Source organism: Protopterus annectens, chromosome 8.part0, assembly GCF_019279795.1.
Source record: "Protopterus annectens isolate FY-2018-M chromosome 8.part0, PAN1.0, whole genome shotgun sequence".
In the NCBI taxonomy this organism is placed as follows: domain Eukaryota; kingdom Metazoa; phylum Chordata; order Ceratodontiformes; family Protopteridae; genus Protopterus; species Protopterus annectens.
Genome location: NC_056741.1, coordinates 1,555,490,498 through 1,555,562,586, shown reverse-complemented (window position 1 = coordinate 1,555,562,586; position 72,089 = coordinate 1,555,490,498).

Sequence of the window (72,089 nt, the reverse complement as noted above, 5' to 3'; positions counted from 1 at the left end):
GCCACGGCACAGATCTCTTGGTTTCCAGTGTTGCTCGAGACTTTATTGGGAGTTTTCAACTTTCAGCAAGTTATATTTTTTCATTTTTTATGTATCCTTGGTCTAGTTTTAATAATAGATATTACTAGCTAGTAGATGGTTGTTTTCTGTGTTCATACCCCTTTCCTCAGTAAAATCTTTCTTTGCCTTCGGCCCTTTGGCCTTAGGATCCCTCTCTTTAGTTGTTAGTCCCTGTTCCCTGTTGGGACTATTGTTATTGGATTCCTTAATCCTGTTTATATTGATATAGTTGTCAGTTTTCCCTTTTGGGCTGTGTGTGTTTTGTGTGAGTTAGTTAAAATTTCTAAAATAGCTCATAGTGTGTTCCATTTAGTGGAAATGTCTGAAGAAAAAGACAAACATCCAAAGTCTGGGTTTAAAAAATGTCCAGACTACGGACAGAAAATGTCAGTCACAGATGCCTATGCGCAGTGTGTTTACTGTTTGAGTGAGGTGCACCTGCAAGAGTCATGAGGTATCTGTCACTCCTTTTCCACCAGAGTGCTAGCAGAAAGGAAGAGGAAGTTAATTGATAGGGGTATTATCAAACACCCCTTTTCTGAGGCATTGTCTGACCAGGATGGAGCCAGTAAATCATCCAAATCTTCATCTGAATCTAGGTCTAAAAAAAGGAAAAAGGTCAGAAAGTGTGGTGACTTCGGCTCCACTGCCTTCGGAGCTGACAGTCTGTTCTTTTCGGAACCAGGACACTGCTCTGGAAGCGGTTGCCGAAAAACTTCCATCCATATTGCTCCAGTCAGCTCCATCTGTTCACTCTTCCAGGTTCTCTGTCAGCCTTTCTGATCTGGATATGGACCGGCTGGTTCAGAAACTCTTAAAGGCACCGGGCCTAGCTAAATTGCTGTCAGCTCAGATCCAAACGTCGGAGTCGAAGACCACTACTCTTGAATTGTCTGCTCCTGCTCCGAGCCATACCGGACCTTCGGAGCCAGATGAGGCCGACCTGATGATTGTGGATCCCTTGGAGCCCACACCTGTTCCGGTGTCGTCGGCTCCATCTGCTCGGATGTTCTCGGCACTGACCGGGGACTCTAGGAGCCAACACTCTCTGGTCGGGTCCAGGGAGGATAGCCGCACCAACTTGTCTGTGCTGACTCTTCCTCTCAGGGCCTCGGCTTGGGTGAGCTCGGCTCCTACCTCGGGCTTGGAGCCCATGGCTTCAGTCCGGGAGGTGATTGCGGCTCCCAGAAGTTCCCCCTGAAGAGGTTCCCAGGAAGAGATTATGCAATAGGAGGCATTTGGACTTCCCCCAGGAGTCTCTCACATCGGACATCGACTTGGATGAATCAGAAGGGTCCCCTAGATCCCCCTTTGAGGACATCTCCTTTGTGGAGATTCTTGAAATTCTTAGGCAGAGGGGTGATTGGCAGTCCAAGAGCCCTACTGAGGATGAGTCGGTTCTCCTGAAGGCATTCGGGTCTCAACCTTCCACCTCTTGGGTATCTCCGCCCTACGATGAGCTTATGGATCTGGTCTCTCGTAGGGCATGGGAGTCACCAGAATCTATGGAACCTGTTCCTAGGAGGCCTAATAAGTTTATTTCAGTCCTCGTGGATAAGTCCTTTTTGACCAAGGGAGTCCCTGTTGATGCCATGGTGGTGGTGGCAGCCACAAAAAAGGAAATGTCTGAGACGACTTCCTCATCTATCCATCCTCTTAACAGAGAATCTAGGATCATGGATAGATATGGGAAATGCATGCTCAGTTCAGCGACTTTCTCACTCAGCTCACTGAACTACTTGACACATTTTACCAGACTGCAGAGAGATCTCCTTAAGGAGTTGGGAGATACTCTTCAGGGTGCTGTAGCTTTAAGTGTATCTGACAAGATTGCCACTCAGCTCTGTACCCTCAATTCAATAGTCAACTCATCCATGCGTCTCATATCTTACGCAGCTGATGGTTCGAGTAGAGCCGCAGGTACAGGAATCACTCTTCGTAGGCATACCTGAATGCGGCTCTGTTCCTTTGCGGAACCCTTCAAGTCTTCCTTTACTAATACCCCATTTGATGGCTCATCTTTGTTTGGACCAAAGGTGAAGGAGACTTTGACCAGGTGTGAACAAGAAGGAAAGACTCTTTCTGCCGTCGGAGTCCGTTTTTCCACCCCCACTCGACCCTTTCCCAAAGGTCAGAGGGGAGGAAAGATGTGGTTCAGAAAAGCCCAAGGAGCATTTCAAGACACACGTGGAGAGCCCCCCTCCAGAGGCAGAGGAGGGGGTTTCAATGGATGACGTCACCCTCGCGGCAGAGGGGGTCCGCAACACCAGGGCGACAGAGATCACTTCTCTGGTCAATTCTACCATCGCTCCTGAAGGGAGGCCCACCTGTCCTACTCTGGAGGCAGTCGGGGGGGGGGGTCGCTTATCATTGTACCCAAAAGTCTGGCTAAATATAACAAATGACAGTTGGCTACAAAGTATCATTTCCAGAGGGTATTTCATGCCTTTCTCCAGCCAGTCTCTTCCCGTCAAAAAAATCCCAGATGTTCCACCCAGTCACATGGGACAAGCAGCAATAGAGGTATGCTGATTGCTAGGAAAAAGAGTCATCCAGCCAGTCCCAGCAAACCAGACAGGATTTGGAACTTACTCAAGATTCTTTTTGGTTCCAAAGAAAACAGGGGACTGGAGACCCATTTTGGATCTCAGCAGACAACCAATTTGTGAGAAAAGAGAAGTTCCGAATGGTCAAGCTACAGTCCATACTCCTGTTTATAGAGAAGGACAATTGGAGGTGCTCGATCGATCACAAGGTTGCATACTACCACATAAAGATGGCCAGACCATCCAGAGATCACCTGCGTTTCTGGCTGGGGGCCAATCATTATCAATTCTAAGCTCTGCCCTTTGTTCTCACTACAGCCCCCTGAGTGTTCACCAAGTGCATGGCAGTAGTCACAGCTCACCTGAGGCATCTAGGATTCCCGGTGTTTCTGTATTTGGACGATTGGCTCCTTACCTCCACCACCAGGCAACAATTTCTTCAAGTGAGAGAGGCTACTCTGACACTCTGCGATCGGCTAGGCATTACAGTCAACTTTGAAAAGTCTGCCTTGTTGCCATCGCAGCATATCGTTTTTATAGGGACAGAACTAGACACATAAACCACCACTCTTCGCCTTCCACCAGAAAGAATTTCTATTCCTCACCAACACATCATGTCCCTGATATCAAAGAACAGAGCGCCAGCTGCAGAGGTATTGAAAGTTCTAGGATTGATGACGGCAGCTATTTTAGCAATCCCATTAGCAAGGATGCATATCAGAATCCTTCAATGGCTTCTATTCACGCAATGGTCTTACCAAGAACTTCCAATTTGTCACATGATCCTGATAACAAATTCCTGCAAGAAGGATCTTCAGTGGTGGTTGACGTCTCTTCATGTCACAATAGGCTGTCCTTTCATGCTCCCCCCTCCAGTTGCCACTGTGACCACGGACACTTCCCTGATAAGGTGGGGGGGGGGGGCTTTTTCAGGGAAAGACTGCCCAAGACACATGGACAGATCAGGAATCACATCTGCATATCAATTCCACGTCCCTCCCTCCTTCCCTCTCCTGGCTGGCAGTTAACCTGGAGGCTGTCTTCATCCTGGTTTTTCAGTGTGTCTTCATTCATAGGCAGAATAATTTTTGTACTTCTATATGGTACACAGCAAACAAGATCTGAGGTAATTCCAGCAGTGCGTTGTGGGATAAGGGGTTAGGTCTCGAGCTACTGGAGAACTTTGAGCTTGCTAGTCAGCCGTGTTGGAGCCGAGGATCGGCTCCAAACCCATCAGTGAAGAATGAAGGCGAGATGGAACAACTCACATGGAACGTTATGCTGAGTACATAACTTCTTTTTTTCTGAAACTCCATACCCTGCCACTTATACCAAAGCATATATTCCTTGATAATTCTACCTGGGTCTACATGTCCATCCATGATTTACTGTGAACTTGAAGCACCTCCTTCATTTTTTTAATTAGTATAACCAGTTAATGCCCCTGACTTTCAAAACACTGCCCCAAACAATGGGGAACCCCATTAGCCCTGACCTACCATGCACTTGAGGAAGTTGAACTCAATCTGAGATGTCCATGGACACATTTACCTTACAAACAATATACTTTCAAATGTGTATGCAACTTAACCCACTTTAACCAGGTGACTTTTACCAATATTCTAAATACCATTAACTGGTCTTTCCTTAAATACCTACCACTTGATGAAGCAGTCGAAAAATTCAGCTCTACATTTTAAGCACTTTAAACAGACTTGCTCCTGCTAGAAAAAATGAGTTAAAATAACTACTCCCCCTGCCCCTGGCTTTGTAACTATACCAAATCCCTTATGCAAAAAATGAAATAAAACTTGGGCATGCTATTCAAAATAAAAAACTCAAACTAATCTACAACATTTTAAAGAACTAAGTAACCTTGTGAAAAAAACAGGTAAACTTAGATAAACACAATTTTACTCAAAACCAGAAGGCCAGCACAAAAGCAGTCCAAAAAGTTTCTGGCATACAGTCAAAATTCTACACCCTGCAAAACAGTCTTCCTCTCAACCTATTACTAACAGTACATCCTCAGACACCGACAGCATCTCAGTTTAACTCATTTCATTGACAGCATAGCTTCTATTACCAACAATTTCTCACAATCACCTACAGCTACATCTGTACCTCAACCAGTACTCACTTCCTTCATTAAATCCCTGCTAAACAAACTCAAACCATGCTGCTCTTCTGCCGATAATCTCCCCAACGAGTACCTAAAAATGGCAGCAGACTCTGTTGCCTATCCATTTTCAATTCTCATTAATAGATTTATCAGAGAAGACTATGTCACCACCCTCTGGAAAAATGTCTATATCCTCCCTCTTCACAAGGGTGGCACCTGCACTGAAATATCCAAACTACAGGTCTATCGCAATTCTCTCCCCACTTTCAAAAATTCTAGAAAAATGCATCCACTTACAGTTATTTCAATACCTATTAGACAATAATCTTTCTCCCATACAACATGGATTTATACCTGCTCACAGTACTACCAATGTTCTTCTGTCCTTCACAGACAAAGTAAATAAAGCACGTGATAATGGCCACCTTGTATCATCTCTATTCCTAGACCTGTCCAAGGCTTTTGATACTATTCCCCACCGTAAACTACTATCCCAACTTTCACTACTTGGCTTCACTAGAACTACCCTATAATGGTTCAACAATTACCTCTCCAACAGATACCAGTCAGTTAAATGGAACTCCAATCTCTCTCCCTAGTTACCAGTACGCACTAGGGTTCCTCAAGGCTCCATTTTAGACTCTCTCCTTTTCAACATATTTGTTACCACATTCATACCACCGCAAAACAAGCTACCTTGATCCAGTGCACTGACAATGCTACTTTAATCTGCTGCTCAATGAGTTTTACTCATCTTCAAAGTATAACTCAGGAAGCATTTAATTCCATTGAGTCATGTCTTACCATGAACCAATTGCTACTCAACCCAAAGAAAATGCAGCTCATGCTATTACTGCCTAGGCCATCTTCCCTTAATAACAATACCTTCGAAATTGCCTCCCTTAAAAACACCATAACCAATGTCTCTCACACCAAGCTGCTAAGTGTTACAATTGACAGCAATCTCAGGTTCGATCTGCATATCAATAACTGCATAAAGAAGACTAATCAAAAGCTGGGCATGTTGTATAGGGTAAAAAAATTCCTCAGAAATCCCACCAAAGAAATTCTCTCCATCTCTTGTCTCTTACCATCACTTTTTTATGCCTCCCCAATCTTAACTAATCTTCAGTCAATGCTGTAATAAAATAGCTAGGTTTGCCACTGGTTAGCACCTAAGTACTCACCACTGCCCCTTTCTCAAAGCCCTACACTGACTTGAACTCCCCCACCTGCAAAATTTTCATCAGCTCACATTAACACACACAATACTGTATAACACCTCCTTTTTGTAAGCTACCTCAACCTTGCTGCAATATTACTGTCCATCCCGTGACTTGTGCTCTGCCAATAGGCATCTACTATCCATTTATAAACTTCACAGATCATCTGGAGTTAGTCTCTATTTACGCTGTGTAGCAAAATCCCAGAATTAAATTCCTGAAACAGTCAGACTTACTACTCTTCTTCAAATCCCAACTGAAGGAATATCTATCCATCAACTGGTTGTGCTAATGTCCTATGCCAACCTTGTTATCTATTCAACTCTCATAGCTGGAATCGTATCTTAGCCTTTTGTCTCCTATCATTCATATCAGTAACCCTTGCCTACCACCTTCTGCCTTCTTTTCCTCTCTTAACACTACTCTTTCACCTTCATACAACTTTATCTGTATTATATAGATGACAGTATGTGCTAGACCTAGAAAGATTTTGTAATACATTTTTAATTTTGTTAAATACAGTATGAATTTTTGCTGCAAACACTGATGATTTTTTATCTTTTTGTGTTGTATTATATCTGAATTTTACATGTAAAATTATAACATTTGTAATGTAATTCTGGAGCTTTTCTCCCCGGACCACCGATGAAAAAGGACACTTGGCCCAGTTGGAATTTCATGGTAAACAAATATCAAATAAATAAAATCTAACATAGTATACTTCAGAAGGTCCACCTCAACAACCTTGCTGACCTTCCTCATGGCATTATAGTGTAGGAAGCCCATAGGAAAAATATGCAATTGTACCATCTTTAAAGTAAGAGGTGTACAAACTGGATACTGTCCCCATATTTACTTCTGGCCATAAGATTCACTCTGTTCTTGTCAAAATCCTGACTATGCCAAATCCTTTGCATGCTTCCCATGAAGGCAAGTGGACCACATCCCTTCAATCCTAGCCCCTCCCTGCCCAGCTCTTATTGTACTGGGGACACTAATAAAGGTGACCAGTGGTGTCCCACATGGCTCACTTCCAGGATCTCTGTTGCTCAGCATTTACTTTTTTTCATCTTCAGACCATGAACCAAGTCCAAGACCTCTGGCTAAACGTGTTTCCAGATAACTGCAATTTGGGAGTAATTTCAGGTCCCTCTGATGGCCAAACCCTTCAACAATAACTTGGTGCTTATATATACTTGTTACACTAAAAATGGGCTCAAAGTAAATACAAAAAAAGTGCAGTTTGTCATATTTGGTAGACAACCCTTTCACCCCCAGCATACGTGCATAGATAATAGCTCCATTCCCAATTACCTTTCTCCCTCCCATACTGCTTTGCATTATATCCATTCATTCTCACATCCCTGCCGTACAGCTTCTATATATTCTAAATTCTGTCTTCTACCTATTTTAACTACATCCTCAAGCCTTTTAAACCCCTCTATTCCTCACATTCCAGAGAAGATACCAGGACAACCTAATACTTTCATCCTTCATAGAAAATAATTTCTTACAAACCAACTACTAGCTTTCAGACTCCACCACCACTAAATATCCTACTGCCCTGCAACTTCTTGTTTCCTTCTTGATCCCTACTTCCCCCACTACCTGCCATCAATAAAAATATTCATCCCTTTACTCAATCATACCACTGTTCAGCTTATCCTCTATTCTTCTCCTATTGCTGGGCCATCATTCATCCTGCAATGATTCTATAATAGCGCTCAACATCTCTCCAACTCTGTCCCATCCACCTATTCATACTTTTTTCCTACTCTCTCCACAGATCGCAACAAACATATTTAATGACACCTCTCACCTCTACTCCAAATATATAGACCAATTAAATCAATTTCAGTTCAAACCAAAACATCATTAAGTGAAAATTTCTTTCCAGAAATCAAGTATCAATAAAACCCCAATATACTAAGGAGGAGACGTTAATCCTAGCCCAGGACCCACCTTTCACAATGCACATCGAGACAATTCTCTTCAATATACTACTCTAACCGCACAATGGTCAATCCCCAGCCCTGGTAATCTAACGTTTGCTGCCATGAATGTTAGAACCATAAGAAATAAAACTGCTGCACTGCATGCCTAGATTACCCAACTTAAGCCTGATATTCTCACTATAACTGAAACTTGGCTTAAACCTTGCATAAACCACTCTGAAAGTACACCTCCCAGCTATATCACCCGTAATGACCATATGAAGGGGAAATGTGATGGTATTGCTTTAATATTTCCCAACAACTACGACATTTCGCCTTACAACAAACCAATAAAAATTAAATTCAGCAGAGCTTCTTATTATTTTCCTGAAAATAAGCAATTATAAACAAATATGTATTACTGTCCTTTACATCCTTCCTGGTGACAATACAGCTATACTGGAAGATATCCTGCACTGGATATCTATAACAATTCTACAAGAAAAATACTACTAGGTGATGTGAATGTCAGTTGGTTAGACATAAACGCGAACTCCCCTACATCTATCATGAATTTGTATAGTTTAACATAACTAATTAATAGCCCCACACATTATAGCAAGACATCAGTCCTAGTATCGGACCCTAGCAAATATACCACCACATGTACAATGTCAGTCTCTGTCAGTGACCAATTCCCAGTCTATACATCCAGATATCTAACACAAACATTTAAGCAGCATCTTTATAAAACAACATGCAACCTTTCCAAATTTAACCCAGAAACATTCATTACAATCTTTATCTATTAACTGGAGCCTCTAAAAATCCTTACCTTAGATAATGCTGTAAATTAATTCAATACAACTTTCTTGAATATCCTAAGTAGCCTTGCATCTCCTAAAAGGAAGAGACTAAAAGCATAATGCAGTTTGGCTATCCAAAAGACTAAAATGGTAATGCAGGACAGAGAAAAAGCATGAAAAGAATGGCAAAAATATAAAACACCACAATATCTTGAAAACTTCAGAATGCTTCGAAATCATACTTAAAAACAAATAAATGAAGACAAAAAAGTACACTATACAAACTTTAAGAATAATAGTAAACACAGCCCTAAACAATTCTGGGCAGCCATTAAAGAAAGCTTGCATCCCAGCCAAAAATTCAACCCTAAGCCCTCTCCTACTAACTCTCACAACCGCAAAACAATTCAACTCTTATTTCATAGATAGTACAGCATCTCTATTCAAGGATTTCCCAACATCTGTTCCTAAACATGCCTAGCAGCCACGTATTACCACATCCACTTTCACCTTCAAACCTGTGCCCACATCCTGTATAAATCTACTGTTAAACTCAAACCATGCTGTACTTCTAATGACCTTCCAGGTGAATACCTAAAAGTAGCAGCTGATAGCAGTGTCTATCCTGTTTCAGTCCTTATAAATAAGTCAGTCCAGGAGTCCCATGTTCCCTCTCTCTGGAAAAAGCCAGACATTATCCCTCTGCACAAAGGAGGAAATTAACAGAAATTGTTAACTTTACATCTATAGCAGTCTTATTCCCCCTCTCCAAAATACTTAAAAAATGTATTTAAAAACAATTGCTAAATTATCTCCTGCAAGAAAAACTCCTATCCCCCACACAAGATGGCTTCCATCCTTTCCACAGTACCAACAATGCACTTATAACCTATATAGATACTGTCAATAAAGCTAGAGATCTTGACTTGTCTAAAGCCTTCAACACACACAGCAAATGTACTTCAAACATCCTCGTTATGTCTCTCTCAGCCCACCATTCTATGGTTCAAAAGATACCTATCCAGTAGGTATCAGTCAGTAATATAACACTCCACCCTGTCTCCATACCTCCCAGTTACCACCAGTGTAGCACAAGGTTCTGTCCTTGGTTCCCTCCTCTAACATTCTCACCAACTTCCTCCTCACATCCACTCAACAGGCCTACCTAATACAGTATACAAATAACTCCACACTCCTTTGCAAATCTGACAACATGGCACACCTCGAAAAAATACTCAGGAAGCTTTAAGAGCCGCTGAAACATGGCTTTGTAACACACAACTCATGCTCAACCAAAAAAAAAAAAAGAAAAAAGAAAAAACTACTACTTTTTTCCCCACATTCCTGTCATATAAAAAAAATAAAGTCATCTGAGAATTTTTTAGGGTTGTGTTTACTATTGAAGTCACTTCTAATAGCAAATTATTAGGAATGATATTGGATGATCTTAAATTCAACCTGCATATACAAAATTGCAAAAGAAAAACTCATAAAAAAACTAGGGATGCTTTACAGAGCCAACAACTTCACTTCAACTAAAACTACATTTTATCAGTACTTATCTCCTCCCTATACTTCTTTATGGCACTGCCATCCTTATTAATCTATAGGTATCACAAAAATTAAAACTTGACTAATGCTATAACAATGTTGGTAAATGTTCAGCAAATACCCCTTTCAGAACTCACCAATGTATAGCAATGAAAAGCCGAAAACTGGTTAGCACTGCCACATCAACTAACGTATACACAACTTCTTATCACCTATAAAATTATCCAGCATTCATCTGCATGTCTAGCACTATAAAACCTTCTACACAACTATGTTCCTAGTCGGTCATTGTGATGCAGTGACCAAAAACTCCTGTCTGTCTACAAACCTAGCAAATCTGCTGGGCATTGTCTGTACTTGTACAAGGCTGTTAAGGCTTGGAACTCCTTACCTGTATCCATCAGGTCTGTACCCTCTCCATCCTATCTTTTGAAACCACTCTGAAAGAGTTCCTAGCTAAAATCTGGCTCTGCTCTTGCTCAAAACCAGGGTAAACTATATCACTAAATGTGAAAGAGTGTCTTTTCAATCCTTATACTTTCTTACTCTCCCTTCTTCCTTACTTCTATCAAAGTCTCTTCCCTGACTTTCTCTCTAAATATACCATAAGCCTGTTTTTCCCTCGCTTCATATTGTAATTCTTGTTTGTATTAGACTAACTTACCTTTAATTTCCCTACAAACTGTCTAGATGTTCTCTATATATTAAATGATTTTCATATAATTTGTATCAATACTGTCAATAAAGCTAGAGATAATGGCAAACTATTCTCTTCCTTATTTCTAGACTTGACTAAGGCTTTCAACACAGTTTGTCACAGAAAAGTTCTACGTCAAATGTCCTCACCAAGTCTCTCTCAGCCCACCCTTCTGTTGTTCAAAAGCTGCCTGTTCAATAGGTGTCAGTCAGTAAAATGGCAGTCCATGCTCTCTGCTTACCTCCCAGTCACCACCAGTGTACCACAAGGCTCTGTCCTTGGTCCCCTCCTCTTTAACATTTTCGCCAACACCCTCTATACTTCCACAAAACAAGCCAAACTAATACAATACGCAGATGGCTCCACTCTCATTTGCACATCTGACAACATGGTACACCTCCAAAAAATTACTCAGGAAGGTTTAACAGCCACTGAAACATGGCTTTGCAACTCACAACTCATGCTTAGCCCAAAAAAGACCAAACTATTGCTTTTTACCCCAAATTCCTCTCTCATGGAAAAAAAATTAAAGTCCTCTCTGTTGATAATGCAACCACTGAAGTCACTTTTCTTACCAAATTATTAAGGATGATAGCTGATGATCATCTTAAATTTGACCTCCATGTACAAAATTGCATAAGAAAAAGTCATCAAAAACTAGGGATGACAAAAACTTTCTCACTGATGCAACTAAAACTACACTTGCCACTACTTATCTCCTCCCCACACTTCGGTTCCCATCCTTACTAACCTCTAGGCATCACAAAAATCAAAACTTGAACAATGCTATAACACAGGTGCTTAATTTGCAGCAAATACCCCTTTCATAACCCACCACTGTTTAGCACGGAAAAGCCTAAGTGAGTTAGATCTAGCCCTTCAACTAGCATATACTCAGTTTCTTACCACATACATAATTATCGAGAATCCCTTTTCTTGTTCAAAACTAAATACCATTCTGTGCAGCTGTGTTCCCAGTCAGTCATGATCCAGTAACCAAAAACTCATGTCTGTCCACAGACCTATCAAATCTACTGGGCATTGTCTATTCTTGTGCCTATGCCTGTACCAGTTCAGGCTGATACTGTCATTCCTCTTGTACTATTCCCCTTTTTTAACCCTTATTGTATTCTGTATTATTCATTACTAACTAAGACCAAAACCGGTCTTATATTCACCACCTAGTATCTCAACTAACACTTCCTATCCCCTCCTTTCTCTCACTTTCTTCCCTCTTAACCTACTTTATCATAAGCTAGCAAATAGCATAGGAAACTCATATGGCATAACCAATATTCAAATTGTGTAATAGGCACTCCTAGGCATACTAAGATCTGAAGTTGGTGTCTTCATTTGCTCTTCAAGCTGTGGGACACTGATCCAGAATAGATCCGACTCAGCCGCATTTTCCAGCTTCGGATCCAAGCTCCAAGCTCCTCGCCTACCCATAATGCCCCTGTCTCACGCTTCTGCTAAGATCTCGTTTGCCATGCTCATAGCTAGCATCGTTGTCCTCTACTCCAGGCTTTTTTGGGTAAGTGATTTGACTTTATGATTCTGTCCTTCACCTCTTCTATCTTCTTTTCTAATCCTCAAGATCCTCTACCTTCTCCCGCTCAGGCGTCTGTCTATAGTACAAAAAAACCCAAAACTTATTCCTGTTTCTCCCTCTCTGTCTTTCTGTTAGACTTTGTGTGTGTGTGTGTGTGTGTGTGTGTGTGTGTGTGTGTGTGTGTGTGTGTGTGTGTGTGTGTCTGTGTGTGTGTGTGAGTGCTGGTGGGTTTTCTCTTCGCTCCTATGGCAGAGACATCCAAGCCAGGGTTCAGGAAGTGCACAGAGTGTGGTCATAAGCTTTCCTCCAAGGATGGCCACACTCTCTGCATAGTTTGCTTAGGGGTCCCGCACCTCAATTCCTCATGTTCTATCTGCGCGGTGTTCAATCCCCATCCATTGATTGACAGGAGGAATAAACTGATCCTGAAGGGCCTCCTTCTTCCACCTACTACAGAGGCCCAAGCTTCTTCTTATGCTGCTTCTGCTACTCTCTCTACCCCGGCATCCGGGACTCAAACCTCCCGGCAAGAGGACGGGGGATGGAGAGGAGCATAAACACCAGGATAGGTGGAGGAAGCAGTCCCCTGACGGCTCCTCCTTGGCTGAGCCACCAGCGAAATATCGCCCAGATCCTAGCTTGAGTTCTCCCGACTCCATTCTCCTTGCTTCTCCCTGGACCCAGAGGTGCTTTGGAGCCATTCCCCAGTGTCGGCTTCACCTCATCACCTGTCTAGGCTCGTGTCGGTGGCCTCATCCACCAGATTCACCCACATCCTCTCCGAAGCTGAGGTGGACAGGATGATGCAGAGATTCATGCACAAGCAGATACAGATGGGATTCTTGCCTGCCCCTCCCCCTCCAGGACTGGGGGCATGCAGTCTGCCTTCATCCCGATCATTCCTTCTACGATCTGACCCCCAGTTTCAGAGTCTGCATCGAGGAATCAGCTCCAAAGGTACCTGGTACTTTGATAACCATTGCACTGAGTGGGTTGGCTCTGACGAGCTCAGAGCCATCTGGCTCTCGGAGCTGTAGCCTTGGCACCAGATCCGAGGGCCCCCGTTGACTCAGAGGATTATGGACCCAATTGTGGTCCCAGCCCCAGGGGTTTGTTCTCCTTCTGCCTTCGATGTGGAGAGGGTCTTCTCAGTTCCATCGAGACCCTTGATGCTCTCATTCTTTGAGTCCTTCCTGGCTCTCTCTGTGTCTGGCCTGGATTCTGCTTTCCTGCCCCCTCAGAGACAGCCTGCTGCCTGTTCACCCCAGGGAGCTGCCCCACAGGAGCAATCTGAAGTTTTCGAGTCTTCTCCAGAGATCCCCTCCCCCGAGGAGGTTCCTTGAAAACATATGTGCAAAAGGAGGCACTTAGACTTCCTGCCGGAGTCTCTCACTGAGAACAATGACTTGGGGGAGGGTTTCCTCCCGTCACCCCGTGATGTCTCCTTTGGAGGCATCATGGGCATTCCTTGCCAGCATGGGGGTGGTCTGCCCAAAAACCCAACCCTGACTAGTCGGTGTTCGACGCAGGACCCTCTAAATCATGGGTATCTCCTCCTGCAGATCCCCTGGTGTGGAAGGAATTTGACATGGTGGAGCCCATCTCCAAATGCCCTGACACAATCCTCAGTGCCCCGTCTAACAAAACACAATGGTCAAAGGGATCCCCCATCGATGCCATCGTGATGGTAGAGGTGGCCACCAAGAAGGAGCTTGCACAGGAGAGGTCCACAGTCCATCCACCGGACCAAGAGTCTAGGACCATGGACCATTTTGGGAAGCGGGCTTATGCTTCAGCTACATTCTCAGTACATGCGCTGAACTATATGGCACATGTTATCAGGCTGCAGCATTATCTGGTCAAGGAGGATGCTGAGTCTGCTCCAAGGTCCATGTCGGCGGAGGATAAGAAGATGTTTTCCTCACAGATGGCCACACGTATCTCTATCTCTATCTCCAACACCTCTGTTCAGCTCCTATCCCATGCTACCGAAGCCACTGCAAGAGCTGCCAGAGCAGGCGTTGTCATTAGGCGTCACATCTGGCTCTGACTTTTTGCCTTTTCAGCACCCTTTAAGGTGTCTTTTATGAATACCCCATACAATGGTTCCACACTCTTTGGAAAGACTGTACGTGACAAAACTGGTCCAGAGCGAGAGGGACGGGAAGTCTCTGTCTGCCATCAGAATACGCTTCTCAACTCCTCAACAAACCTTTTCCAGGAATCAGCCAGAGGTGAAGAAGATGTTGTTCCGGAAGTCTCATTTACTCCCAGGATGCTCACAACTCGCCTTCCCCCAAAGGCAGAGGGAGATTTGATAGACGCCGCCCTCATGGTAAAGGGGCTCTGAGGAATGAGGGGTCTTGGGATTCCTTCCCAGACAGACCCTCACAGAAGCCCTGAAGGGTTGCCCAGCTGCTCGTCTCTGGAGGCAGTCAGGAGATGCCTTTCACTACACCCAACAGCCTGGGAGTCCATCACAGATGATCGCTGGGTGTTGCAAATCATATCCACAGGATATTCAATCCCGTTCATTCAAAAGCCACTTTCTCCCAAACACCTCCTGGACATTCCACCTGCACAAAGGGAGGAGGCAGCAGGGAAAATTTCCAAGCTACCGGAAAATCGAGTCATCCAGCCCGTCCCCCCAGACCAGTCTAGATTAGGCATCTAAACAAACAAACTGGTAATCACGAATAAAACTAATCACAAAAGAAAGGCGGCAAGCCTCCAGAGACCAAAAAGCACCAAAAATAAGTAAATGGATAAACTCCTTCTTGTCTTAACGTAGGTTTATTTAAAAAACAAAACACAACCAACGTTTTCGCCACTGCCAAAACAGTAGCTTCTTCAGAGATGCAGTACAAAAAAGGCGCCACAATTTTTAAATGTTTGCTGTTATACGCCCACTAAGTGCGTCACACTACTCCTTAAAAAGGCAGTATTAACATTTAAATGATCAAATAGCATCTTCATCACTTTATATTACTACAGTCAACAATGTAGTTTTTTTTAAAAGTCAATTACATAAATATCTTAAAAAGTGTATATATAAAGTGTAAGACCAAGGCAATGTCATATTTGCCAATAGGTCTTATACTCTACAAACCAGAAAAAATATATGTACAATACCTCAACCTGTCCAATTATTAAAATGTCAAAAAAGAAGAACATGTTGCATATTAATACTTAAGTTAATGTGAGCAAGAAAAATGTTACATATATTAACAATTAAGAATTACTAAATAAAATACCCTAAGTGGAACTGATCCACACTAAAATACATGTAAGGGTCCAAACCATAATGTATAATATTAATCCTATTATTTCAAATGTGTTCTACCTCTTGTAACTTCTCAATTTTAAAATGCACGCTATATTACAGTTTTCATTCAACCCTGGAGGGCTAAAGGAATCAAGAGTTAATTGCCATTCCAGTTCTCTGCTTTCTAACAATAATGGAACAGGACCTCCTCTAACTGAAGGCAAGACTTGGTCGATGGCCAAAAAGTGAAAGTTATGGCCGGGACACTTAAGAATATGCTTAGCCAATGCATTATCAGGCTTGTTTTTCTTTATAGCATATTGATGCTCATAAAGTCTGTCCCGTAACCTTCGATCAGTCTTACCTACATAAAATGCCATGCAACAGTTGCAATTTGCTAAACAAATGATTGATTTCGACTCACAATTGAGTTTATGTTGGATATAAAATTTCCTGTTTCCAATGGTGAAGGAGTTGGCAACTTTTACACATTTAGACCAATTACAAGCACCGCACTGAAACATACCTTTGTATCTAGAAGTAAAATCAAAGTCAATATTTCTTTCTAGTAACATTTTAAGGTTACCTCCCCTTCTATATACAATATTTGGGGCAACGCCCAATTTATCCAAAAGTTGTCCATTGTTTGTAATGAAATGCCAGTTTTTAAAAAGGATAAGTCGAATGTCAGTAGAATTGATATTAAAAGAAGTAATAAAGCTAGTCCTAAATTTATCATTCACAGTAGTTTGATTATCTATTATAGTTGTACCTGTAACATTAGGATTATTACCCCCAGGTGTATTACTAACATTAGTATACACCAAAAGTGTACTTGATGATAAAATAGGCCGGTACGTTCCATTAGAACGTTTCAGTTCTACTTCATTAATTAACTCTGTAATGAGTTGTACTGGGTATTTTCTGTTAGTGAACATTTCCTTTAAATTTTGACATTCTTTTTTAAAAGAAATTTCACAACTGCACATTCTAGCTGCCCTAATAAGCTGCCCTTTAATAATAGATCTTTTCTGTTTAAAGGGGTGGGAGCTATCGAAGTGCAGAAAAGAGTTACAATATGTATGTTTCCTAAAAATAGAAGAGCAGTACTCGCCTATATTTAAATCCTTGTTCATAGGTTCATAGGTTTATACTAGGCTATCTGCCCTAAGGCATTTATAAGCCTAGCCCAAATTATTGTGGCTTACGCCACCCCTTATATGAAAAAATACTGTGCCCATTAGTTTGTTGTGCCTCTGTCCAGCAGTGACCCAGAGATGATTCCCGGGGTAAACCTACGATCTCCCATCCACAGGTCTAGATTTCTCTTGAACAGAGTCAGCGAGGTGCTCTGCCTCACATGGACCGGGATTTTATTCCACAGCATAGGGAGTCTCTGAGTGATAAATCTATCCCTCCAGCACGTCCTATTTATATCCGTGCTAAGGTTTAAGTCGCTTGCTCTAGTGGTTTTGGTGGATTTGGATTTTTTGAGGTGGAGCATGTCCATTAATTCCGGGTTGAACATGGCCTTGTATGTCAGGCACATGTCACCTCTGAGCAGACGGTATGCGACTGAATAGAGCTGGAGTTTCTTCAATCTGGCAGCATATGACAGATTTTGGAGTCCCTTTATCCTTTTGGTGAGGAACTTTTGGGGTCTCTCCAATTGCTGCAGATGTCGGGTGAGATACATCCCGAATGGGGCATTGTACTCGATCATTGGTCTGATAAGTAAAGAGTACAGGGAACAATGACCTCACTAGATCTGGATGTGAATCCCTTCATGATCAGGTGGGCAATGTAGAAGGTCTTTCTAACCACTTTAGCAATGTGAGTGTCAAAAGAAAGGCCACTGTCAACCTGGGTCCCCAGGTCCCTGATAACCTCTTCTGTGCTTAGTGGATTGCCACCTATATGGTAGCTTGGGGTTACCTTGTTTTTCCCGAAGGGTATGACTATACATTTTTTGGCGTTTAACTTCAGGCCATGGCTCTGGCACCAGCTATCTGTTTCAGTGAGTCCCTTCTGAAGGATATCCGTGTCCGATGCACTTTCCACTATGGCCCAGTTTGCAGTCATCTGCAAACTTTGTCAGCCAAAGTCCTCCCATGTTGGCCTGTACTTCTGAGAAGTAGATGCCAAACAATAGGGGCCAAGGACCGAGCCCTGTGGGACACCACTTGTGACCGGCTTGGAGTCTGACACAGCGCCAGCAACTCTAACCCTGTGGGTTCTGTCCTTAAGCCAGTTTGCAACCCATCTTGTGACATATGGGTTTACATTTAAGCTGGTAAGTTTTTCTACAATACCGAGTGGGGTATTGTGTCGAAAGCCTTTGCAAGGTCAAGGTAGGCTGTATGGACTGCCTTTCCCTCATCAATGGCCTTGGTGACTATTTCAAGAAGTCGACCAAGTTCAAAAGGCATGATCTTCCCTTGACAAAGCCAAACTGGGTCGGGTCCAATGTCTGCAAGTCCCCTATATCTTTGTTTATGAGCTCCATTATGATCCTCTCCATAGCTTTGCAGACTAGACTTGTTAAGCTTATGGGGCGGTAATTACCAGGGTCCGTGAGGCGCCACCTTTGTGGAGTGGGACCACAGTTGCCGTCACGCCACTCCTTGGGCACGTATCCTGTGGTAAGGCTGAGATTAAACAGCTGCCTTATGTGCGGGTTTAATTCCTCATTTAGCTCGTGTAGCACACAGCCGGGACACCATCCGGTCCCATTGATGCTGTGTTTTTAGCTTTAGAGAGAGCAGCTTTCACCTGCGCATTTGAGATGTCCGGGAGGCTACACTCGGCTGGGATAGTTATCTCTCCTTTAGGGGAGAGGGGTGAAGTTTGCACTGAACCTGTCTGCCAGTATGTTGGCAATGTCTGTGGGTTCAGTGATTTTTGTATCATTTTGGACTAATTCTGAGCATATCTGTGAGTTTCCACCCAGGTTCCTAACATAGCTGAAAAAGGCCTTATGATTGTCCTTTGAATCCATGGCAATTTTTCTCTCAAAATTGGCCTTAGTTGATTTTATGAGTGCTCGTATTTTTTTACTAATAATGATCAGGGGTGACTTCCCTTTTATGGATTTTGTTCTATCATGTAATAGCTTTCTCCTCTTATTGTAAAGTTTGTTAATGGCTGGGGTCCACCAGACTGGACGTTTGCCCTTTGTGGAAAGAGTCTTGGTTTTATTTGGGATTGCCTGATCCATGCAGTCCTGGAGGTGATCATAGAAGGCATTTGTAAGGGCTTCCGCAGCTTGGGTTGTGGTTTCCTCTGACTCAGGGGCCTTGAAGGATACCACACCAGTCTTGAGTAGTGTGAAGTTTGCTTTAGAGAAGTTCTTCACTATGGTCTTTTTGTTTTGGGTGGCGGCGGGATGTGGATTTCCAGTGAGATTAGTTTATGATCAGATCTCACCAATGAGGGATATACTTCCGGTGTGGAGCATTTTGTCCCCATGTTTGTGACAATGAGATCTAGTATATTTTCTCCTCTCGTGGGAACAGTGACTAGCTGTTCCATGGCATTTGAATTTATGAACTCCAGGAACCGTTGGGCTAGAAAGTTAGGGCTTGAGTAATGTTCCCAGTCTATATTCGGGTAGTTGAAGTCACCCAATATGATGGTGTTTGGAGATACATTTATACCCTCCAGTGTCTTCAGGAAGGCTGTGTGGGGTTCCTGAGTTTGAGAGGGTGGCCTGTAGCATGCTACAATTTGTAGAGCAGTTTTGCCTATGGTTAGTTGCACCTGGATGGTTTCCGAAGCTTCATGCGTTGCCACCAACCTGGAGGTGTGAGTATCCTTTATGAATATGGATACACCCCCTCCTTTTGTGGAGTGGTCCGGGTTTTGGGGCGGAACGCATGATATGAGGTAAAACCTAATAGTGCCGGGTGCTCTCAGGAGCCTTGAACCAGGTTTCAGTTACAGCACAGACATCGATGTTCTCCATACTGAGAAGGACCTCGAGTGCGTGCATTTTGAGATTTAGACTTCTGGCATTGAGCAGCATTACCCTCAATTTCTTCCCATTTTTGTTTTCTAGGGTGGTAGGTTTAGAATTTGAGCCTTGCCTAAAAAGGCACTATGGGGGTGGCAAGAGCCTTAGCCAATATCCGGAATCCCAGGGGTGACAGGTGCAAGCCGTCCCTTGCGAAGCAGCGTGGCTTGTCAAGCATGTCATCCCAGGCAGACAGACACTGGATCCCCTTTGAATGACACCAGACATTAAGCCAATTGTTAAAGCTGATCATCTTGTCTCTATATTGTGGCATCATTCTTGGTGAAGGAAGGATACTGCTCAGGGTTAGGGTCATACCTGCCTGGGCAACATAATCAGAGAGCTCCTCTATGTCTCTTTTCATGCAGTCCAGGGAGGTACGTCTCAGGTCGTTCACACCAGCATGGACAATGACTGTGTCATATTTGTACTTGCTGTGGAGTGACCCGAGTGCTTGTGTTATGTGGCGGATTCTAGCGCCCGATAGGCAGCTTACTGTGACCCTCTCCTTGTTCAGCCTGGTGAGTGGGACGTCAGTGTGTCTGACTATGGAGTCACCTATGACAAGTATGTTTGGTGTTGTATTTGGCCTTAAGGGCTGTGACTGCTTTGCACACTGCTTTTGTGGTTTATGTGTTGCTTGTGGGGTGTCTTGAGGTAGCAGTTGTTTGGGTGTCTGCTTTGGAGGCCTCTGCTGTTTAGGTAAATTTTTACTCAGAGCCTCGAGTATGTCTTTGTGTGTTTATGTGTTTGATTCAGTGGAGTGGTAGCATTATGTGAGGCTGGTTTTGTGGTGTGTGTAGTTGCCTTCTCCTCCTGTCTGGTCTTGCCAGTCCTGAGTTGAGAGAGCTCAGCCTCCAGTTTGGCTAAATAGCTGCATCTCTCGCAAGTATTTGTGTTATGTGGGAGGAGGAGAGGGTTGTCTGTGTACATGAGGCAGTTATAACATTGCCTCAAGATTCCCAGATTCACCAGCTGGACCGGAGAGGAGATTGACAACTGACCTTTGGACATGCTAGAATAATATTGGGAAATCCTTAATTGAAAACAAGGGCCAGTGGGGAGTGAGGGTGTAGTGCTTTTAATTTTTAGTGCTGACTTATATAATTGCTTTAGTGAGCAAGTGCCAGGTAACTTGAGTGCAATGTGTTACAAGTAACTAAATGCAAAACGACAAACAGTAACTTTCTTTCAAGTGAAACAAGGAAATAAGTACAGTAAGCAATGCAGATATCACTAGTGATCCACAGAAGCGCTGAGAAGTTGCGTATTAGGTGAATTAGCTTCCAGGAAATAACAAGCAAACAAACAACAAGCATATAAACAAAGCTAGATTCAGTAGGCCTGGATCTAGTCTATGCTAGAGCAAACAAGGTGAACCAATTTCAGTAAGATACAGTTCAAATATTCAGGCACTATAAACCTTTAACCAGAAAATTCCCAGCTCAGAAGGGCAGAGTCCAGCCTCTTCTCCCACAAGAGTGCAGACCACGAACCTTCTTAATGTAAAATAACTGGCCTGAAGCCCAAGTGCCTAAACCAGAACTAATACACTTGGACACTGGGCTCTCAATCAGCAGTTCCCAACTTAGAAGGATGAAAGCTACCTGTCCTGCCACCACAGTGCTTGCCACAAACCTTCCTAATGTAAAACAACTGGTCTGAAGCCCAAGTGCTTAATCCAAAAGACTTGAATGATAGCTACACTTTAATCAAGTTACAACCAAGCAGTAATAAATACCATTGAATACTTTAGAGAATGTCTGGATTAGTGCTCAAGTTACACAAACAAAGCTAGATCCAGCAGGCCCGAATCCAGTCTATGCCACAGCAAAGAAGGCGCACCAACAGTTCAGATATGCATGCACTATAAGCCTTCAACCAGAAATTCCCAGCTCAGAAGGGCAGAGTCCAGCCTCTCCTCCCACAAGAGTGCAGACCACGAACCCTCTTAATGTAAAATAACTGGTTTGAAAGCCCAAGTGCTTAAACCAGAATTAATACACTTTTAGAATAACAGACACTGAGCCCTCAATCAGCAGTTCTCAACCTAGAAGGATGTAAGCTACCTGTTCTGCCACAACAGTGCAGACCACAAACCCTCTCAGTGCAAAACAACTAACTGGTCCGAAGCCCAAGTGTTTAAACCAAAAGGCTTAGAATGAGTTACACCAAGCAGTAATAAATACAATTGAGTATTTTAAGATGATGCAAAAGTAAAAAGAAGTAGGTAAAAACACAAGGACAGTAAAAGCAGATGAAAATTTTTTTTTTTTTTTTTTTTTTTCTGAACAAGTGCTGAGATCAAAGAAACAGATTTGAGTGCTGAAACTAGAAAACTGGCTAGTTACAAGAAAAAAAAAACAAGCTAGAAGGCTTCCCTCAAACACAGAAGGGCTTGGGGGCTCAGAAGCCTACAAATAGTCTGTACCACTTAACAAGAAAGGCAGGAAATAAGCTTAATTTTTTTTTTTCTATTTCCCAGATGCTCTCTTTGTACACAGTAGGAGTGCCTGAAATCAGAATATGATCTCACTGCACTCAGTTGAGTGAGCAAATGAGATGGGCCCAGAGGCAGGCTGAGGCGGGCAGTTTCAATGCCACTAAGATTAACACCAAAACAAAAACAGGCGGTGGGTGGGAATAACTGAAGAGCAGAATAACCAGTTAAAAATTCCTTCAACACTCCTTCATACACAGTTTAAATCAATTTAAATACTGTATTTTTTAAAAAAAAGTGCATAAAAAGGTACTTAAATTCTCTTATACGTCCAGTTGAATATAACCAAGTTCTTAGCTTGCCAAGCTGAAGTTTTAAAGCAGGAATTATTTCACATGCACCAGTTTAAATATGCAAGGACAGGAAATCAATGAATGTGGCTACCCCCACACCTGTAATTACTAGCAAATAACAAAATTCAGCCAACACTAGCTTTTAGTTCAAGTTACTGAAGAGCAGAATAACCAGTTAAAAATTCCTTCAACACTCCTTCATACACAGTTTAAATCAATTTAAATACTGTATTTTTAAAAAAAAGTGCATAAAAGGTACTTAAATTCTCTTATACGTCCAGTTGAATATAACCAAGTTCTTAGCTTGCCAAGCTGAAGTTTTAAAGCAGGAATTATTTCACATGCACCAGTTTAAATATGCAAGGACAGGAAATCAATGAATGTGGCTACCCCCACACCTGTAATTACTAGCAAATAACAAAATTCAGCCAACACTAGCTTTTAGTTCAAGTTACTGAAGAGCAGAATAACCAGTTAAAATTCCTTCAACACTCCTTCATACACAGTTTAAATCAATTTAAATACTGTATTTTTAAAAAAAAAAAGTGCATAAAAGGTACTTAAATTCTCTTATACGTCCAGTTGAATATAACCAAGTTCTTAGCTTGCCAAGCTGAAGTTTTAAAGCAGGAATTATTTCACATGCACCAGTTTAAATATGCAAGAACAGGAAATCAATGAATGTGGCTACCCCCACACCTGTAATTACTAGCAAATAACAAAATTCAGCCAACACTAGCTTTTAGTTCAAGTTACTGAAGAGCAGAATAACCAGTTAAAAATTCCTTCAACACTCCTTCATACACAGTTTAAATCAATTTAAATACTGTATTTTTAAAAAAAGTGCATAAAAGGTACTTAAATTCTCTTATACGTCCAGTTGAATATAACCAAGTTCTTAGCTTGCCAAGCTGAAGTTTTAAAGCAGGAATTATTTCACATGCACCAGTTTAAATATGCAAGGACAGGAAATCAATGAATGTGGCTACCCCCACACCTGTAATTACTAGCAAATAACAAAATTCAGCCAACACTAGCTTTTAGTTCAAGTTACTGAAGAGCAGACTAACCAGTTAAAAATTCCTTCAACACTCCTTCATACACAGTTTAAATCAATTTAAATACTGTATTTTTAAAAAAAAAGTGCATAAAAAGGTACTTAAATTCTCTTATACGTCCAGTTGAATATAACCAAGTTCTTAGCTTGCCAAGCTGAAGTTTTAAAGCAGGAATTATTTCACATGCACCAGTTTAAATATGCAAGGACAGGAAATCAATGAATGTGGCTACCCCACACCTGTAATTACTAGCAAATAACAAAATTCAGCCAACACTAGCTTTTAGTTCAAGTTACTGAAGAGCAGAATAACCAGTTAAAATTCCTTCAACACTCCTTCATACACAGTTTAAATCAATTTAAATACTGTATTTTTAAAAAAAAGGTGCAGAAAGAGGTACTTAAATTCTCTTATACGTCCAGTTGAATATAACCAAGTTCTTAGCTTGCCAAGCTGAAGTTTTAAAGCAGGAATTATTTCACATGCACCAGTTTAAATATGCAAGGACAGGAAATCAATGAATGTGGCTACCCCCACACCTGTAATTACTAGCAAATAACAAAATTCAGCCAACACTAGCTTTTAGTTCAAGTTACTGAAGAGCAGAATAACCAGTTAAAAATTCCTTCAACACTCCTTCATACACAGTTTAAATCAATTTAAATACTGTATTTTTTAAAAACAAAAGTGCATAAAAAGGTACTTAAATTCTCTTATACGTCCAGTTGAATATAACCAAGTTCTTAGCTTGCCAAGTAGTCGATTTCTGTTTCATTAAATTTATAAGTAAATTTAAAAAAAGATGTTGTCCCATTCAAATAGTCCACTAAACTAGATGCTTCAAATGCATTACCTTGAAATAAAATAAATATATTGTATAAGAATCTGGTATACAATTCCAAGTGAGGCTTAAAGGCTGGGTTGTTGAGTAAGTAATGTCTCTCCCAGTATGCTACAAAGAGATTAGCTACGCTTGCCCCACATGGTGACCCCATAGCTATCCCTTGTTTTTGTAAATAGAAGTCACCATTAAAGGTAAAAAAATTAGAAGTTAAAATGATATCAAGCAGTTCTGACACTACATAAATGTCCCTTTCACTTGCTTTAAGCTCTATTAACATTAAGGTTAACCATTCTATAGCCTCACTATGTGGAATTGAAGTGTACAAGTCGATGACGTCTATCGTCAAAAAGTTAACTGACCCTTCAAACGGTGTGTTATTGATATACGAGATTCTTAGACAATATCTTTATTTTATTTCAAGGTAATGCATTTGAAGCATCTAGTTTAGTGGACTATTTGAATTGGACAACAACTTTTTTTTAAATTTACTTATAAATTTAATGAAACAGAAATCGATTACTTGGATGTAAAATTGTACAAGGATTTAAACATAGGTGAGTACCACTCATCTATTTTTAGGAAACATACATATTGTAATTCTTTTCTGCACTTCGATAGCTCCCATCCCTTTAAACAGAAAAGATCTATTATTAAGGGGCAGCTTATTAGAGCAGCTAGAATGTGCAGTTGTGAAACTTCTTTTAAAAAAAATGTCAAAATTTAAAGGATATGTTCACTAATAGAAAATACCCAGTTCAACTCATTATAGAGTTAATTAACGAAGTAGAACTGAAACGGTCTAATGGAACGTATTGGCCCATTTTACCATCGCGTACATTTTTGATGTCTATTAATGTTAGTAACACACCTGGGGTAATAACCCTAATGTTACAGGTACAACTATAATAGATAATCAAACTACTGTGAAGGATAAATTTAGGACTAGCTTTATTACTTCTTTTAATATCAATTCTACTGACATTCGACTTATCCTTTTAAAAAACTGGCATTTCATTACAAACAATGGACAACTTTTGGATAAATTGGGCGTTGCCCCAAATATCGTATATAGAAGGGGAGGTAACCTTAAAATGTTACTAGAAAGAAATATTGACTTTGATTTTACTTCTAGATACAAAGGTATGTTTCAGTGCAGTGCTTGTAATTGGTTTAAATGTGTAAAAGTTGCCAACTCCTTCACCATTGGAAACAGGAAATTTTATATCCAACATAAGTTCAATTGTGAGTCGAAATCAATTATTTATTTAGCAAATTGCAACTGTTGCATGGCATTTTATGTAGGTAAGACTGATCGAAGGTTACGGGACAGACTTTATGAGCATCAATATGCTATAAAGAAAAACAAGCCTGATAATGCATTGGCTAAGCATATTCTTAAGTGTCCCGGCCATAACTTTCACTTTTTGGCCATCGACCAAGTCTTGCCTTCAGTTAGAGGAGGTCCTGTTCCATTATTGTTAGAAAGCAGAGAACTGGAATGGGAATTAACTCTTGATTCCTTTAGCCCTCCAGGGTTGAACGAAAACTGTAATATAGCGTGCATTTTAAAATTGAGAAGTTACAAGAGGTAGAACACATTTGAAATAATAGGATTAATATTATACATTATGGTTTGGACCCTTACATGTATTTTAGTGTGGATCAGTTCCACTTAGGGTATTTTATTTAGTAATTCTTAATTGTTAATATATGTAGCGTTTTTTCTTGCTCACATTAACTTAAGTATTAATATGCAGCATGTTCTTCTTTTTTGACATTTTAATAATTGGACAGGTTGAGGTATTGTACATAGATTTTTTCTGGATTGTAGAGTATAAGACCTATTGGCAAATATGACATTGCCTTGGTCTTACACTTTATATATACGCTTTTTAAGATATTTATGTAATTGACTTTTAAAAAAAAACTACAATGTTGACTGTAGTAATATAAAGTGATGAAGACGCTATTTGATCGTTTAAATGTTAATACTGCCTTTTTAAGGAGTAGTGTGACGCACTTAGTGGGCGTATAACAGCAAACATTTAAAAATTGTGGCGCCTTTTTTGTACTGCATCTCTGAAGAAGCTACTGTTTTGGCAGTGGCGAAAACGTTGGTTGTGTTTTGTTTTTTAATAAACCTACGTTAAGACAAGAAGGAGTTTATCCATTTACTTATTTTTGGTGCTTTTTGGTCTCTGGAGGCTTGCCGCCTTTCTTTTGTGATTAGATTAGGCATCTATTCCAGATTCTTTTTAGTGCCAAAGAAGACTGGGGACTTAAGACCTATCCTGGATCTTTCAACCCTAAATCTGTCCATTGCCAAGGTGAAATTCTGGATGGGTACTCTCCAATCTGTCCTGCCTTTCCTGCAGGAGAATGACCGGTTGTGCTCGGTGGACCTCCAGGATGTGTATTACCACATCAAAATGGACAGGCGCTATCGGAGGTTCCTCTGCTTCTGGCTGGGGGACAATCATTACCACTTCAGAGCACTACAATTTGGTCACACCACAGCCTCAAGGGTGTTCACCAGAGTGATAGTGGTGGTAGCAGCTCACCTGTGGTTGCAGGGCTTCCAGGTCTTCCCTTACCTGGATGACTGGCTCCTTTCCGCTCCCTCCAGGAATCAACTCTGCCAAATCAGGGATCTCCTTCTCCAGACCATTCATCAGTTTTGTATCACCATAAATCTCAACAAGTCCCAGATGAACCCGGTTCAAGTTCTGGATTTTATTGGTGCTCGGTTAGACACCATACAGACGAATGTTTACCTACCTCCAGACAGACTTCAACCCCTCAAACATCATGTCTTGTGTATCCTTTAAGCTTAGTCGCCCTCAGCAGAATCTGTTTTGTGGGCACTGGGGTCCATGGTGGCCACAATCACCCTTATGCCCACGACCCGGTTGCACATGAGAGTGCTCCAATGGGCTCTTGCGGTCCAGTAGTCATTACTAGATATGCCGTTGTTCCATCCTGTCCACTTTTCTCGAGCATGCAGGAATTCTCTTCTCTGGTGGATTTGATCCCCGGATCTTCATCGGGGGTTGTCTGTTTATTCTTCCTGCCTCACTGACCATGGTGACCACGGATGCCTCTCTACTCGGATGGGGAGGGTCACTGCTTGGAGGACAGTCCAAGGCATGTGGTCGCCTCTGAAGAACCCAGTTGCATATCAACATCCTGGAGATGAAGGCAGTGCTCTTGGCATTGCAAGCACTTCATACTCATCTTCCTCTAGGGACAATTGCCATCCAGACAGACAACATATTTGTGGTCTAGTACATCAACAAGTAGGGGGGAACCAAGTCTTACCTCCTGTGTCATGAAACCAAGAGAGTGTGGGAATGGGCAATCTCCACCAGCCATTTTCTGGTGGCGACACACATTCCGGGAAGATCCAACATTCTAGTGGAGAGGCTCAGCAGGTCTGTCCTGATGTCTTACGAATGGTCTCTGAATCCTTCAGTAGCGAAATAGATCTTTCTAAAGTAGGGTCAGCCTTGCTGCGATCTCTTTGCCTCTGCTTCCAACACAAAGTGCAGCGAGTTTTTCGTTCTGAGCCCTCCACCGGGGGAAGTCGCCAAAGATGCTGTGGTTCATGCTTGGTCCTCTGTATGCTTATCCTCCACTTCCCCTGATTTCGAAATTAATTCAGAAAACTCAACGGCTGGGGAGCTCAGATATCCTCATTGCCTCATTCTGGCCTCACAAAGTATGGTTCCCTTCTGTGTGGTCTCATGCAGTGTGTCCTCCCTGGACATTAGATCTGGCTCTGGATCTGATTTCTTATCCCTGAGGGATTCCACACCCAGATCTGGCCAGTCTGAAGCTTACCGCTTGGCTGCTCCAGTTCCCATGATAGTTAGGACTCCCGGGTTATCTTCTCCGGGTAAGAAGATGCTAGTTGTGGCTCATAAATCTAACATTAGGAAGGTTTTCTCTAGTAAGTGGAATGCTTTTCTATTTGTGCATCTCAGCTTGACTTAGATCCTTTTACTGCTCCAGTTCCGGCTCTCTTAGAGTTTCTGGCAAGTATTTTTCAACAAGGTGCCAGTTTTTCTATGGTTAAGGTCTAACTGGCAGCTATATCTAACTTTCCTAGCTTCTTTTAAGCTTTGTAAAGCCTTTTTGAAAGGTACCTTTCTACTTAGGCCTCTGATCAAGCACCCAGTGCCACCTTGTGGTCTTACACTGGTCCTTCAAGCTTTAGTCTCTTCCCCCTTTGAACCTGCAGCTTTGGTGGATCTGCAGTTCTTGTCTTGGAAGACGGCCTTCTTGACTACCATTACGTCAGCCAAAAGAGTATCAGAGCTCCAAGCCTTATCGATTAAGCCTCCTTATTTGGTCTTCCATAAAGACAGGGTATCCTTGTGCACTAATCCATCTTTCCTTCCAAAAGTAGTTTCGGAATCAAACATTAATCAAGTAATCAATCTACTTGTTTTCTTTCTGAGTTTTCAGAATAAGGGGAGAGTACAAGTTGCACTTGTTGGACATCCATAGGCAGTTACATTTTTACTTGCATAGAAAATATTATTTCGTAAGTCTGATCAACTTTTTGTTTCCTACTCAAAGCAATTTGTAGGGAAACCAATATCGAAGGTCACCATTGCTCGGATCTCTCAGTGTATAGTTCTGGCATATTCAGCTAAAGGTTTGTCTCCAGCAGGTCATGTCAAGGTGCATTCTTCTAGATCTATGGCTACTTCAGCTGCTTTCTAGTCCAGAGTTTCATTGGATGACATTTACTCTGCGGCTACTTGGACATCTTCGCATACTTTCATATCTCACTACAAGTTGGATCTTCTGTCCAGAAGCAGCGCATCTTTTGGCTCTGCCGTGCTTCAGAATATCCTTCCATGAGGGCCTCCCAGGTGTTTGGTAGCTAGGGACTCTACCCCACAGGTTGAAGAGCAAATGAAGACAACAACTTCAGATAAAGAAGATGTGAAGTTGTTCTATCTCACTGTTCATTCTTTACTGATGGGTTGGAGCCGATCCTCGGCTCCAACTCAGCCAACTGCAAAAGCTCAAGGTCTTCAACCAGCTCGAGGCCAACTCTCTATCCCATGACGCACCCTGATTTTCCCTCGGATCTCGTTTGTCGCTGCAACTTGATCAGATGTTCACCAGCTCTTGCCAGTGTATACTTTTCTTCGTCAATATATTATAGCTTAGTTTCTGGCAAAAATTAACATTAATAGTAGATGTGATAGTGTTCAATCTCGCCGTTTGTTCTTACACATGGGTTCGGAGCCGATCCTCGGCTCCGTGCCGGCCTCTTGCAAGCTCTGCATCGAGAAGAAGCTCGAGACAATCTAATACCCACAATCCCCCTCTGCCTTTACCTCAGATCTAGTTTGCCGCTGCTGCATACGCATCGTTGGGAGCTAGCTCGAGGGTTTCTAAGATAAGATATAACTTTTCTTGTTGTATTTTATTAAGAATTCTATTCTAGTTGATATTATCTGTATTAACAAGTGTGATTGTGTTGTGGTTCCGTAATTCTTTGGTACCGTTAACCTTATTTTTCGGTATTTTTGTATCGGGGCCTACACCCTTCACATCTCTTCCATATTGAGACAAATTTTTCTCGGATTTGACTGTGTTTTACTGGAGTTGTATATTTTTCTACTATGTCGGAGAAGGCAAAGTCTGGTTTCAAGCGTTGTCAGTGTGGCCAAAAAATGTCGGTCACTGACAACCATAGTTCCTGCGTCTACTGCCTTGGCCCTCTCCACTTACAAGAGGATTGCTCCATCTGTCACTCTTTTAGTGGGAGGGTCATGACAGATAGGCGCAGGAAACTGATGGACAGAGGTCTATTGAAACCGGCTTTCCAAGAGGCTTTGGATGCTTCTGACCAGGCATCGAAGTCCTCTAAGGAATCGAAGACATCGGAGCCTAAGTCATCGGCTCCGAGCTCTTCTTCAAAGGTTAGATCACCGGTTCCACAGACTTCGGGCCGAGTGTTCAACTGGTGTCGGTTCCTGAGCCTCGAGTCTTGGAACCGTGATGGAGCTCCCTCCTTCGCCATATTGAGGTCGGCTCCGTCGGTTCCTTCGACCCGTTCTTCCTCCAAACTTTCGGATGTCGATGTGGATCGCGTGGTGCAGAAGTTGTTGGAGCATTCGCCCTCTCTAAACTTATTTCGTTTCCACCCAGTTGGTGTCGAAACTTGAAGGCCTTCCTGTATCTCCATCCATTCCTCCTCCGAGACCGATTCAGTCTTTGGAGCCGGAAGAGGCTGATCTGCTGATTGTGTAGCCGTCGGGTCCAGAACCGTCCTTTTCTCGGTCTGTTCCCTCACCTCGACTCCGTCGGACCCGGTACCGGAGTCTCGAGCCGACGGTCTGTTCTTGGTTCCGGGGCCGAGTCGAACCGACGTGTCGGTTCCGACTCTCCTCGGGCCTCGGCACGGATCGATTCGGCTCCGTCCTCGGGTCGATGCCTTCGGTGCCCGTGTCGGGATTCTTCCCATTTCTTCGAACCGGAGACTCTTCGATGCGGGACCCGGGAGCGTTCGACCTGATGAGGAAGGTGTTGTCTACTCAGACAACCACATCAGTGGAAGCAGTTTCTCCTCCCCATAAAGGGCCTTTGTCTTCATCTGCACCCACGGCCACATCCAAGCGTCGGGCACCAGTGCCTCAGCCACCACTGGAGGGTGCCCCCTCTTCCTCCGAGGCTTCTTCGGATGCTCCCCACGAGGAAGTCCCTAGGAAGAGACCGTGTAAGAGGAGACACTTGGATTCTCCACAGGAATCCTTGACATCTGATACTGACTTAGATGAGTCAGAGGGGTCCCCTAAGTCACCTTCAGAAGATGTCTCTTTTTCAGACATTTTGGAGATCCTGAAACAGAGAGGTGACTGGCAGTCCCTTCCCCCTTCTGAGGATGAGTCAGTTCTGCTGAAGGCATTTGGTGCTCGCCCTTCCTCCTCCTGGGTCACTCCGCCCTTCGACGAACTAATGGATCTTATTGCTCGAAGGGCGTGGGAGACTCCTGACACAGTGGAACCTGTTCCAAGAAAACCGAACAAGTACATCACAGCACCTCAGGATAAGTCCTACCTTACAAAAGGAGTTCCAGTAGACGCTATGGTGGTGGCTGCAGCCACGAAAAGGAGATGTCGGAGTCTTCTTCCGTCCATCCGTCTAATAAAGAGTCTAGGACGATGTATAGATATGGGAAGCGCAATATAATTCAGCGGCTTAATCCAAGAGGTCGCTGAACTATTTGAACAATTTTACACGACTGCAGAGGGATCTAGTCAAAGAGTTGGGAGATACCCTCCAGGGTGCTACAGATGCAGCTGTCTCAGAGAAAGTGACAGCGCAACTTAATACCCTAACATCGATTGTTAACTCGTCCATGAGGCTGATTTCCTACGCGGCGAAGGTTCGAGTAGGGCAGCAGCTTCAGCGATTGCTCTTCGTAGACAATCCTGGATGCGCCTATGCTCCTTTGCGGAAGCCTTCAAGTCTTCCTTTACAAACGCCCCATTTGACGGTGCCACTCTTTTTGGCCCCAAGGTAAAGGAGACCCTTACCCGGTGTGAACAAGAGGGAAAGACTCTGTCTGCTGTCGGAGTCCGTTTTTCCACCCCAACCAGACCGTACCCCAAAGGGCAACGCGGTGGGAAAATGTGGTTTCGAAAACCCCAAGTTTCTTTCTCGGGCACACAGGGTGATGCCCCCTCTAGAGGCAGAGGAGGGGGCAGAGGTGGAAGACGCCGCCCTGGCGGCAGAGGGGGTCCGCAACATCAAGGTGACAGGGAAACACTCCCTGGTAAACCTTTCCAGCACTCCTGAGAGGAGGCCCGACTGTCCTGCTCTGGAGGCAGTCGGGGGTCGCTTAGCTTTATACCCTCAGGCCTGGCAAGATATAACTACAGACAAGTGGGTAAAAAGCGTAGTCACCAGAGGTTACTCCATACCCTTCCTATCCCATCCCATTCCAAGGAAAAGACTCCCAGATGTACCGCCCCATCTGCGAGAGCCAGCAGCTTTAGAAATTTCAAAGTTGCTAGAAAAAAGTCATCCAGCCAGTCCCAGCGGACCAGCAAGGATTCGGAACTTACTCAAGGTTCTTTTTAGTTCCAAAGAAAACAGGGGACTGGAGGCCCATTCTAGACCTAAGCTACCTCAATACTTTCATCAAGAAAGAAAAGTTCCGAATGGTCACGCTTCAATCGATCCTTCCATTCTTACAGAAGGACGAGTGGATGTGCTCAATAGATCTAGAGGATGCATACTACCACATCAAAATGGCCAGGGCATCCAGAGATCATTTGCGCTTCGGCTGGGAGCCAGTCACTTTCAATTTCGAGCCCTGCCCTTTGGTCTGACCTCAGCCCCAGGGTCTTCACCAAATGCATGGCAGTGGTAGCGTCTCACTTGAGACATCAGGGATTCAGGTGTTTCCGTATCTGGACGACTGGCTCCTTTCGCCACCACCGGCCAACTACTGCAGGCCAGAGACTATGTTCTTCAACTGTGTGTTCACCTAGGGATCTCCGTAAATTTCGGAAAATCCTTACTTCAGCCATCACAAAATATCTTGTTCATAGGAGCAGAGTTAAACACACGTCAATTAATTCTGAGGCTTCCCCCAGAAAGGATATTATCACTGCAGACTCACATACGTCTTCTACTCTTGTCAAGGAAATCTCCTGCAAAACTAGTACTGAAGGTTTTGGGCCTCATGTCAGCCTCCCTTATTGCAATTCCCCTGGGAAGGCTGCACATGAGAGTTCTACAATGGCTACTGTTTGCTCAATGGTCATTTCAACAACTACCTCTAACACACGAGATTCTCATAACAAAGACTTGCAAAACAGATCTAAACTGGTGGCTCCAAACGTGCAACCTTTCCCAGGGCAGGCCGTTTGTGCTACCCACCACAGTTACGGTGACCACGGACGCTTCCCTGATAGGGTGGGGGCATCTTTCAGGGACAGACAGTCCAAGGCGAATGGACCAATTTGGAGTACAATCTGCACATCAATGTTCTAGAGTTGAGGGCAGTGTTTCTAGCGTTGCAACACTTTGCTCCCCTTCTTCCTCTAGGGACTATTGCAGTTCAGACGGACAACATGTCGGTAGTCTGGTACATAAACAAACAAGGGGGAACCAAGTCCTATCAACTTTGCAGAGAGGCCATGAGAATTTGGCAGTGGGCGGAGTCCACGGGTCGCTTTCTAATAGCAACGCACATCCCGGGGTCATCCAACGTCATAGCCGACAGGCTGAGCAGAGCAATTCTGTTACCGCACGAGTGGTCTCTAAAACAGTCAGTGGCGAAAAGGATTTTTCGCACGTGGGGCCAGCCTTCCTGCGACCTGTTTGCGTCTCCAATGAATGCCAAATGCAGGAGCTACTTTGCCCTATTACCCCCTCCAGGGGAAGTCCCCAGGGACGCATTGGTTTACGATTGGCCCCCGGGACTCCTATACGCTTTTCCCCCATTTCCTCTGATATCGAAATTTCTCCAGAAAGCCAGGAACCTTCACAGGACAATAATCCTCATTGCTCCATTCTGGCCTCGTCAAATATGGTTTCCCTTCCTGAAAATTCACTGCATTCGGGGACCCTGGATTCTGGACCCAGAGCCAGATCTATTGACTCACTCGTCAGGGGTTCCCCATCCCGCGCTCCTGTCACTCCATCTAGCAGCTTGGCTGCTCCAATTCCCAACTTAGCCAGGTCTGATCTCTTGTCACCTGCAGTCCAGGATATATTAGTGGCTTCGCATAAAGCTTCCACTACTAAAACATATACTAGCAAATGGAAACGGTTTGTATTCTGGGCGAATACACACCACGTTGATCCCTTTATAGCTCCTTTGAATAAGATATTAGAGTTCTTAACAGACTTATTTCATCAGGGTGCTTCTCCTGCTACTCTAAGAGTTCAATTGGCTGCCATTTCAATTTCCATGTGGAAGAATGTGGAGCTCCTATCATGGCTCACAGACTTTGTAAAGCCTTTTAAAAGGAGTTTTTCATATTAGACCACCGGTCAGATCTCCTACGCCACCTTGGAGTCTAAACTTGTTGCTATCTAAATTAATGTTGCCCCTTTGAACCTGCCTCTTCTTGCCCATTAAAATTTTTGTCCTGGAAAACTCTCTTTCTGGTAGCCATTACTTCTGCTAGACGAGTGTCTGAACTTCAGGCTCTCTCCATCAAGCACCCTTATTTGATCTTTCACTCTGACAGAGTTTCTCTTGAACCAATTCATCCTTCCTCCCTAAAGTGTGTTCTATTAACAATATTAATCAGTCCATTGAATTACCCACTTTCTTCAAAACCACTCCAACAAAATGGAGTATATGTTACACAAATTGGATGTTCACAGACAGCTAAGGTTTTATTTGGATAGAACAAAAGATCACAGGAAAACAGATCAACTCTTTGTGGCTTTTGCTGATAGCAGGAAAGGACTTGCAGTTACCAAAAGAACTCTTTCTAAGTGGTTAACGGATTGTATAATATATGTCTACGATTCTGCAAATCAACCCCTTTTACACAAACCCAAAGGACATTCCACAAGATCAATATCTACGTCTTTGGCTCATGCAGCTCGCCTACCTCTGGATGCTATTTGCGGCTGCTACCTGGTCTAAGCCACATACATTTATTTCTCATTATAAAGTAGACAAGGTTTCTAGGGACAGGGCAACCTTTGGTTCCACTGTGCTCAAGAACGTCCTCCCGTGAGTTCCTCAGGATCAAGGAGCTAGGGACGCTACCCATGTGTAAGAACAAACGGCGAGATTGAACACTATCACATATAGAAGTTATGTCCTTACCATAACGTTCCATGTGGAGTGTTCATCCCGCCTTTGTTCTTACAGTCCCACCCTCCCAACCTTAGGAAGAACGTTCTTTGATGCCTGGCCAGAAGCATTTTTTGCTACTGTCATTATTCTGTGTACATAGTTGGTATACACATATACTTTATATGTGTCTGTTTATATATGTATAGGTGTATGGCATGAATGTGCTATTATGTAGATTGGTTTGCTTGCAAACTAGATCTGAGGTAAAGGCAGAGGGGGATTGTGGGTATTAGATTGTCTCGAGCTTCTTCTCGATGCAGAGCTTGCAAGAGGCCGGCACGGAGCCGAGGATCGGCTCCGAACCCATGTGTAAGAACAAAGGCGAGATGAACACTCCACATGGAACGTTATGGTAAGGACATAACTTCTATTTAGAGTGTGTGGGCTTGTGCTTATAGTTACATTTGGATTAGGTATTTAGTCTTTAAGGCTGTTGTTTGTGGTCAGGCCTTCTATCCTCCCTATCTCTTAGTTACTGTGTTTAAGAGGAATTAGGGGCCGTGTTTTTCTTTTAGGCCCTTTAATTCTTCTTTCTGTTAGTTTAAAGTGCGTGTTAGCTCTTTTGTAGAGCATGTGTTAGATATTATAGCATAATTAGTGTGTTTAATAGTATTAGCCCATAGTTTTTCATAGGGGACAGAGGTTCTTCTTTATTAGAGTGTGTGTTTAGCCTTTCTTTTTTACAGGGCGTATACTTACATTTTCTTCCTAATTTAGTAAAGTAGTGGCCGTATTTTTAGGCCATTAGGTTTCATTTTTTTACTAGTGTTAGCATGCAATTGCAGCCCTTCTTTTTACACAGGGCGTATAAATAATTTCAGTGTTTTTTGACTAGCTTAAGCCCTTTTATTACAAGGATTTAATAGTTGTGTGAATTGCTTGTGGAAGATGTCACACCAGAAGAAAGAGAAAGCCAAGTCTGGCTTTAAGAAGTGCCCTAGATGTGGGCAAAAGATGTCCATAACAAATGGACATATTGAATGTGTTTACTGCTTGAGTGAGGTTCACCTTCAAGAAAGCTGCTCTATATGCCACTCCTTCAGTTCAAGAGTGTTGTATGAGAGGAAGAGAAAGTTGATGGATAAAGGTCTGCTTAAATAATCTTTTCAGGAATCCTTGGATAAGCCAGACAAACACTCAAAGATGGAGCCATCAGAATCCCCATCTACATCAAAGTCAGCTTCCAGTAAAGCATCGACATCGGTTCCACAGCCTTCGGAACTGACTGTTGTTATGGTTCGGAGCCTGTCCCCGACCTTGGAGCTGGTATCTCCAACCTTAAAGTCTCCAATACTACAATGTGTGGCCTCGTCACATTCCTCATGGGCCTTGAAAAATTAATTTTCAGGGTGCTGTTATTGTGATGCTTACTGTGATGGATCCAAAGTCTTCTAAAGACCGTAAGGTTTTGCTGGCTGGATTCTGCTGATATCAAAGTCTAGTTATCACAGTTTGTTTACTACAGAAACTTGCAGAATATACACTGATGCAGCACCTGACCTTGAGGATTAAAAAAAAAAACATGATTTATACACTAAAGAATGCTATGTACATATTAGTCCATTAGCTGTATGAGTGTAATATTTTAATATAATTTTCCTCTGACTGGGATAACCAATACAAGTACTGATAAAATGATGGTCCAAAAACCAGTGGTAAAACTACAATTAGTAATAAAATTACAACTTTTGAATGTATTACTTTACAGTGTGTCCTATACAGCATATATCTAAACACACTGTTTGCTACTCATGCATTTCAATCTAGTAGGTACCCTAAACCCATTTTTTAAACATGGTTCTCGACACATATTCATTTAGACATTAATTTCATTTGTATTGAATTCTTCTGTATTCGTACATACAAAGACTGCAAAGTACACTTAGTCCAATCTACAAATTTATTAACATTAACATCAAGCAAAATCTTGGAAAATGTTTGTCTCTTTAGAAGTATTTAGTGGAATTGCCACCAAAGGCAACTACATACCCAACAATTACAAACATTTATTCTTTTTGCATACCATCACTGTCTTGCCAAAAACATATTAAAAATAGTGACCAGTCTTGCTATTTTTTTTCACATATTTTTACTCTCTCTCTTGTATAGCTTTAATAAAGCAATTTTAAGCCATCTAACAGGTTGTAAATACAATTTAATACTAAACAATACAATAATAACTAGCATAATAGCTATTGGCAACTTGTAAAATATTTTATCCTGTTAGGTTTAATCTGTTTACCAGTATTTTTAATGCACTAATACCTGTTTTCCCCTCCCCCCTGAAAGAGTATTGTCAAGAAGGAATGAGATATTATTTCTTCCTGTAGCTTTATTTTGCTTAATGCTGTGAGAATAGAATGTATGCCAGCCCAACACTTTGGTTGTAATTTGCTTTATTAAGTTACTAATAAACTATGGACCTTTGTCTGATTTGATTATTTTTTTTGGCTGGTTTCAATGACAGAATATATTTTTTTCTGTTGCCTTTGCTGTATACTACTACTAGTAGTTATTTGTACCCTCCTGTATACTTTATTTGAACTATATGTATATTGTGGCCCATTTGCTGGCTATACTTGATGTAACTGAGGTTTTTTTTGCTTTTAACATTTACCTGCAAACAGATTATCAGTGACATGTATGCACAATCTTGATGTTTTATTACAATTACCAAATAGTGTTGCATACTGCGGTGGTGGTGCTGCGGTAGCGTTGTTGCCTCACAGTAAGACGTTGTCCTGTTCGATTCTCAGCTAGAGCGTCTTCTGTGTGGAGACATGCGTGAATGGGCATACCTTAGTTGAAAGTTGTGCGTCAGGGCCGGCAACTCGGCACGTAAAAATCTACTGCCAATCATTAGCGGACCAGAGTTCCACTGTGGTGACCCCTAACTGGGAAAAGCCAAAAGACACAACAACAACCAAATAGTGTTGCATGTGAACATTTAACAATTATGTTTAAATAACAATAATGTTGTAGAAAAACTCAAGCCACTTGTCTGGCAATCAGTCTTGTTTTTTTACCTTATCTTTCCAACATTTCCTGTAACTATTCATCCTGTCTAGGAAGGTCTGAGCTCACATTTCAGACTCTGTAGACCATAGTTAATTCTTTTAGCATTTTCCTTTAATCATCTGTTAAATTTAATAGTAAAATGCAGTTATAAAACACTTTAGAATTATAATAAGTATTTGTGATTTGCATAACTATGCATTTATACTACATAAATAGACATTGGGCAAGATTCACGAAGCCTCCGTGTAAGAGTTATAACTCATACACGGAGGCTGCAGTTAAACGGAGTGATGTCAGCATGCTTTGCATATTCATGAGAGCATGCTGAATCACACCTAAGGCTAACACGGTCCGTGTAAGACAGTAGGGGGCGTGTCCGTAGGCCGAGCCCTGTAAGCGGACACGCCCCCAGAAGAGTAAAAGTGCCAAAGTAAACACCCACGACAGAGTCCACGGAAATGTGAATAAACACAACACAACACATGCCCCCACAGACTATGAACAGAAAACATATAAATAAACATGTTATATATTTTTTTAAATTGTAAAAAAGTTTAACCGTGAGTGCGCTCGTTTGCGCGGGCGTGCCTGTAGCGCAGCTACATTTAGCAGTCAGTGGGAAAGCATATAAGAACTAAATATGCAAAGTAAGCCAGGAAGCAATAGCGTAGTGGTAGAGATGCTGGCTGAAGAGCAGGCATTCATGGTTCGAGCCCCCACAACACCAATTTTTATCTTCAGCAAAATAAGCACGAAACAAGTCCCTGACAAATATGTACACATAAAACCACATTTTATGTAAAATGTAATGAAATAGCCCATTTATGTTGAAGAAATGTGAGGTAACAAAAGAATAAAAAATGCCAGATGTGCCCATAGCTGAGCTACAGTTTAATAGGGTGATTGCATCTGCCCGTACGTGAGCAGTGGTTTAACTGGTGCAAAATGAGTGCCTGTAGCTGAGCGGTGGTTTAACACGCTGAATTTAAGTGCCCCTAGCTCACCTGAGCGTAATATGCGTGCCGATAGCCAAATGAGGCTTAAACCAGCGTACTCCGTTTGCGTGGAGCTGCGCACCGCGCAAACAAGCTAACCGACGGGCAACGTTGAGCAAGCCATATCAAAACTGCCTTTACACAGACACACCCCTCAGCATGTCTAGACAGTCATGAAAAATAAAAACCAGTGGCCAGGTTCGAACCCAGGATACTATACACCATAGTCAAGGTACCAAACCACTAAGCCATGACAGCAGTACCTAGAAATGCAATAATAGCTAATATATAGGAATGAATACAAACTGGAGCATGACAATGCAGGTTTACTGAAGTTGATACAATTCCAAAATGGCTAATCGCAGATATGTGCGGGAAAAACGGACTATATAAGCCCCATAGGCGGGAATACACAGCATAAACGATTGTAGAACTGAACTGCAGGCAGAATGACAGGAGTAGGAGAGGGTGGTTGCTTTCGAGCACAGAGGTGGGGCATTGAGGAGTCCAGGTACATGGTCAGCTCCTAGTCCACAATCATGAGGCCCAACTCATGCAGGGCCAGGTCCTCTGGGGAGCATACAGAGCTGAGGCGTGGGACCGGTTGGCTCATGATCTCACCAGTGCCACAGGGATTCCAAAGACTGGTGAGCAGGTCCGTCACCACAATGTGGACTTGAAGAGACGCAAGCAGGACCAACTGAACCTTTGTATCCAGGAGGCCTGGAAAATGCCCAACGCCCCACTACTGAGTAAGTTACATTTAATTATGTATGTAAGAAATTAAACTAGCTGATACTATGGAGATGTGTATTCCAATATTACTTCATTTATATTACAGCTGCAGGTGTCTGTTCTGCGAACCGCAGAGCCTATGGCAATAGGCTGGTGCGGTTGCACCACCAGGCAGGTCAGTAATCCACTACCAGTAACTGTAAAGAAATATAAAAGTATGACAGTCAGCAAAAGAGTGCAGTGTAATCACTAAGGAATAAAATGTGCAAGTAACAGTGTGAAAGTGTCTGCAAGTATTGCTTGATTACAAAAGTGTGTTTCAGCCTGTAAATTAAACCGAAAAATGAAAATGTCTGACATAAATTCTGAAATAAAAATGCCCCACCTGTAAGAAAATAGTACACAACCTGCAGCAGGCTGAAAAGTATAGCTGCAGAAGATGATGAAATCACGTGTGAAATATATCCCTGTTGAAATACTGAAACATGACAGAAGTGAGACTGCTGGAAAGGATTGTAATAACTACAGGTAAAACATGTCAATAAAGCCTAGAGGTAAGTACCATCCTGAATAGTAAAATGAAAGCAAGTGAGTGTGAGAAAGTGTCATGAATCCAGCAATACAGTAGTAATAACCCCTGAATAAAGTATACTGCAGTCAAGACAGAATGAAATGCATGTGAGAATCAAAACCAAACAGCGAAATCTTTTCAAAGTGTTGCTGCATCTGGAATGTGTATCCCAAAATCTGGATATGTTGCTCTCAGTCTGCAATATGCAGATAGGATGATTGTCTGATATACCAAACATCCACACTTGTCTACAGCTATATAAAGCAAATGTAGCAGGATGATGTAGCTGAACAAAGCTAGATATGAATGTGTATGAAGAACAATAAAATGTATATTGATGTTGCAGTAACAGTCCTATCACCAAGTTGAAATAGTTATCATATATGAAACTGTAGTTAGAACAGTAGTGTGTATATATCTGTAGCTATTAGAAATGTACAGCATATGTATTGGTATTTGAAGGTGTTAATATTATTTTCTTCACCCCACCCTATAACCACATATAACCCATTCCACGTGAAAATGGTATGTGCAATCACAATTAACACCCCTGGACGTTTGTCCTGTTGGGTCATATATATTTGCATGTCCGTTGATGCATCTGCCCCGTTCATACATCCAAACCTGATGGCCTGTTGCCATCAATTAACCCTGCATGTTGTTGGACTGTGTATTGCTGTTCAAATTATGCATGTGTTATGCACGCTGTTCAATGGTGTGAATATCTGGGTGTTTGGTTAATGGGAATACTAATGTATGCTGTTACAACTAATTGTGAATGGTATTATATGTCACTAATCCAAACTGTCATGACATAATGCAAAACATAGGACAACAGGGAAGGCGGGTTCCAGCAGACCCACCTCTCCCACCTCAGCTGGCGAGTGCACCTGGCACTAGTGCCGAGTCTGGACCCTCCTCTGGTGGCCCTGTGCCACCTGCGGGTGGAAGCGCTGCAGGGGATGGGGCTCGCCCCCCCCTCTGCAAGTGTGGCCAGAGGAGAACCACCGCTCACCCTCCGTAGCGTCCGGACTGTGGTGCGTACGGAATTTCGGGACTCTGTTCTCGAGCCCCTACGCCAGCTTGAGGCACGGGTGGCACAACTAACGGGCATGCCTGTTGCCCGGCCTACACAGCCCCCAGCACAGCCCCATCCTGGGCAGTGAAGGAACAGTGGCAACTGCCTATGGGTGGGGATATCAGTTCCACTGTTGCCATCTGTGGGCTCATGGGCTCTGGATATCCAAACCTCCATTCCCGTCAATTGTGTAACCCCCCACACATGTTATACACCGCCCCTGTATGCGTCTTGTTTGTCTTGTCTGTTTACCTACCCAACCTACCTCCCCAGCTGTACCGACTTCCTTCACCTGACATACCACTCTCACCTGAAAAAAAAAAAAAAAAAGGGCACTCTGTACCCACAAAAAAATTACACCCCATACATAGCTGCCCATTCTGCACACGTCTGCTGGACATGGAATCTATCAATTACAATTGGCTGTACAAAAAGTATTATTGTTGTCCTGACACCTCTCTCGGGGGTGGAAGGTTTCAAATGTCACACCAAATTACATACATATGCACAGCTGTTGCTGATGAAGAAATGGGAAGCTATGGGCCTTACCTACATCCCTCCTGCAAATCCCAAGCTTGTTTCCCTACTGTCTTACCCTCTTTGTGACCCCTTTTTCACCACTTTCCTGTCTCCCCAGTTTCATTTCTTTCAAAGAAAATAGCGCGGGTGTGCGCCAGAGTAAGCACTGTTAAGCGGTTGTAAGCGGGTGTGTGCGGAGCTGAACGCCAGTGCGCATGTGGGAGCTCCGCGCAAACCAGCGCTAACCCGGTTACAACTGCTTAAAAGTGCCTTAGTCACTTTGATTGACAGGTCCTGTACTCAGTTCAAAAGCAAAATAAAATCCCACTGTCAGTCCCGAACCCAGGACCTTGGAAACACTAGTCTGTATGACCTACCACTAAGCCATGACTCTTATACAAGAACATTCTGCTAAAATAAATATAACATGTAATAGTAGGGATGAATGTAAAGGGAATATAGGATGTGTAGTACCCAAAGCATGTCATGTAGAATTACTGTCAAAACTACTGGATTCCCATAATAGTAGTGTGTGAACACAAACAGCCATGCTAGTTGGTAGCTTGTAGGTAATAATGTCAGTTAAAGTACATATATAAATGTATGTATATGTACAAATAAATATATATATATATATATATATATATATATATATATATATATATAAATATATATCTATATATAGTTGTAAGAGTCATTGTGCATACACACTTACTACAGGGAACATGAGAGAGGAATGGAGAAATGTGAATCTACAACACAGCCTGAATAATGAGAGAGATACTAACCTTTACACTCACAGAACACTGTCCACAGCATACCAGCATGGTCCCTGCCCTTACAATCTGAAAGGGCAATGCCTATCCCACATACCCTTTTATAGCACTGACCTGAAATCACAGTGAGAACTGCAATCAGTACACAACTGGCTGTATGCAATTAGCAAATGCTGGCTTACAATTGGTGCAGAGGCCATCACATGGACCTATGCAGATACCTACAAAAGCATCCAGTACTAACACTCCACACATGCAATACATTCATTGCACTGTCTGGAAGCAGACAGAGGGAGAGAGAAAAGTGAGAGAGAGAGAGAGAGAACAAAAAAAAAATTATACACTGTCTCTGTGACTCTAAGCTGTCAACAGTGACAGTAGCAGCAGCAAGCAGAAGCAGTGGTAACGCAACCAGCTGCGACAAACACAGGTAATGCAAAGTAGCAGGTTAATAGCATGCATACTGTGAACCCTCCAAATGTGTCATAGGTCTGTATCTATAGGTATGTCCATGTGATATGTTGTGTGTACGTAGTTCCACCAAAAGGGGATGACCATACATTACATGTCAATCAGTCTTAGGCCATGATCCTGGCAGCAGTTGTCTGTGCGTTGCCCCAGCAATGGCTGTAGTGACTGCTTTGAAAGGTCAGCCAGGTTCAAAAGGCAGGATCAGCCCATCACAAAGGCACACTGGCTGGGAACAAGTGTCTGCAGGCACCCGATATCACTGCATATGCATCCCATACTGCATAATTCCATAGCTTAGCAGACCAGGCCGGTTATGCATATGATGTGGTAGTTCCCAGGGTCAGTCGAGGTGCCTCCTTAGTGGTGTGGGACTACTGTCGCTGTATGCCACTGTCCAGGTACATATCCCGTAGTACGGCAAAGATAAATCATCAGTGTTATATGCGGTTGTATGTCCTCTCAGAGTGCAGGTAGCACACATCCAGGGATACCATGAGGTCACAGTGATGCTGTGTGTTCTGCTCTGCTGAGGGCGGCCCTCACCTGGACATGTGAGATGATAGGGAGGTTACATACAGCTGTGATAAATATTTCAACTGGTGGGGGAGAAGGAGGGGGGATACATGCACCGAACCTGTCTGCAAGACTGTTGCCAATATCCGTGTGTTTGGTGAATGTTAAGTAGGTGTGTATTAATACAGAGCATATCTGAGGCATGTGGTCCATATGTGTAACATAACTGAAGAAGGCCTTGTGGTCATCCATAGTGTTTGTGGCCATTTCCATCCCAGAGTAGGCCGTGGCCGTTGTTATGACGGACCGTAGCGTAGTACCAGTGCTGACCACAGATGCCTTCCCTTAATGTGAATGTGCTCTGTCCTGCAGTAGCCTCCTGCTATTGTTATACAATCTGCCTCTGTCTGGGGTCCACCGGACAGGATGCCTAACCTTTGTGCATAGGGTCTGAGTTAGAAATGTGTGTGCAAGTTCCATGCAATCTGTGGCATGTCCGTGGTAAGCATTTGCAAAGGGGTCAGCAGTGTGGGTTGTGGCTTCCACTGGCCCAGTGTGCTACATGGATACCATCACAGTCCCAGCAAGTGAATAACTGTCTAATCACATACATATCAAAGTAGTCTACTGTGCTGCTGGTGGTGGTGGGATATGTATATCCAGGCCGAGTAACTTCTGTCCACATCACAGTAGTGGATGGCGTCCCACATACAGTACCTTGGGATGAACCTCCAGAGTGAGGTTGTGCATTGGACCTGTCAGTGTGTGCTGACCGATGGGGCATGCAACTATGTTGTGTGGAATGTGGCAGGTATTGTTGAACAGGTGTTGGCTGAGCACTGATATCTGGCCATGTACCTGTGTATCCACCACGACACACACACATGCAACATATGGGAGTAGTAGTATATCACTACACATGAGTATCATGTATAGTATGTGTGCCATATATTGCTGACATAGTCTGCTGATATCCTGTTTGTGTTCTCCTCCAGGGAAATGGCGCGTCAGCGTAATCCCGCCTACTCTGTAGCGGAAGACGAGGAGATCCACCAGAGCCTGGTGCGGGAGTATGACATCCTGTTTTCCCGCACCAGTCATAATCAGCAGGAGAGGGCTGCACTGTGGCAAGACTTTGTCTTTAGGGTAAATGATATTGGTATGCATAACAGGACATATGAGCAGGTACGACATCACTGCAGTGATTTAATCCGAAGTGTCCGTCAGCGTGCATCAGATATCCACAGGCAACAGGTTGCCACAGGAGGTGGGGTGGCCACACATCCCCCCCTCACCAGACTGGAGGGGCTACTCCTAAGTGTTGTGGCTCCAGCCCCAGAACAGCAACAGCAGTACACCTGCATTATGATGGAGGCTGGTTCCACACAGCAGCACGACATGGAGCATGCAGGTAATATGCCATATGTACACTTGACTGTTCTGTACACTGTATCATATGCAATATCAATGGCACAGTTGTGCCCACTGACATTAGTCTCATCATTTCTGCAGGTCCCTCCGGGGTTACAGCAAGGCAGGCCATCCATGCTGGTGATTGTGTTTAACATAACCTATAATAGTCCTGATAATGTTAGTAACAGTAGTGTAACTCAGTAGTGCTCTGTGTGTATACTGCGGGGTGTGCATGTGTGCAGGTGTGCCTGTGCCCATGTGTGCATGTGTGCATGTGTGCAGGTGTGCCTGTGTCCACGTGTGCATGTGTGCATGTGTGCCTGTGTCCACGTGTGCATGTGTGCCTGTGTCCACGTGTGCATGTGTACACGTGACCACGTGTGCATGTGTGCATGTGTCCATGTGTGCATGTGACCACGTGTGCATATGTCCATGTGTGCATGTGTCCACGTGTCCACGTGTGCATGTGTCCACGTGTGCATGTCTGCATGTGTGCATGTGTGCCTGTGTGCATGTGTCCACGTGTGCATGTCTGCATGTGTGCCTGTGTCCATGTGTGCATGTGTGCCTGTGTCCATGTGTGCATGTGTCCATGTGTGCATGTGTGCAGAAGTGCATCACTGGTAACAATATCTGGAGACTGTAAACTGTGTTTCCTGTCTTCCTCCCACAGGTTCTGGTGCTGCTCTGGTGACCTGCAGCAGGGAACCTGAATCTTGTGCCACGGGTACTGGTAATGATGATATTTGTGTAATGGTGCAGGAAGGTGTGTCAGGGTCTACCACTGGTCAGCCAATTGACAGTACACAGCTGTCAACCCCATCATTGTGCACAGTCATCCTGCCAGTACATCCTTTGTCACCATTGTCCCTAGGTGATGGACAGGATACAGTGGGCATAGACCAGGGTAATGTGGTACCTGTGGCACATGTGTTCCCACACAGCAGCCATGGGCAGGGTCCTCCGATGGTACCACACAGACAGTTGCCCATGGGTTCTCGTGGGAGCATCCATGGGCGTACTGCCTCTGGCCGACGTGCCCAAAGAGGTCTGTCAACCTCAGCTATGTTTCGGACTGTCATGCAGGCACAGTCGCGTATGGAATGGTACACCAGAAAGGGTCTGAGGGAGCTGAGAGCATGTCGCACAGCCATGACAGACAGTATGCGTGACATTGCGGATGCTATCCGTAATTTCACCTATGTCATAGACAGACGTTGTGGGGACATATTACAGCAGTTCCACAACCAAATGTCCATGAGCCAGGGCAATGGTGGGCATTTGCGGCGTTGACGTGGCCGTATGCCAGCAACAGCAGCAGCTGGCAGTCGGCGCGGACAACAACAGGCTAGCGCATGCCCCCATAGTGCCAGCAGCAGCCCCAGCAATGCTGGGTCTGTGCTGTCATCGGAACGCCCCAGGAGACCACGTGCACATGACTCTGGACAGTCCCAACAGGGACCTGTGTCCAGTCAACACTGTCCCGCTTCTGATGACAGTACCCAGTCTGGCTTAGTACTGGACACGGTCCGTAGCACCCCTGCCAGGCACAGGTACCATGTCCGTGCCCACAGACACTGATCTGTATGACCTGCCAGGTGCAGTCTGTGGCTGTCCACAAACCCCTGTATATGGCAGCCATGAGGTGGAACTGTGTGCATGCATACACACATGCGAAATGTTAACACCTAGGGCGACCACATACACGCACACACTGCACCAACACTGCCCCACCGTGTACTGCTGCCCCTCACCAACACACATACACACACATGTCAATTGGTGGTATCAGTGGCTGACTCAGGCATACCTAATCCACACCCTGTGCATATGATGACACTGTGCCACCTCCTGCAATCTCCAACATCATCGCGGGAACAGGTAAACACGTTGCTGATGCACAGGGTGACTACATAGAAGTGTATTAGTAGTATCATGTTGGTAACAGTACAGTGTGCTGCTATGACTGTGAGTATATCCCAACATGCCTGCTGCAGTAACTGTATGAATGTCCTGAATTGTTATCTGCACCCATAGTACATACCAAAGTGTAACAGCTGCACATAATTGCATGCCGGTGGTAAGGTTGTCAACAGATAGCCGAATACATGGGTAGCACAGGGCGAAAGCTAACGCAAGTAGTGATATGCAATGGTGGACATGTACAGTAATGGTGTCAAGTTGCCCACAACGACTATGCAATGTGGATGTTCACGCATGTAGATATGTGTGCAGTACCAATGTAATCCAAATCACAAATAACTATGACATAATATCAGTTCTACCATGGGCATCTGCGCTGTGTATTCTTGGGTACATGTTGATAGTGCCTACATATTTGCATTGTTACTTATTGTTATTGTTACCCCTTCTTTGTTGTACAATGCACTACTTCCAGCCCTGTTTACTGTAGCTTTGTTTGCATGCATGTTCGCTTGGGGTTCCCTGGAACACTGCTTACACCTGCAGTGCAGAGTTACAGTGCTTCTGTAGACTCCTAGTGACATGTGCATAGCGTACGATACGTATGTCAACTTTACACATGACAGAACGTCACTGTCTGTCCTGTACGCATGTACGTTGCCTGTGACACATTGCACATGTCTTACCTGGCATTTACCCATGTGTGCAGTCATATATGCCAGTGCTATGAAACAGTAGCGGTACACCCACACATACATACCTTCAGTATGTTGTTCCCCATTGGCCCTATGTGTTGGTACTCACCATGGCAATCACACTACTAGGGTAGCATGTGCAAAGGTAACCTGTGAATCACCTCTATGGTCCAGTTGTGGTTTATGTGAGTCATGTGGCAATGTCACAGCTGCCACATGTATGCAGTCAGCCATCACCCTTGGCCAGGAACGTACAACACATGTGTGGGATGCCACCACACAGCCAATCTGGGGACTGGGCTCTCTGAACCCAGTAATGCCATACCCTGTCAGGTGGCATGTCATATATACTACATCCTGGACAACTTCAACCCCAATCCCTGCTACTATTGATAAAACCCCTGAAGATGTTTCTGATAGTTTTGACCAATTCTTTACTGAGACATTTCAAGCCCTAGCTAGCCATCTACCTCCTAGCTCCCCTGGTCCTGAAAGCAGCACCCCTAGAAACCTACTTGCATTCAGCTGCCAACCAGTCGCCACTTCACTTCTCCGTACCTTGATTGAAACAGTGAAACCCACTACACTTTCTGCTGATCAACTCCCTGCCGAGTACCTATCAAAATCAGATGATGCTATTGCTTACCCCGTCTCAAAACTAATCAAACGAACCATGGTAGAATCTAAATTTCCCACCATCTGGAAAATATCCTATGTAATCCCACTTCACAGAGGTGGCAGCTCTACTGAATTCTCCAGTTATAGGCCAATAGCTATACTCTCTCCACTTGCAAAGATTATGGAAACTTTATTCATTGACAATTCATGCACCACCTAATCCAAAATCGCCTTATGGCAGACACTCAGCATGGCTTCCTTCCTCATCACAGCACTACTTCAGGCCTCCTAGCCTTTACTAACACCATAAACCATACTTGCAACACTAATTATATATCCTCAGCCCTCTTTTTGGATTTTTCCAAGGCATACGATATGGTTGATCACCAACTTGTAATCCACACCCTGCAAACATTCTGTCTAGATACTGGAGCCTTCCAATGGTTTCAATCCTACCTGCATGGTCGAAAGCAGGCTGGCCTCTGGCAGAACAAACTCTCTAACCTTCTACCTAACACCCTCAGAGTACCACAAGGCTCTATACTAGGGCCCTTGCTGTTCTCCATCTTCATTAACGACCTTTATACTGTCATCCCAAAAGTCAGCTGTATCCAATATGCTGAAGACTCTACTCTGATCTGCTCAGCCACATCTCCAGTAGAGTTATGGTCAGCTACCCAGACCACCTTTAATACAATAGAAAACTGGCTTTCTGAACATCGTCTCATCCTAAATCCCAAATAAACTAAACTGCTGTTATTTCACCAACACGTAGGTCTACCGCTTTCACCTTTACCATAACATCAACTGATGGCACAATAATCTCCCCTGACCCATCTACTAAACTATTAGGTGTCATCATAGACAATAATCTCAAATGTGACCTACATGTTAACCAAATTATCAAAGCCATCAATAAAAAACTAGGGTCACTTTACAGAATAAAAGCCTTCCTAACCCCTCCAGCTAAAGGTGCCATAACTCGCTCACACCTTCTTTCAACCCTTTTGTATGCATCCTCTCTACTCTCGAATATGAACAAGACTGTCCTTAACAAACACTCAGTTTGCTACAACCACATTGCCAGGTTTGCCACTGGGCTGCCTTTTAGGACACATCATTGCATCAATCTAAATCAGCTTGGTTGGCTTGCAATACCCAGCCTAATACAATATAACCAACTGATTATGGCCTATAAAATCCTCTATAATCTGGACAATACTCCTGCACTTCAAATATTATCACCCCTATAACAATCCTAGACCGCTTCGATCCTCTAACAAACTACTTATTCAGACTAGCAAATTTAATAACACAGCCGGTGATTCTCTCTTTGCAAACTCTGTAAGTAGATCCTGGAACTCACTTCCAGCTGATATTGCCTTACTTTCCACCTTAGGTCAATTTAACACTAGACTCAAACAACATTTGTCACTTAACTGGCTATGTCAATGTATCAAGCCTGGCTAACTCGAATGTGTAAAATCTGATGTTAAGTTGTCTATCTCGCCTTCATTCTTGCTGGATGGGTTCGGAGCCGACCTCGGCTCGCCACTCTAAAAGCTCGAGAGTTGGTTCCACCGGCTCGAGGCTCCCCTTATATCCCACAATGCTAGGCGAGAGTTACCTCAGATCTCGTTTGCCGCTACAGCTTCGAGGTTGGTTGCTTCTACCGGTTCCTGGTGAGTGTTAGCTTTTTCTTCTAAAAGTTACTCTTTTTTCCCCCTTTTAAGTTAAATTCTTCCTAGATTAGTGTAGATCATAGAACTTTATCCCCGACCCTAATATTTCCCGTTTCTTTATTAAAAGAACTGTTGGTTCTCCCTTTGGGCCTTTGGCCTTCCCATCCCTAGGGAGTGTTTGTGTAGTTTTACTTTAATTTTTTGTACTTAATTTTTAGTATTTCTACTAAAATTATTATTTTTACTGACAGGGTATAACTTGTGTGTTTGGGTGTGTGTTTGTGTACACCTGTCAGTTAGGGATATGTCAAAAGAAGCAAAGGTCTCCAGATTCAAGAAGTGTGATGCGTGCTGTCAGAAAATGTCTCTGACAGACGCTCACACTTCTTGTGTCTATTGTCTGGGGCCATTGCACCTGCAGGACTCCTGTGCTGTGTGCCATGGCTTCAGCCCCAGGGTCCTGCAGGAAAGAAAAAACAAGTTGATTCTGAGAGGCTTGTTGAAGCCAGAGGATTCCCTGTCAGTTTCAACAGGGAAGCCCTCTAAGGCATCGAGGTCTTCGGCTCCGGCTTCTGAGCCGAGACCTCAGGTTGTTCAACCTTTGCCTTTATCGGCTCCGGCTGGAGCCGATAAGTCTCAGTCCACAGTTTCTGTGGCTTCCTGCTCCGGCGGAGCCAAGGTTATCGAGGTACGCGTGTCGGCTCCGACAAGACCTTCGGAGCCGACAACTAGAAAGAGGTCTAGGTCACCTTCTCTTGGCTCCGTTCATTCGGCTCCAGGATCTCCCCTGCTGTCTGAACGGAGCCAAAGGTCTCATTCCTCTAGGTCATCGAGGCTGTCCGATCATGACCTTCAGAGAGTGGTGAGTCGACTACTTAAGTCCGAGGCACTAGCCCAGATGCTTCAGAGCCCGACTCATCAGTCGGTGCCTGCCCGTCCATCAACTCTTTCCTCCTTCGACTCTTTTGAGTTCGAGCCGGGTCGTCGGAACCGAGACTGTAGTTGCCGGGCCGAGACAATTGTCTTCGGCTCCGTCGGCTCCGTTTTCTTCTTTGGAGGAATCTCGGCGCCGACTTCCCTCGTCGGCTCCGAGGGGTGAGTGGCATCGGACCCTTGTCCGACCCCTCTCCTCTCGGTGCTTGGCGCTGGTGAGTTCGGCTCCGACATCGGCCTCGAGCCATCACTGTCGGTGCCGAGGGGGTTCTTAGCTCCTCGGCGGGGACCTCTGGCTCTGCCTGACAGGGGTGCATTCGAGGTCATGCGGAGTGTGTTAGAGCCTGGCTCTACTCCACAGTCGGCTCCGTCAGCCCCTCCCTCGATGCTGCCTCAGGGTAAGTCGACTCACTCTCATCCCGGACCGCAGAGAGCCAGCTCCTCAGGAGCCCCTGTGGGATTTCATCCTCTTCGAGGCCTCTCCTGATTTGGCAGAAGAGCCCCCTCGGAAGAGGAAGTGCAAGAGGAAGCACATTGACTCACCTGAGTCTATCACGTCAGACACAGATCTGGATGATTCTGAGGGTTCCCCCCGTTCCCCTTCTGAAGATGTCTCATTTGCAGACATTCTGGAGATCCTGAAACAGAGGGGAAATTGGCCAGCCCTCAACCCTTCGGAGGACGAATCTGTGTATCTTGAGGCGTTTGGCTCGTTCTTCCACCTCCTGGGTGTCCCCTTGACCCCCTCATGCAGGTGGTTGCTAAGAAGGCATGGACGGCTCCTGATTCAGTGGACCCCACTCCCAGGAGACCCTCTAAATTCATCACAGCTCCATCAGACAAGCAATTTTTATCAAAAGGAGTTTCTGTGGATGCTATGGTGGTAGCTGCTGCCACAAAGAAGGAACTGGCTGATCCTTCAGTGCCTGTCCATCCACCTAACAAGGAATCTAGGTCCATGGATAGGTACGGGAAGCGGATGTTTTCCTCAGCGACATTTACCATGCGTTCGCTGAATTACCTGTGCCATTTCACTTTCGTCTTCAAAGGGACTTGATCAAGGAAGCGAGTGAAATGTTAAGATCCTACAGCTGCGGGTTTCAAGATAAAATGAACACGCAGCTGGCTACCTAATTCCATATCTAACTCCTCCATGCGCCTCCTCTCTTATGCGGCCGATGGAGCGAGCAGAGCCGCAGGGACAGGTGTAGCTTTACTTAGGCACGCCTGGATGCGGCTATGCAATTTTGCGGACCCTTTCAAGACGTCTTTCACGAACTCCCTTTGATGGATCATCTCTCTTTGGTCCTCAAGTGAAAGAAACCCTGACTAGGTGCGAGACTGATGGCAAGACCCTTTCTGCCGTCGGGGTCCGTTTTTCGCCTCCTTCTAGGCCTTACCCCAAAGGCCAGTAGGGTGGGAAGATGTGCTTCCGTAAACAATCTCAAGGGACTTAAGCCTGGCGACAGAGTCGCTTTCCTACCAGAGGCAGAGGTGGGAATAACAATGGTAGAGCTCGCCCTAGGGGCAGGGCGGGTCCGCAGAACCAGGGCAAGCGGGAAGCCTTTCCTGACAAGGCCTTTCAGCATCCCTGAGGTGTTGCCCGACTGCCCATCTTCGAGGCAGTCGGGGAAGATTGTCACTGTACCCAGAAGCCTGGCTATCCCTGACTCGAGACAAATGGGTACAGTCCATCATTTCAAGGCTATTCTATCCCCTTTCTTCGTTTTCCAAATCAATCAAAAATCCCTTCCAGATGTTCCACCGCTCAAAGGGATATAGCAGCTTTGGAAATTTCAAAACTGCTTGCAAAAGAGCAATTCAGTCAGTGCCAGCAGACCAACAAGGATCCGGAATCTACTCAAGGTTCTTTTTAGTTCCAAAGAAAACAGGGGACTGGAGACCGATCTTGGATCTCAGTGTCTTGAACAAATCAGTCAAGAAAACAAGATTTCGGATGGTCACGCTGCAATCCATTCTTCCCCTTTTGGGCAAAGGAAACTGGATGTGCTCTATAGACCTTCGGGATGCGTACTATCACATAAAAATGAACAGACGCTCCAGAAGATTCCTCCGCTTCAGGCTGGGAACCAGTCATTTTCAGTTCAGGGCCCTGCCCTTTGGTCTCACCACTGCCCCGGGTGTTTACCAAATGCATGGCAGTGGTAGCTTCTCACCTGAGACGACAAGGATTCCAGGTGTTTCCATATTTGGACGACTGGCTTCTCACAGCTCCCACCAAGCATCTCCTTCTGATGGCCAGAGATTATACTTTTCGCGTTTGTCAAAAACTGGGTATTTCAATAAATTGCGAAAAGTCTGTTTTGTCGCCTTGTACTATTACCTACATAGGCGCAAATTTAGATACTATAAACATGTCTGCAAGGCTAACGAACCAAAGGATATCAGACATTCACAAATTGGTGTCACTTCTTCTCAACAACAACAGAGTCAAAGCCAGGTTAGTTCTAAAGGTGTTGGGAATCATGGCAGCCATACCTCTCCTTCCATTGGCCAGATACCACATGCGGATCCTTCAGTGGATGCTTTTTACCCAATGGTCATACCAGGAACTTCCAATGTCTCACACCATTATGATCACGCAAGCATGCAAAAAGCATCTCATATGGTGGATGTCTTCCCCAGCTCCTGTCGGAAGACCATTTGTTCCACCTCCTCCGGTTGCTACTCTGACAACGGATGCCTCCCTGATCGGGTGGGGGGGGCATTATCAGGGCAGGACAGTCCAGGGCACATGGCAACCAAACGAATGCCACTTGCACATAAATGTTCTGGAGATGAGAGCAGTGCTTTTAGCGTTGCAAGCCCTTCAAGACTCTCTTCCCTTGGGAACGATTGCAATCCAGACAGACAATATGTCTGTAGTGTGGTACATCAACAAACAAGGCGGAACCAGATCTTACCCCCTGTGTCGAGAAGCACTCAGACTGTGGCAATGGGCGATTTCTTCTCAGCGTTTTCTGATAGCAACGCACATCCCCGGGAAGTCCAATCACATTGCGGACAAGTTGAGCAGAGCTATACTCATGCCTCACGAGTGGTCTCTGAATGACTCTGTAGTGAGAGAAATCTTTCTCAAGTGGGGTCAGCCTTGCTGCGATCTTTTTGCTACTCCCCAAAACAGCAAGTGCAGAGAATATTTCACTCTATTCCCTTTACCAGGCCAACCCAGCAGGGACGCTCTAGTCCAAGTTTGGCCCCTGGGACTTCTGTATGCATTTCCTCCTTTCCCACTGATCTCTCAAGTAATACAGAAAGCTATCGCTCAGAAGGCCTCATTGATCCTCATTGCTCCTTACTGGCCTCGACAAGTGTGGTTCCCCTTTCTACATCGATTTCTTTTGGGCGACCGTGGAACCTGGACCTAGTTCCAGATCTTTTGATCCACCAGTCGGGTCAGTTTCATCGCTCCCTCCCTCTCTGAACCTCACTGCTTGGTTCCTCCAGTTCCAACCGTAGCCAGGCTTCCTCAATTAACTCACTCTGTTAGAGATAGATTGATAGCTTCCCATAAATCTTCCACTGAAAGATTTATTTGAGTAAGTGGAAACGCTTCTCATATTGGGCACAAGGAAAGAACATAGATCCTTTCACCGCTTCCATCCAACTAGTCCTTGATTTTCTAGCTGAACTCTTCCATGCAGGTTCATCTCCATCTACTCTTAAGGTTCAATTGGCAGCTATTTCTAATTTCCATGTGGGCATTTCTGAATCTGCCCTAATGTCCCACAAACTTTGCAAAGCTTTTTTGAAAGGAGTTTTTCTTGTCAGACCTCCTATAAGAAATCCTCCTTCTCCTTGGGACCTAAATTTAGTTCTTGCTTCTTTGATTCTTTCCCCTTTCGAACCTGCAGCTTCATGTTCCTTGAAATTATTATCATGGAAAACTCTCTTTCTGGTGGCTATCACATCAGCTAGAAGAATTTCAGAACTTCAAGCACTCAGTTGTCGTTCTCCTTATCTTGTGTTCCATAAGGACAGAGTTTCCTTACGAACTAACCCGTCCTTTTGCCTAAGGTGGTTTCAACATCAAATATAAATCAAACCATTGACCTTCCTGTCTTTTTCCCAGAGTATTCAAATAGGTCTGAACAAAAATTACACTGCCTGGATGTTCATCGTCAATTAAGGTACTACTTGGATAGGACAAAACAATTCAGAAAATCTGATCAGCTGTTTGTCTCCTATGAAAGCAGAAAGGGACTTTCAGTTTCAAAGGTATCATTATCCAGATGGCTAACATCTTTGATTTCCCTGGTATATGAAATTAGACAACAAAAATTGCCTAATAAACCTAAAGCCCATTCCACCAGAGCTTTGGCTACTTCTTTAGCCTTCCAAGACAGGCTGCCTGTTGACACCATTTGTGCAGCGGCTACTTGGGCTACTCCTCACACTTTTATTTCTCATTATAAGTTGGATTTAGCTTCTAGGCATAGAGCTAATTTTGGTTCCACTGTTCTCAGGAGTCTGTTCCGTTAGGCCACCCGGGACAAGGTGCTAGGACGGTCCCATCCAGCAGAATGAAGGAGATAGACAACTTAACATATAGAAGTTATGTTCTTACCATAACGTTCCATGTTAGTTGTCTTCTTCTCGCCTTCTTCTTGCCCCACCCTCCTTCCCCTGGCCTGGACAGACCTAGAGGAGTTGTGATCGTGACCTCTCTTTCTACCACCTCTTTCTTAGTCATATGCTATTATGCATATTTCTTGGTTCAGGATGTAGGTCACCCTTTTTCTTCCTGTTGTTAGAGGTGGATTCTGTTTTTACAGTTATATTGTTACTGTTATCAGCTGGGGTTAGCTTACAAACGAGATCTGAGGTAACTCTCGCCTAGCATTGTGGGATATAAGGGGAGCCTCGAGCCGGTGGAACCAACTCTCGAGCTTTTAGAGTGACCGAGTCGGAGCCGAGGTCGGCTCCGAACCCATCCAGCAAGAAGAAGGCGAGAAGAAGACAACTAACATGGAACGTTATGGTAAGAACATAACTTCTATTTAACCAGTTTACTGTGTAATTTAATTTAATCCTGACTTGTGCTCAGGACTAACATTAACCTGTGGAACATGTTTAACTTGCTTACTTATGTAATCTCTGTAAATAATCTGTTTGTAATATGTAATGCTGGTATTATGTAATGCTGTATCTGTTTACCCTTGTAGCTTTTCTCCCCAGGCCTCCCCTGGAAATGGACATGCATCCAGTTGGACTATCCTGGTCAACAAATGTAGGATAAATAAATAAATAAATAAAATATATGACCGTGACTACAATACAAGTCAGACATTGACACGCACTGACAGCATGCTGAACACACTGTGGCATACGTGGGGACTCAGAATAGCATCCTGCCTGAGCATCACACACCTCCGCAGCTGGCACACAGGCATATGTTCCGTTGGAACAGAGCACATGCCACACATGGCACACACATCCCCTGTGCCACACACTCACAGCCTGTAGGGCTACATAACACACCTGCTACAGACGTGTCAGGTACCTGTCTTGGGTGCTGCACTGGGGTCCCGCTCAACAGGCTGTATCTGGTGAAGGTCACAGTGATATGCCTCAGGGGCACTATGGTCCACCACAGAACACATGCATACAGGTCAGTCAGAGGCATGGACACATATGACTCACTCATTGACCATGCCACTATGGCTGACCTGAGACATACCTCCCTGGACTACATGATAGGGAACATAGAATGGATCTCTCAGCATGTGGCACAAGCCAGTATGAGCCTGATCTTGGTTGCCAACATACCCTCACCAGGTATGCTACCACTATATGTGGGAAGGGTGTTGTATGTCTACATTATGCTCAGTCTACTGTCATTCATAGGGTATCCGCTGGCTGTCAGCGTGTGCTTACATGCTAGGGAAGCCACAATGATGTGCAAGGGTCATCTTGCACGTGACACCCATGGCCCGATGTATAATGGCAAAGCTCCTTGGTACACACATACTGCCTTATGCTGCAGGACATGGTTTACATAGCCACCTCCATGGGTATCACACAGGTTAGGACACTAACAGTGCTGCTACACAACAACAGCAGTGTACACCGGAAGATGCATGCACCAGACACTGTCCTCAGCACGGTGAACTGCAATGTCTGTGCAGTACCAGATTCCTGATTCATGGCTCACAGGTGTTACCCATCACTGACAGGTTATGCCCCATACCATGCCTGTCGTCCCCTACACATGTAACACACATGGACAGGGGGGTGGTATCCCAAGGTACCACAGATACACACACCTCCAAGTTGTTGGCACAGCACAAAGCATCAGGACCTAATCATGTGCAGCTGACAGTGTGTCGGACTGCCATCTGGTTCATAGCCTGGCACACACAACCCTCCCATACACAGGAAGAACACCTATCCTCCATAACAACACTGGCAATATGACAGTCTCAAGAACTGTGTTTATATGGCTGGACTGCATCTAGCCAAACATTGTGCGTGAGCATTACTGTAGCTACAACACACTAGTTGAAGGGTTCACAGCATGTGGTCACTGAATTGCAGTGGAATGACATGTTACCACTACCACAACAGGTGGGAACATGCAGCACCTGTACATCGACTACATGTACACTATATGGCCCAGACCAGATGTGTATCCCTTGCTGTAGGTATTTTACCATATACACCCACACTGTACAGACACATACCATGTGCGGACCCTGCACAGTAAGACACAGTCATATTGGTATACATTGCAAATACCATTTATCCACTCGAGGCATGTGTCAGACATGGTAACTACTGCAAGTCACAGGTATTTATGTGCATGTGTCACACACATACATCATGTGTGCAATGCCATTGCTGGTTTAGGCAATGGCATGCATTGTTATGTACAACGACCCACACAAGGTCATACTGTGTGACACAACCACACGTGGCAGTTATGGGTTACGAAAACATACCTATCTGTACTCTGACAATGGTAATAGACACAGTAGCAGAGCGCACTATTGGCATTGCTAGCCAACTAGCCCTGTTTGGCTGTGCTGATAGTGTGGTGACATCCCCTGTGTTTACTGGGGGAATATGCAGCATCTGGTGTATTGTAGTATTTGCCAAAAAGATCTGTTTTCTTACACTTGCATTTACACACACCCTACTACCCGCACACACACTTGCAGGATTCATTCCCCTACCTAAGTCACGACACGTAAGAGAGACGCATTAGCAAAGTGCACTATTCGGATTATTAGATAGTTCCTCTTCTCTGGCCGTACTTATAGGGTGCTGACATCAGTATTTTGAAAGGGTAATGTGAATCAGGTAGTGTGATCTCCTGATTGCCAAAACTAACATGTTTTTCATACGGAAATGCACACACACAAACTCCTCACATCCAAACACACACACATGCCATTTACAGGTTTCAAACTCCTATCTAACTACATTATGACACTCGGGAGAGACGCATTAGCAGAGTGCGCTATTCGCATTACTGGGAGGTTTCTCTTCTCCTGCTGTACTTTTAGGGTGCTGACATCATCTGTGTTTAGAAAGGGGAATGTGCATCCTGTAGTGTGTTCTCCCAGTTGCCAAAAGGGACATTTCCCTCACACAAAATTGCACACACACTAACCCCCCTCATCCAAACACACACACTTGCCATTTGCAGGATTCAAACCACTACCTAACTATGTTATGACACTTGAGACGGATGCATTAGCAGAGCGCGCTATTCGCATTACTGGGAGGCTTTCCTTCTCCTGCTGTACTTATAGGGTGCTGACATCATCTGTGTTTAGAAAGGGGAATGTGCATCCTGTAGTGTGTTCTCCCAGTTGCCAAAAGGGACATTTCCCTCACACATAATTGCACACAGACTAACCCCCCTCATCCAAACACACACACTTGCAGGATTCAAACCACTACCTAACTATGTTATGACACTCGAGATGGACGCATTAGCAGAGCGCGCTATTCACATTACTGGGAGGCTTCCCTTCTCCTGCTGTACTTATAGGGTGCTGACGTCATCTGTGTTTAGAAAGGGGAATGTGCATCCTGTAGTGTGTTCTCCCAGTTGCCAAAAGGGACATTTCCCTCACACAAAATTGCACACACACTAACCCCCCTCATCCAAACACACACACTTGGCATTTGCAGGATTCAAACCACTACCTAACTATGTTATGACACTCGAGACGGAGTTGGCAAAAGGGATACTTCTTTCAAACAGTCTTGAGCACACCCTAACCCTCTCCACACACACTGAGCATGTACAGGATTCAAACCCCTATCTAACTATGTTATGACACTTGAGACGGACGCATTAGCGGAGCACGCTATTCGCATTACTGGGTGATCTCCCTTCTCCTGCTTTACTTATAGGCTGTTGACATCATCAGTGTTTAGAAAGGGGAATGTGCATCCTGTAGTGTATTCTCCTAGTTGGCAAAAGGGATACTTCTTTCAAACAGTCTTGAACACACACTAACCCCTTCCACACACACTGAGCATGTACAGGATTCAAACCCCTACCTAACTATGTTATGACACTCGAGACGGACGCATTAGCGGAGCGCACTATTCGCATTACTGGGTGGTTTCCCTTCTCCTGCTGTACTTCTAGGGTGCTGACATCATCATTGTTTAGAAAGGGGAATGTGCATCCTGTAGTGTGTTTTCCCAGTTGCCAAAAGGGACATTTCCCTCTCACAGCCTTTCACACACAAAAACCCCACTCACCCACACACACTGAGCATTTGCAGGATTCGAACCCCTACCTAACTATATTATAACACTTGAGGGAGACGCATTAGCAGAGCGCACTATCCGAATTACTGGGCATCTGTTCTGCACCTGTAGTATTTATAGGGTGCTGACATCTTTATTTCTACAGAGGTATGTAGATGTGGTACTACCTGTCAGGTGGGGGATAGCATATATATGCATTTGCAGTCACCTACGTCAGGGTCAGATATGCACATCGCACTGGCAGGTTATGTTCTATACCATGCTTTGGGACCACAGGACCTGTAACACACAACACAACCAGTCCAGAACACCACACCCACATCCAGGACACACACTTAGCTTCCCTGGGAACAGTGCCAGGATATGCAGGTGTTCACATACACCAGCTTATCTATAATGCCCGAGTGGGGTATTGTATCGAAGGCTTTTGCGAGGTCCAGGTAGGCTGTGTGGACCACCTTCCCCTCGTCAATGGCCTTGGTGACTGTTTCAAAGAAATCAACCAGGTTTAAGAGGCAGGATCTGCCCTTAACAAAGCCAAGCTGGGTAGGATCCAGTGTTTGTAGGTCCCCAATATCTTTATTTATGAGGTCCATGATGATCCTTTCCATAGCTTTGCAGACCAAGCTAGTCAGGCTTATGGGGCGATAGTTTCCAGGATCCGTTGAGGCACCACCTTTATGGAGAGGGACCACTGTTGCTGTACGCCACTCTTTGGGCACATATCCTGTAGTAAGGCTGAGATTGAACAGTAGTTTTATGTTTGGGTTTAGCTCTTCTTGGAGTTCATGTGGACGAGCCTGGGACACCATCTGGTCCCATTGATGCTGTGTTTTTTGCTTTGTAGAGGGCGGCTCTTACCTGAGCATCTGAGATGTCAGGGGGGCAGCACTCTGCTGGGATAGATATTTGCCCTTTTGGTGGGGAGGGGGGGGAGAAGTTTGCGCTGAACCTGTCAGCTAGGATGTTGGCAATGTCTGTGGGTTCGGTGTATTTTTTGTCATTTTGGTCTAATTCTGAGCATATCTGGGAATTACCACCCAGGTTCCTAACATAACTAAAGAAAGCCTTGTGATTATCCTTAGTGTCCTGTGCAATTTTTCTCTCGAAACTGGCCTTAGACAATTTTATGTGTGTTTTATGTGTGCCCGTAGTTTTTTGCTAATACTGATCAGTGATGCCTTCCCTTTTTGGGATTTTGCTCTATCATTTAGTAGCTTCCTCCTTCTATTGTATAGTTTGTTTATGGCTGGGGTCCACCAGACAGGACGTCTGCCTTTGGAGGATTGGGTCTTGGTTTTATTTGGGATCGCATGATCCATGCATTCCTGAAGGTGTTTATAGAATGCGTTTATAAAGGATTCCGCGGTCTGGGCCGTATTTTCCACAGGCCCGGGGGCTTTGAAGGATTTCACCTCAGTTTTGAGGAGTGAGAAATTTGCTTTAGATAAGTTTTTCACTGTGGTTTTCTGGGCAGGAGGTGGGGTCGGGATGTGAATATCCAGTGAGATTAGTTTATGGTCTGATCTTACCAGTGAGGGATACACTTCTGGTCTGGAGCATAGAGTCCCCATGTTGGTGATGATCAGGTCCAGTATGTTTTCTCCTCTTGTGGGAGTGGTAACGAGTTGTTCCATAGCATTTGAGTTTATAAATTCTAGGAACCTTTGGGCTAGGGTGTTGGAGCTAGAGTAATGCTCCCAGTCTATGTTTGGGTAGTTGAAGTCGCCCAATATAATGGTGTTTGGAGAGGCCTTCATATTTTCCAGTGTTCTCAGGAAGGCCGAGTGGGGTTCCTGGGTTTGGGAGGATGCTGCTTCTTGTTGTGGTACCAACATGGGGGTGTGGTTATCCTTGCCATTTCTCGCTAGTCACCCTCCTTTTGTAGCTTGTTCCATGTTTTGCAGCTGTACAGCACAGTATGAGGTGTGACCTGGTAGTGTTAGGGTGCTGATGTGAGCCTTGACCCAGTTCTCTATTACAGGACTGGTATCTACATTCTCCATACTGTGTGTGCTTACACTGCACACATCTTACTGTTTATACATCTGTCATTGGGTAGCATTACATCTAGGTTCCTATCCCTTGTAGAACCTATGAAGGTGGGTTTGTGTTTTGAGACTTACCTATTCAGGGCATGCTGTGGGTACTGACAGCCTTTGCCAGTATCCACGGGGCATGGCATGATAGGTGCACGCCACCCCTATCAGGTGGTGCATCATGTCATGCTCCGCATGTCTTCCCAGCCTGAAACACATTGGCTCCCCTTTGACTAACTGCATTACTTCAGCCAGTTATTGCACTTGATCATCCCATCGTCATCTTGTGGCTTCATGCTTGGTGAGGGTGGATGTTAGTCAGGGTGCTCATGTGTGCATATAGTACATGGTGTTACATTACTTAACACATGGCATTCATGCCTCAGGTGGTGCTGCAGGGCTGCCTCTGTTGGATGCGCATATTACACTTCCTGTACATGTTTGTGAGCAGGTCATGTCATTTTAGGCATCCATGTTATTATTTGAGTGAGTCAGAGGGGTATCATTCCCAGGGTTCCTACTGAGCCAGTGTATGTGCTATGCATTGCCTCTTTGCCAAGGCCAGGGCATACTGGGCACGCCTCCTTCTGCCTACTGAGGCAGGCTCAGGTTGTTCCTCCTCCGAGTCACGCTCTGCCTGTGATGGCCTTGGCAATGGTGGGGGGCTGTTTGGCCAGGCCCTATGCTGGTCCTGCTGCAGCTGTTTTCGCAAGATCATATTATGTAGCATAGCACATACCATGACAATTTGGGTACATGTAGTTGGTGTGTACTGCAAGGCTCCACCAGATGTGTCCAGACACCGGAACCGTGACTTGAGCAGCCCAAACACACGCTCTATTACATTATGTGTTTGTGCGTGTGCCTCATTATGGCGTTCCTGTTCAGGTGTGTGTGCGTTTCTGATGGGTGTCATCAGCCACGGCTCCAGTGCATAACCTGCATCTCCCACTAGGTGTTCGTGTGGGATGTCCCCATTGGCAAATGTCTGGTACAGCTGCTTCAAATGCCAGATGTGGGAATCGTGGTAACTCCCAAGGCAGCCAGCACACACATTCATTATTATGCCCTGGGCATCACACATGACCTGGCAGTTCATGGAGGGGAAGCCCTTGCGGTTAATGTAGGCCCTACCCCGCTCACCGGCTGGTGCTTTGATGCATATGTGCGTGCAGTTTATTGCACCCACTACCTCAGGGTATTCCGCTATTTGCTGGAAGAGACGCATATTGCTGGCCAATACCTCACGGGCATTGGGAAAATATACATGATGACTGACATGTGCTGACATGGCATCCAGGAACTGGTGCAGTACCCTGGAGGCTGATGCCTGTGATATCCCCATCATATCGCCAGTTGGTCTCTGGAAGGTACCTGTTGCTAGTATTCTTAGGCCAATACATACCTTGGTTTCCACTGGGATGGGTTCCCCTCTGTTGGTTCTGTGTGTGAGGCGTGGCCTGCACAGCTCAACAATTTGCTGCAGGAGCTCTCTGTCCACTCTATAGCGCTCTACTATCTCCAGCTCATGTAAGCCGTGGTAGGTGACCCTGGGCCTGTACACTCTTCTCCGTCTCCTCACTATGGGTTGTCTGGCACCATCTGCATTGTCACCACCCTCAGCAAGTCGCCTATGTCTCATTATGACAGCTATGGCAGCCCCTAACATTTCTGCTCTGAGTTCAGCTTTTCAGTTTTCACTTCTATTAGCTTACTCCTGTCTTGCAGTGTCTCTTAAGGGAAACATCCTGCACTACTGTTTGCAGAGTTTTAAGTGCTGGGCTGGGCTACTATTCTGCCTGTGTAATTGCCTGCTTCTAATTGTTTTCACCTGCTAGCTTCAGCAGTTATTCCTGCTAGCTTCCTATTAATTTTGTTGCTTCCTTTTTCCTCTCTGTTTCCTCAGGGGGGAGCAACGTGCATACTATCAGAAACACGCTCACAGTGGCCTACACGCGCGCACACGTGCTTACACGGTTCAGAATCTACTTATTCGGGTTAAAACGCGCGTACACCCGTGCAAACACTGTTACACGTCTGCCAACAGCCTCCAACATACTCAGCCTGCCCTACACGCGCGCACACCAGCGCAAACAGTGTTAAACATCTACCAACACGCTCCCACATGCTGAGTCTGCCTTACACGCGTGCACACTGCCCTACTCGCGCTTCGTGGCGTGCACACGTGCGCATGCACGCCCAGCAAGAAACTTTGGTGTAAGTAACAGTGTACACCTTCCATTTCTTGACTTTCCATGATTTATCTAGTGGCACACCTCTTTCCATGATCTGTGTCTGTCATCTGTCATGTTACACTGGCCTCCAATGAACTGCATTTCTTTCTACCATTCCCCCCTGTGATGTCACCTATCTCCTACACTATTCCTTCCCCTTATGTATCTCTTACACTACTCAGACTGTGCTCATTTGCTGTGTGACTGTGAGATTAAGTATCCTAACCCTCATTTACATGAGATTGCCTACTAATGCTTAGTTACATGTCTTAGACTCAGCTTCCCCCCTTAGCAACCACTACACGGTGGCCATGTTGTTTTTGGTCTGCTGGTCCCTGCATTGTCATTCCATGTATTGCATGAAACCCACATTTGTGGGTTTATAACCTTAATTTTCATGTTTTATGCAGCGCAGCCCGTTTGCGCGGGGCTGTGCTAAAAAAATTATATTTTTAATATTTTGGCATCGGGTTCTATTGCCAATGGCCACATATTTGGCCATTGGCATGCTGCCTGAGTCATATGCACCCTTTTTTTGGAGCTGACATGGCTCCGTTGTGGAATTTGCAGAAACGTACTCAGTTGTCAACTGAGTACATTTCTGCAACTAACGCTCTTACACGGACTGGTTTCTGCTTCGTGGATCGCTAATATACCTCATTTGCATACCTTTCGGCTGCAAGTGAGGTATTTAGCATGTCCACGCCCAGTCCGTGTAAGAGACGTTTTAGCTGGTCTCTTACACGGAGTTTAGGGTTGTTCCTGGATCGCGAGGCTTGCATGGAGTGTTGCACGTCTCTTACACTCCGTGCAAGCCTTCGTGAATCCTGCCCATTATTTTACAATTAGCTTACATATTTTTTAACTTTGATTTCAGTATTTTTTAATTTTAACTGCCCTGCCATTCATTTTTCAAAGACTGCTTGACTAATACCATCTGTGATTTTATTTCTTTTTAAAATTGTACTGTTTGGTGTGGTGTTAATTATACAATTATAAAAAAATGTAGAAAAAATAGATATTGGCTTAACTAACATGTTTATATTTATATTATTTATATTCACTGTTGTCTGCCTTTCATTCTTGTGCATTTTAACATATGTACTTTATATGAAAAGAAAATACATGCGTGTCAGTCTTGTGACTTCAATTTTTTATTGTTATTAACTATTTCCATTTGTTTTTTATGCAACAGAACTGTTTTGTTTACCTTTTGACTATGCTATGAGAATGACAGTCGTATGCTCTACTTTACTGTAGTACTGATAAATGGCTTGCTTTAATTAAATGAAAGTAAAACATTTGGGAATGATTTATCCATACATCAGATCCTGCTATGTATGCTTAACCATTTCCAAAACCTAAACATATTATAAACTATATCTCTATTTTACAGATCATCTGTGGTTTCCTGCACTTTTTAAGCCTAGCTGTTATATGCAGGAAGTCAGTCTCTGTCAGTTCAGCTAATTTATTTTCTTTGTCCTGTAACTGCTGTTCAAGAGTTTTCTTTAATGTTGCATGGTCTTTCTGACATTTCTTTAGTAACTTGTTCTGCTGAATTTAAAACTCCTATGCACTTTTGAAAATAATGTTTGTATAACTTGTCTAAACTTCCTGAACTCCTTGTGCCTGTCTTTTAGAAGTTTATTACATTCTTTTGTAACAAGATGTACTGGAGGTTCTGTCAGTAAGTGATTTGACTGTTGGAACTCTGAAATTAACCTTTCACATGTGATGACTGGAAATAACTGTTCAACATCTGAATATAATGGAAACACTTTACCCTTAGTTAATTTTTTATCATGAAAAGGTCTGTCTTCACAGTTTATTTTTTTAACAATATCATACAATACTTTTTTATGGCATGGCACACAAAATGCAGTTTCTGTTGAATCACACAATAAACATTTACTATGATATACCTCATTTTCTTTTTGCAAATACCAATCAAATGTTACAATCCATTTACATAATGCCTGTATGTCAACTTGCCCTAATAAGGTTTTACTTGAACTAATGTGCTGTGTATACCAACATTGCAATTGATTCCAGATTTTATCTGGTTGTTCTGCTACATTAAGAGTAAAACTTTGCTTGCACTTGCTTGAATTCTGTCTAATAACATCCATACTAAACTTGTGACATAGAAAAAAGGTCTTACCACTTAGCAAGAAAACAGGTGATCAGGCTGTTGTTGCAGATGGCTGGAAAATTTTCAGTCACTCGAGAAGCTGGTGAAACACAACAGGTAGCGAACTGCTGTGTAAAGTAGATGTCCACCTTTTCTTGAAGAATTAATGGCACTGTGGCTTTCCTGAACTGCAGGCTCAATCTGGATTCAGACGTCTGAGAAACTTTACTACTGCACTGCATAAACTGGAGTACTTCTGTTTAGGATTTACACATATGTACAGATGTTAGTTACTGCAATTTGACTGAAGTGACCCTCTGCAGGGCTTACCACTCCCTCTGTGTTCGAATGCAGGCTAGCTTGCCATTGAAAAATTATAATAAGGTTCTAATCAGAGTGCTGTTACTGTGATGGATCCAAAGTGTTCTTAAGACCCTAAGGTCTTGCTGGCTGGATTCTGCTGAAATCAAAGTCTAGTTGTCACAGTCTGCCCACAGAAACTTGCAGAATATACACTGATGCAGCTCCTGACCTAGAGAGCAGTAACCAATGAATAGCTTTTTATAACAAACCACACATACTACTGTTGTAGCTTTAGTTACACTATACTACTTTACCTCTCAAAACAATACAAAAAAATATGTCTAACAATGTTATCTGCTATAGTCTGTTTATAGTAGTTTTACATCCTGTTTTCCTCCATGGTACTCTGTTTTGGTCTTTGTATGAAAACGTCTGTTTGCTGGTGTTTGCAGAAAAATATATTTCATCCTGTACTGGTATTGTCTTTTAAGGAACCATCTTGTGCAAATGCTGACTTGATAAAAGCACCATTCAAACTTCCTTCCATAACAATGTCATATGATAGAAACATTTACAGATTGTTTTCCTGTTGTCCACTCTCTACAGAAGCAAGTTAACTTTCTTACTGACAATGTGAAATGGTCAGCTTTCTTGGTGACAGTGTGAAATGCACATTCTTATTTTTTTACATTTTTGCTGAGTCTGTAAAGAAACATGTCCATTAAGCAGATTCCTTATTTTTCAAGCCACAGTCATTTAGTATGGATGCTAATCACATATTGCTAAACTCTATTTATACATTTAAGCAAACTTTATTTTATACCTTATTTATGTTGCATATGTGTTTCTTTCAACAGTTATTCACTGTTAAATACACAGCACAAACCACACACTACTGCTGGAACTCACAGAACCAAGTCGCACAAAGCCACAGAACTGCAATTGAAATTAAAAAATACTGAAAATTTAATGGTTTAGCGCTTTCTCTCGCTAAAAGGCGAGCTTCATCAGAACCACGTATAGAGTACAAGCACTTCCTTAAAAATCAAAACTGGCGCCAAAATGACTCCCAACAACAGGAAATGCAACACTTAAAGACATATCCAAATTCTCAATAAAAACAATATTCAAAATTACATATTTTGTTAAGAAACAGTAATATATACAAAATTTAAATGTACATATGTATAAATAAAATTTTTATACAAAACATATAAAAACATACAAATCAGATGAAAACTGATTAGTATCAGATAAAACAAAACTTAGCCCTTCAGATAATACTAGGTCCTTATTAAATAAGGTCATTATAAATCTAACAATAATACTGACTTAATTGATATGCTTTCATTAATACCCGGAGGGGTGGTCGCGTCCAAATATAGTTGCCACCAAAGCTCTCTATAGGACAAATAGTTTTTAAAGTCACCTCCTCTAGGGTTCCTTCTAACGCACTCCAGTATAGCAAACTTGAAATAATGTGTAGCATCAAGTTCATAAATATGTTTACTAAGGGCATTATTCATGTCTGACTTTCTTATGCTATATAAGTGGGAATATATTCTCTGACGTAGTTGACGTTCTGTCTTCCCAACATAAAAATAATTGCATTTTTGACAGATAGCAATGTACACAAGCATCATTGACCTACAATTACCCTTACTAAAATGGCCCTTTTAGTAATAATATAAAAAACATTATATATAAATATTGGCATATTTTAACTACTACCCAGGGTATGGAGAATGTTATAGGTATTGAACCCAGGTTTGTTTACAAAATGGGTAGGAATCTCAAATCCATTTTGGAAAGTGCGAGTGCTCCGAGTCAAACTTTAGTAACACACACCTCTAAATGTGGCACTTGTAACCAATGTACCCATATACTTGATATTGGGAGTTTTGAGTTGCAAAATGTAGGTCATAGTATAGTTCATTTTAGTAAGGGTAATTGTAGGTCAATGATGCTTGTGTACATTGCTATCTGTCAAAAATGCAATTATTTTTATGTTGGGAAGACAGAACGTCAACTACGTCAGAGAATATATTCCCACTTATATAGCATAAGAAAGTCAGACATGAATAATGCCCTTAGTAAACATATTTATGAACTTGATGCTACACATTATTTCAAGTTTGCTATACTGGAGTGCGTTAGAAGGAACCCTAGAGGAGATGACTTTAAAACTATTTGTCCTATAGAGAGCTTTGGTGGCAACTATATTTGATCGCCACCTCCGGGTATTAATGAAAGTATATCAATTAAGTCAGTATTATTGTTAGATTTATAATGACCTAATTTAATAAGGACCTAGTATTATCTGAAGGGCTAAGTTTTGTTTTATCTGATACTAATCAGTTTTCATCTGATTTGTATGTTTTTATATGTTTTGTATAAAAATTTTATTTATACATATGTACATTTAAATTTTGTATATATTACTGTTTCTTAACAAAATATGTAATTTTGAATATTGTTTTTATTGAGAATTTGGATATGTCTTTAAGTGTTGCATTTCCTGTTGTTGGGAGTCATTGTGAGCCAGTTTTGATTTTTAAGGAAGTGCTTGTACTCTATACGTGGTTCTGATGAAGCTCGCCTTTTAGCGAGAGAAAGCGCTAAACCATTAAATTTTCAGTATTTTTTAATTCCAATTGCAGTTCTGTGGCTTTGTGCGACTTGGTTCTGTGAGTTCCAGCAGTAGTGTGTGGTTTGTGCTGTTTATAGCTGTTCGGTTGTGGTTCCTGCACGCTATTTCAGTTACTGTTAAATACACTCTAACAGGCCTCAAGTAGACTATCTAATCTGGATGTGCACCGTGTGGTGAAGAAGCTCCTACAGATACGCGCTAGCAAAAATTTTATCATCACCGACCCAGGGGGCCTCTGAGCTGGTTTTAGTTCCTCCTACATCTTCTGTTCCTCCTCTGGCTTGCATGGATGTTTCGGAGCCAGAGAAAGCTGAACTGATGATCATGGACCCTTCGGGTCTGACACCTTCTATAGGTCTGGTCCGGGAAGGATAGTCGGACTGACGTGGTGCCGACTTTACCTCTCGGGGCCTTGGCTCGGGTGAGCTCGGCCCCGACCTCTGGCTTGGAGCCCTCTGTATCAGCGCAGACAGTTTCCATCGGATCTGAAGATTTCTCGTCGGGGCTGAGGGGCTTTGAAGCTATGAGGAGAGCTTTGTCCACCCCGACAACCACTCCATCAGTTCCAGCAGCTCCCTCCCTGAAAGCACCGGTGTCTGCCTCTTCATCACACGCTCCTTTGAAGCATAGAAATCCTGGGCCTCAGGAAGCTCCATTGGGTGAACCATGTTCTTCTGAGACCTCTCCAGAAGCCCCCACTGAAGAAGTGCCTAGGAAGAGACTCTGCAAGAGGAAGCATTTGACTCCCCACAGGAGTCAGTCACTTTGGATACTGACTTAGATAAGTCAGAAGGGTCCCCAAGGTCCCCCTCAGAAGGTATCTCCTTTGCAGATATCTTAGAGATTCTTAAACAGAGGGGTAGCTGGAAATCCCTCAGCCCTTCTGATGATGAGTCAGTTCTTCTGAAGGCTTTTGGATTTCAGCCCTCCACATCTTGGGTGTCTCCACCCTTCGATGATTTGCTGGAATTACTCGAAGGGCATGGGAGTCCCCAGACACCATGCAGCCTGTCCCTAGGAGGCCTAACAAATTTATTACCAGCCCACAAGACAGACTTTACCTTACCAAAGGAGTACCGGTTGATGCTATGGTGGTGACGGCAGCCACCAACAAGGAATTATTGGAGACTTGTTCTTCTGTTCATCCTCCTAATAGGGAATCTAGGATTAAGGACAGATATGGGAAGCGTATGTTCAGTTCAGCGGCCTTTGTCCTTCGATCGCTGAACTACCTCACACATTTTACCAGATTGCAAAGGGATCTCCTGAATGAGCTAGGAGATACCCCACAGGGTTCTGTAGCTGCAGGAGTTTCGGAAAAAGTAACTTCATATCTCTCCACTCTTAATTTGATAGTCAACTCTTCCATGCATCTGTTGTCTTATGCAGCTGATGGTACGAGCAGGGCAGTGGGTACAGGAATCACTCTCGGGAGACATTCCTGGATGCAGTTATGTTCCTTTGAGGAACCCTTTAAGTCTTCCTTTATTAACACCCCCTTTGATGGTCCGTCTCTTTTCAGACCTAAGGTTAAGGAAACTCTTACCAGGAGTGAGAAGGACAGAAAGACCTTGTCTGCCATTGCTGTACATTTTTCTACTCCAAACAGACCTTACCCCAAAGGGAGGGGAGGTGGAAGGATATGGTTCTGGAAGTCTCACAGATCTTTCCAAAACACTCATGGTGACACCCCTCTAGAGGCAGAGGAGGGGGTAATAATGGAAGACACCGTCCACGTGGCAGAGGGGGTCCACAGAACCAGGGTGACAGAGAGCAGTTCTTTGGCAAGCTCTATCAGCACTCCTGAGAGGAGGCCCGGCTGTCCATCTCTGAAGGAACTCGGGGGATGCCTACCTTTGTACCTAGATGCCTGGCTAAAAATAACAAAAGACAGCTGGGTACAAAGCATAATATCCATAGGATACTCTGTTCACTTTGCCACCCCACCCCCTCTAATAAAGAAAATCTGAGATGTTCCACCCAGTCACAGGGACCTAGCAGCTTTAGAAGTCCAAAGGTTGCTGGACAAAAGAGTCATCCAGTCAGTTCCAGCAGACCAAAGAGGATCCGGAACTTATTCAAGGTTCTTTTTAGTTCCAAGGAAAACAGGGGACTGGAGACCTATTCCTGGACCACTTGGATGTGCTGTATAGATATTCAGGATGTGTACTACCACATAAAAATGGACAGACCATCCAGGGATAATCTACACTACCGGCTGGGAGCCAGCCTATATCAGTTTTGCGTTCTGCCCTTTGGTCTCACTACAGCCGCCAGAGTGTTCAAATGTATGGCAGTAGTCACTACTCACCTGAGATGGTTGGGATTCCAAATGTTTCCATATCTAGATGACTGGCTTCTCACTGCCACTACCAAGCATCAACTGCCACCACCAAGCATCAACTCATTCATGAGTGGGACACAACCTTACACCTATGCAATCAATCGGAGATTACCATCAACTCAAAAAAACTGCCTTATCGCCATCGCAACAGACAGTCTTCATAGGAGCAAAACTAAACACAGTTTCTGTGACATTGTCTGCCTTCAGAAAGAATTTCTCTTTTACGTGAACAAGTATCAGACCTGCTTCCGAGAAAAAAAGCCCCAGTCTCAATGGTACTCCAATTGCTAGGATCGATGGCAGCAGCAATCATTGCCATTCCCCTCGCACAAATGCATATGCGAATTCTGCAACAGCTCCTAGTCTCTCAATGGTA